Raw genomic sequence first — 72,089 nt, 5'->3', positions numbered from 1 at the left:
TTGTAACCAGCCCTTTAGCAAAGCTATCAGCCTTCTGAAAGAGAGGAACAGCTAGCGTAGGTATTTCCTCATCACAGAAGCCTTCTACTAGCAGAGAAGAGACTAGAGAAGCCAGCTTAGTGCATTGCCTGTGTTGTTTTCTACTTGATTTACACCCAGTAAAGAAGCACATGCTTTACTGCAAACCCTGACTCCCTGGATTTATTTCCGATTGGGGTGCAGCACGCACACCTCTCATGCTTTATGAGATGTGTTATCTAAACTAAAAGCAAACACCTTCAATTGCTTTTCAATGGCTTTTGTTTCAAGATAACATGATGAGTTAACAGTTTGTGTGCTAACCCTGCTACATCTGTAGTGACTCTTCAACAATAACTGAGGGATCCAGTGTACTCAGGGCCGTCTTTACCGCAGGGCAAAAGGGGCAGCTGCCCCGGGCCCAGTTGCTCCTGGGGGGCCCAAGCAGCATTTTACTTGGATTTTACTTGGGCCCCCTATATTTTGTTGCCGCCGCCGCCCGCCGGCCATCTAACAGCACAAAGTCACGGTCCGGTCTACAGAAGTAGACTGAGTGAGGAGGGGGCGTGGGGGCCGCGGCCGCTCTGCGCTCCGCTCTGCTGCCTGGCCTCCTGTCTCTTTAACAGAGCAGACCAGTGGCTGCTGGAGCGTGACGCAGCTGAGCTGCCGCACAGGCAGAGAGAGAGGAAGGAGGCGGAGCCCGAGCCAGCAGCCCCAACACACAGCCTGAGCCAGCCAAGCAACTGACAGAACTTACAGGTATTTGGTAGCCGGGGGGGGCGTCCGTGTGTGTGTGTGTGTGTCTGTCCCTTTGTGTGTGTGTGTGTGTGTCTGTCCCTTTGTGTGTGTCTGTGTCTGTCCCTTTGTGTGTGTGTGTGTGTGTGTGTCTGTCCCTTTGTGTGTGTGTGTGTGTCTGTCCCTTTGTGTGTGTGTGTGTGTGTGTCTGTCCCTTTGTGTGTGTGTGTGTGTCTGTCCCTTTGTGTGTGTGTGTGTGTGTCTGTCCCTTTGTGTGTGTGTGTGTCCCTTTGTGTGTGTGTGTGTGTGTGTGTGTCTGTCCCTTTGTGTGTGTGTGTCTGTCCCTGTGTGTGTGTGTGTGTCTGTCCCTTTGTGTGTGTGTGTGTGTCTTTCCCTTTGTGTGTGTGTGTGTGTGTCTGTCCCTTTGTGTGTGTGTGTGTCTGTCCCTTTGTGTGTGTGTCTGTCCCTTTGTGTGTCCGTCCCTGTGTGTGTCTCTCCCTGTGTGTATCACCATGCCCACAGTGTTCCTATGTCTTGACGCAGCTGCTTCAGAACGGGGCAAGAGGAAGAAGATGGAAGAGGAGGCAGCGCCAGCATGGAGTCCGTGGGAGAGGCACAGGGAGGCACACTAAGGACGAAGGTAACACTTCCACATGATCTACACTAGTGTTATCTGTGGTTTTACATAGGACTGCAGGTAACACTATCACATTATTTAGCACTAGTGTTATCTGTGGTTTTACATAGGACTGCAGGTAACACTACCACAAGGTTAGCTCACACAGGGCGCCTGAACACCTAAGGCCGGCCCTGGCCGCGCACCCCAGCGCCAAGGGATGATGTCACTGATGTAATATATTACTTATAAGTGATCTATTACATCAGTGACATCACCACTCTCCACACATAAGTAATATATTACATCAGTGACATCACCGCCCATCACATATATGTGGACAGCGGTGATGTCACTGATGTAAAATATCACTTATATGTGGACAGCGGTGATGTCACTGATGTAATATAACATTATATGTGGAGAGTGGTCATGTCACTGATGCTATACAGCGCTCCAGATGGCGACCAAAATGGTCGCCAATGCGCCTTAAAATTTGCAGATGGCGACAAGACTTGTCATAGGCTACAGGCCTGAGGTCTATTTGGTAGTGAAATCCCAGCGCAGGCAGGCGTGATGATGTCATCACGCCCGCCTGTGCCAGGACGCGGTAAGGTGTGCGCGTCTGCGTTGCACCATCCCTCGCCGTACCAGCAGCTAGTGAGCGCCAGTGAAAGGACACAGGTGAGTATAAGATTTTCGCTTTTTTTTAAGGTGTGGGAAGGCGGGATCCAGGGGGCCCAAGTAAATTCTTGCCCAGGGTCCAATCAATATTAAAGACGGCCCTGAGTGTACTGTTGCAACCACCTCAAACCCAGTCACTGCACCAACTCTCTTCATGTTACAGCTTCAGCACAAGGGAGTAATGTTCTATGTCTGCAGAGAAGAGATTGCTGCTGCCAAGAAATCCTACAGATTGCCCTCCTGCACCGATGATCAGCCCCTGGATAGGGGAGCCCTGCTTTCCCACTCCACTGTATTTATTTATTATATGCTGCAACTTGTAGTATCGTTGTGTGCCCTTGTGTATTTCTTCATTACTCATACTTCTCAAAAAACACAGAGGGACAACTCTTTGCTATTTTTTTGTATAGCAATCCCTTCCACAATTTTAATTTTTTCACATGTTTTTTTTCCTTCCCTTCTTCCAAGAACCATAATGTTTTTGCTTTTCTGTTCACATAGGCACCATTTATTGTATCATATTGTGTACTGAAAAAATGGAAAAAAATCTTAGTGGGATGAAATTGAAAAAAAAAAGAAGCAATTTCACTATTGTTTATTGGATTTTATTTTTATGACATTCACTGTACTTTAAAATTGATGTTACCTTTTCCATGGATCAGTATGAAGCAAATTAAAACTTTTAATAAAAATTTTTTGGAGGAAAACTTAATTTTTTCAACTTTTTTTTTCACTTTATTTTTTGTCCCACTTTGGGACTTGAACTTTTGGGGGTCTAATCCTTTACAATGCATTCCAATACTTCTGTATTGGAATGCATTGGCTGTATGAGTAATACTGTGTGTATTACTCATACAGCTTCCGGCCTGTGAGATCCAGGGGGCTGGATCTCACAGGCTCGTCACCGGAAGGCAGCGCGATGCTTTCCTTAGGCATCGCACTGCCTTCCATGCCATCGGGTCCCCCCTACAGCTGCATGGGGACCCGAAGGCACCCACACACGCCGCCGCAAACCGCGGGTCTGAATTGAACTGCGGTTTGTGGCAATCGCCGACACGGGGGGATCACGGCCCCTTTAACAGTGACTTTCGCAGTGTCCGCCCCTTTAACTGTGACTTTCACAGTGACCGCCCCTTTAACTGTGACTTTCACAGTGACCGCCCCTTTAACAGTGGCTGCCCCTTTAACAGTGACTTTCACAGTGACTGCCCCTTTAACAGTGACTTTCACAGTGATCGCCCTTTTAACAGTGACTTTCACAGTGACCGCCCCTTTAGCAGTGACTTTCAAAGTGACCGCCCCTTTAACTGTAACTTTCACAGTGACCAAACCCTTTAACAGTGACTTTCACAGTAACTGCCCCTTTAACAGTAACCACCCCTTTAACAGTGACTTTCACAGTGACTGCTCCTTTAACATTGGCCGCCCCTTTAAGAGTAACTTTTACTTTCACAGTGACCGCCCCTTTAAAAGTAACTTTCACAGTGACTGCCCCTTTAACAGTGACTTTCACAGTGACCGCCCCTTTAACAGTGACTTTCACAGTGACCGCCCCTTTAACAGTGACTTTCACAGTGACTGCCCTTTTAACAGTGTCCGCCCCTTTAACAGTGACTTTCATAGTGACCGCTCCTTTAACAGTGACTTTAACAGTGACTTTCACAGTGACTGCCCCTTTAACAGTGACTTTCACAGTGACTGCCCCTTTAACAGTGACCGCCCCTTTAACAGTGACTTTCACAGTGACCGCCTCTTTAACAGTGACTTTCACAGTGACCGCCACTTTAACAGTGACTTTCACAGTGACCCCCCCTTTAACATTAACCAGACATTCAGACAGAAAGAAACTCATTTTTATAATATAAGAGACTAACAGAAGGACTCTGCTTCGCACGGGTATATTTCATCTATTTAATTTAATGTTTCTCTGTGTCATTAAAATATATATATCGACAGTACCCCTCATAACAGTGACCTCTACAGTACCCCGCCCCCTTAACAGTGAACTCCAAAGCCCCTTGCCCCTTAACACTGACACCCCCCCACAGTGCCCTGCTTCCTTAAAATGGGACCTCCACAACAGCCCGTCCCCTTAACTTTGACCTTCACAGCAGCCCGCCCCTTTAACAGTGAGTTTGACAGCACCCCACTCCCTTGATATTGACCTTCTCAGGGGCCCGCCCCCGGCCCTTAACATTGACCTATACAGCACCCCGCCCCTTAACACTGATCTCCATAGGGGACCGTCTCCTTATCTGTGACCTCCACTGTTCCCTTCCCCCTTAACAGACCTCCACAGCACCCATCCCTTTAACAGTGACCACCACAGTACCCCGTTCCCTTAACAGTCACCTCCACAGTACCCTGCTGCCTTAACAGTGACCTCCACAGCAGTTGCCCCTTTAATAGTGGCCCCTACCCCCTTAACAGTGACCTCCACAGTGTTCACCCCTTTAACAGTGACTTCCACAGCGGCCTGCCGCATTAACAGTAACATCCACAGTGAACGCCCCTTTAACAGTGACCTCCACAGTACCCACCCCTTTAACAGTGACCTCCACAGCAGCTGCCCCTTTAATAGTGGCCCCTGCCCCCTTAACAGTGACCTCCACAGCGTACTGCCCCTTTAATGATAGGCTATGGTGTCGCGACATGCTGCGACTGCAAGATGGATTTTTCTGCGACTATCGCGCTGCAGTCACAGCATGTTGCATGTTGCAGTGCGACACCATAGACTGCCATTATAAAAATTGTCGCGCGACATTGGTGCGATAACAACCCAGCCATTTTTCTTCACTGCTATAGGTCAGCTTTAGGCTAGGGCTACACAACGACATGTGTTGTGCGACAATTTTTATAATGATAGTCTATGGTGTCGCACTGCAACATGCTGCAACAGTGACGCAACAGTTGCGGAAAAATCCATCTTTTCCTACTGTCGTGTCGCATGTCGCAGTGCGACACCATAGACTATCATTATAAAAATTGTCACGCGTCATTGGTGCGACAAAATGTTGCGCGACACATGTCGTCGTGTAGCCCTAGCCTTAAGCCCTGGCAAAGGCAAGCCTTAGAGGGGTTGTCCAGGTTCAGAGCTGAACCTGGACATACTCTTATTTTCACCCAGGTAGCCCCCCTGAGGTTAGCATCGGAGCATCTCAAGTGTCAGGGAGGCTGCCGGGGTGAAAATGGAGGTATGTCCGGTTTCAGCTCTGAACCCGGACAACCCCTTTAATAGGATTATTATCATAGAAGGCCAGGAAGCCTTTACAAGGCTCCAGACTGCTATGACAACTGATTGGCATCTGATGATTTTTCCATAGGAGTGGAAAGAGGGAGCAATTGAGGAAAAGAGGAAGCCCTCCCCCTCCAACTAACCTTTTAGATGCTATAGTTGCTGACTGTGGCATCTGAGGAGTAACTATCTGCGTCCCATAGACAACCATTTGGGACTACACAGTGCATAATACAATACAATAATCCTTTTAGCAGTAAATCTAAGGCCCCTTTCACACGAGTGAGATTTCCGCGCGGATGCGATGCGTGACGTGAACACATTGCACCCGCACTGAATCCTGACACATTCCTTTCAATGGGTCTGTGTACATGAGCGGTTTTTTTTTTCACACATCATTTCTGCGTTGTTCTATATTCTGCATTTTTCACGCAGCCCTGGCCCCATAGAAGTGAATGGGGCTTCAGTGAAAAACGCATTGCATCTGGAAACAAGTGTGGATGCAATGCGTTTTTCACTGATGGTTGCTAGGAGATGTTGTTTGTAAACCTTCAGTTTTTTATCACGCGCGTGAAAAACGCATCAAAACGCATTGCACCTGTGCAGAAAAAACTGAACAACTGAACGCAATTGCAGACAAAACGGACTGTACTTACTTGCAAAATGGTGCGAGTTTCCCTGAACGCATCCAGGCCAAATCCGTCACGCTCGTGTGAAAGAGGCCTAAGGTCGGATGCGATGCAGGTGCGTTCAGGGAAAATCGTGCGAGTAGGCGATTGCGTTCCATTGTTCATTTTTTTTCTCACGCGAGTGCAATGCGTTTTGCACGCGCTTGAGAAAAAAATGGAATGTGGTACCCATTCTATCTTCATTCAGCAGGACTTGCGCTGACGTCACCGAAGGTCCTTTTGCAGGTCCTTCAAGATGAACAAAGAAGAGGATCCCCGCTGCGCGATCAAGTGGATGAGGTGAGTTATGTTTTTATTATTTTTAACCCTCTATTGACATTGACTGTATCAAAGAATGCTATTATTTTCCCTTATAACCATGCTATAATGGAAAATAATAAAATCTACAGAACACCAAACCCAAACCCGAACTTCAGTGAAGAAGTCCGGGTTCGGGTCTGGGTACCACATTCAGTTTTTTCTCACGAGCGTGCAAAACGCATTGCACTCGCGCGAAAAAAACGAAACAACGGAATGCAATCGCAGACAAAACTGATTGAAATTGTGTGTCTACTCGCGCGGGTTTCCCGCAATGCACCCTGAACGCATCCAGTTCTCACCCGCGACGCCCGTGTGAAAGAGGCCTAAGGATTTCTCAGGCCCTAACCTGAAAGATTAGCCCTGAATCTAACCTGTGGAGAGAAGATGGGGAGAGTAGTGCTTACCAGCATCAGCATTTCCTGGATCCTCTTCACGGTCACGTGATCGCTCCTTCAGCGTTTTGAACGTTTCCTGTCGCATCCTGTCTTCTTTTTTCCTTTCTTCAGCAGGAGATGGTGCGTCATCAATGACATCAACGCCTCCTGCAACTGATGGGCCGGCCGTCTTCCTTCCCGACGTCTGCGCACTAGGTAAACATCGGGGCCATCTCACTGGGCATCATCGCTGATGTTGGTGTCAAAGCTCACAGCACTGTTCACGGCTGCTCAGAAGGCTTCTGTGAGAAGCCTGTGCTGGGCTCTGTAATGGCGCACTGTGGATGACACTTTGAGGGAGCGCTGTGGATGTCACTTTGGGGGAGCGCTTTGGGGCCACTTTGGCAACTGTCACATTTTTGCAACATTTGGTGTTCCTGGCCATTTTTCACAATGGTCTATGTTTAAGAGCTAAAAGTCAGATTAGACCTGGATTACGGCTCATTTACTATGTGCGACTTTTGAAAAAGTCGCAACCTGCGCCAGGCAACCCCCTGGTGTATTTTTACACATAAAGGTGTAAACCACATTGCACCAGATATATTATTAAGATGCGCCAGTTCATAAATAGTGATGTCGCGAACATAAAATTTTCAGTTCGCGAACAGCGAACGAGAACTTCCGCAAATGTTCGCGAACTGGCGAACCGGGCGAACCGCCATAGACTTCAATAGACAGGCGAATTTTAAAACCCACAGGGACTCTTTCTGGCCACAATAGTGATGAGAAAGTTGTTTCAAGGGGTCTAACACCTGGACTGTGGCATGCCGGAGGGGGATCTATGGCAAAACTCCCATGGAAAATTACGTAGTGGACGCAGAGTCGGGTTTTAATCCATAAAGGGCATAAATCAACTAACATTCCTAAATTGTTTGGAATAACGTGCTTTAAAACATCCAGTGTGTGTATACGATCAGGTATGATGTTGTATCGATCAGGTAGTGTAAGGGTTACGCCCGCATCACAGACATTGACAGACCAAACTCCCCTTTTAATGCACCGCAAACAGTTCATTTGCACAACCGCAAACTCCCCATTTGCACAAGGTTGGATACCAAGCTAGCCACGTCCCGGTGATGTCATTGAAGGTTTCTTCCTCCACCCAGCCACGTACAACACCAAGGGTCCCCGAAAGGTCAATTGAATTGATTTTTCGAACGGGGAGATGGTTAAAAAAACGCTGGCTCCCTCCCCTTTGTTTTTATCCACGGTGACTGCGTCTGCGCCGTGCAATTTACTGTCACACCCGATATGAGTGGTATTTTCTGTAGTACTATTCTCATCAGTTTAATCCCTCTAACGTCCCCAATCTGGGTGCCATTTATTGAATAGATTTTTCGAACGGGGAGATGGTATCAGTGGTTGGCACTGGCAGTGGGCACACTACAGTCAGTAGAAGCGGGCCTGACACACACTGGCAGCAGGCAAGCAACTGAAATTACACTAAAGTGTAAAAATTAAATGCCTTATTTATCGGCAAGCTACTGTGCCACCCGGTATGAGTGGTTGGCACTGGCAGTGGGCACACTACAGTCAGTGGAAGAGGGCCTGACACACACTGGCAGCAGGCAAGCAACTGAATTTAGACTACTGTCTAAAAATTAAATGCCTTATTTATCGGCAAGCTACTGTGCCACCCGGTATCAGTGGTTGGCACTGGCAGTGGGCACACTACAGTCAGTAGAAGCGGGCCTGACACACACTGGCAGCAGGCAAGCAACTGAAATTACACTAAAGTGTAAAAATTAAATGCCTTATTTATCGGCAAGCTACTGTGCCACCCGGTATGAGTGGTTGGCACTGGCAGTGGGCACACTACAGTCAGTGGAAGAGGGCCTGACACACTGACTGGCAGCAGGCAAGCAACTGAATTTAGACTACTGTCTAAAAATTAAATGCCTTATTTATCGGCAAGCTACTGTGCCACCCGGTATCAGTGGTTGGCACTGGCAGTGGGCACACTACAGTCAGTGGAAGCGGGCCTGACACACACTGGCAGCAGGCAAGCAACTGAATTTAGACTACTGTCTAAAAATTAAATGCCTTATTTATCGGCAAGCTACTGTGCCACCCGGTATCAGTGGTTGGCACTGGCAGTGGGCACACTACAGTCAGTTGAAGTCGGCCTGACACACACTAGCAGCAGGCAAGCAGCTGAAATTACACTAAAGTGTAAAAATTAAATGCCTTTTTTATGCAAAGTCCTGTGCCAGCCGGTATGAGTGGTGGGCACTGGCAGTGGGCACACTACAGTCAGTGGAAGTCAGCCTGACACACACTGGCAGGCAACTAACCTTAGATTAAAGTGTAAAAATTAAGTGCCTATTTTTTAAGCAAAGTCCTGTGCCACTCGGTATGACAGGGGTGGGCACTGGCAGTGGGCACACTACAGTCAGTTGAAGTCGGCCTGACACACACTAGCAGCAGGCAAGCAGCTGAAATTACATTAAAGTGTAAAAATTAAATGCCTTTTTTAAGCAAAGTCCTGTGCCAGCCGGTATGAGTGGTGGGCACTGGCAGTGGGCACACTACAGTCAGTGGAAGTCAGCCTGACACACACTGGCAGGCAACTAACCTTAGATTAAAGTGTAAAAATTAAGTGCCTATTTTTTAAGCAAAGTCCTGTGCCACTCGGTATGACAGGGGTGGGCACTGGCAGTGGGCACACTACAGTCAGTTGAAGTCGGCCTGACACACACTAGCAGCAGGCAAGCAGCTGAAATTACATTAAAGTGTAAAAATTAAATGCCTTTTTTAAGCAAAGTCCTGTGCCAGCCGGTATGAGTGGTGGGCACTGGCAGTGGGCACACTACAGTCAGTGGAAGTCAGCCTGACACACACTGGCAGGCAACTAACCTTAGATTAAAGTGTAAAAATTAAGTGCCTATTTTTTAAGCAAAGTCCTGTGCCACTCGGGATGACAGGGGTGGGCACTGGCAGTGGGCACACTACAGTCAGTTGAAGTCGGCCTGACACACACTGGCAGGCAACTAACCTTAGATTAAAGTGTAAAAATTAAGTGCCTATTTTTTAAGCAAAGTCCTGTGCCACTCGGGATGACAGGGGTGGGCACTGGCAGTGGGCACACTACAGTCAGTTGAAGTCGGCCTGACACACACTGGCAGGCAACTAACCTTAGATTAAAGTGTAAAAATGAAGTGCCTTTTTTTTAAGCAAAGTCCTGTGCCACACGGGATGACAGGGGTGGGCACTGGCAGTGGGCACACTACAGTCAGTTGAAGTCGGCCTGACACACACTAGCAGCAGGCAAGCAGCTGAAATTACACTAAAGTGTAAAAATTAAATGCCTTTTTTATGCAAAGTCCTGTGCCAGCCGGTATGAGTGGTGGGCACTGGCAGTGGGCACACTACAGTCAGTGGAAGTCAGCCTGACACACACTGGCAGGCAACTAACCTTAGATTAAAGTGTAAAAATTAAGTGCCTTTTTTTAAGCAAAGTCCTGTGCCACACGGAATGACAGGGGTGAGCACTGGCAGTGGGCACACTACAGTCTGTGGGCCTGCAGCTCCTCACACACAGGCAGGCCAGGCAACTGCAATATGTATATAAAGGAAAAAAAAAAAGCAGACTAATGTTGCAGCCCTAAAAAGGGCTTTTTGGGGTGCTGTCAGGACGCTGTCCTTACAGCAGAGATCAGATGAGTCTTTCAGGACTGGAGTGGACACTGAATTCACTAGCCTAGCTATCGATTTCCCAATTAAATCAGCAGCAGTTACAGTCTCCCTCCTCTCACTAAGACTGCAGCTTCAGAATGAATCTAAAATGGATGCTGTGCAGGAGGTGGGAGGGTCTGGGAGGGAGGGTATGCTGCTGATTGGCTGGAATGTGTCTGCTGACTGTGAGGTACAGGGTCAAAGTTTGCTCAATGATGATGTATAGGGGGCGGACCGAACATCGCATGTGTTCGCCCGGCAGAGGCGAACGCGAACAAGCTATGTTCGCCGGGAACTGTTCGCCGTCGGATAGTTCGGGCCATCTCTATTCATAAATTTGGCACAGGCACACAAAGCAAAGCCAGGCTTATAAAGTGACATAAGAACAACCTTAAATGATAAATGACACCCTTATTGTTTTAATTGGATCCTATGGGAAAGAATGTGATTCTCTTCTTACTGCTGATCTGCTATAACGTAAAAAAAAAATAATGCATTCCTTCAGTTTCTGTTAAGCTTCATAAAAGAACTTGTGAATCATAAATACCTGTGCCTGCTGGTTAATTCTTTTAGGATACTAAATAATTAAACCAATCAAATGAACTCAAATGTTAATTAAAATAACATGACATCACTTATGTAACAATTAATTTGCCGCAAATTAACATGATTTAAATAATTATCCTCTCACCATCTGTAGCAAATTCTTTCTGGCTTGAGGGCAAAATTGCAGTTTGTGCCTTGTCATAAATTATATCGCTCCACCGGCAGTGCAGGCCTCATCAAGACCGGCATATCAGACGCCAGTCTTGCTGAATCAGGGCCTTAGAGGATACCTACTGTATTGTCATATAATTTTGAAGGTGTGTCCCAGGAGCAGAAGCTTACTTTTTTTCAATTGGACTCACCACTTTTAGGCCTCTTGCACACAAACGTGGTTTTTTTCTGTGTCCGTTCCGGGTTTTTTTGTGGACTGTATACGGAACCATTCATTTCAATGGGTCCGCAAAAAAAACTAAAGCACTCCGTGTGTATTCTGTTTCCTTATGTCCGTATTTACATTTCCGCATTACGGGCAAGGTTAGTACTGTTCTATTAGGGGCCAGCTGTTCCATTCCACAAAATAAGGAATGCACACGGATGGCATCCATATTTTTTGCGGACTGCAAAATACATACGGTTGTGTGCATGAGGCCTTAGGGAAAACTGTCACACAGCTCAACTCAGCTCAGCTCACTTCAAATGTCAGTGCATCTTATGAAGCAAATACTAATGAACGCTTCCATTATGAAAGCACTCATTAGTACACAATAGGACAGAGGGGCGGTGAATATAGCACTCCTAAGTGCTGGCTGTACTCATGGCTCCCTGGACTTCTGCAGGAGCCGCGCTGCATTGCGTCCTGACTACTGTGTCAGGATGTAGCACACTATGACCTGACTCTGACCTGTGCATCATCAGGTCACAATAAAGTGCGGCAATGGCAGAATACCAGGGAGCATGCAGAAAAAGCATACTGGATCCCCCAAGGGGTGTCACCATCTGGAGCAGTAGGGGCAAGTTCATTTATTTTTTTTATGTCTAATCTGAGGTCTGATGGAGGTCTGATTAGGGTTGGGGTCTAATGAAGATTGGCGGTCTGATTTGGCGGTCTGATCTCAGGTCTAATGAGGATTGGGGGTCTGTTGAAGACTGGCGGTCTGATGAATATTGGGATGATTATTGGCTCTCGTGTCAAGGGTGGCAGTATTTCTGAAACTGTGCGGTTTGTGAACTGTTGCTGCTGTGGTGAAAGTGTATTGTGAGTAGACAAATGGTACCATTGCGAATGAGCAACATGGAAACTGCCGAACACCTCAAGCCATTGATGCGATGTGAACGTCGGCTACAAAGGTGTGCGAGGGTGGACCGATACACTAGAGTCGAGCAGCTCACCCCAAAAATGAACTAGGGGAAACCAGACGAGTGTCTAAAATAACAGTTCAACAAACTCTACTGTGTAAGGGGCTCAGAAGCAAAAATCAACTTGAAGAGTTGGTGTTTCACGAATGACGTGTCAGCGAGTACTGAAATCTCTGAACCTGAAACTGTACCAAATAGCGTGTGTGCCGGAACTAAAAGAGTCTGACATGTGCTAAACGTGTAAATTACTGGACTTGGTTACTTACTATGGTTGCTGACAGACTTTTGGACCCATTGCTGTACTTGATGGATGAAGCTTGGTTTCATTTATCAGGACACATAAATTCCCAGAACACAAGGTACTGGTCTGCTAAAAATTCCCATTTGACACACGAAATGCCACTTCACAACCAGAAAATTGGTGTTTGGTGCACAGCGTCAGGACCAGGAATAATAGGCCCAATTTTCTTAAAATTAATTGTGAATACCGCAATTTACCTGGACATCTTTGAACAGTTTTACAACCAACTAACACCAGAAGAAAAAATGTCCTGCTTTTTCCAACAAGATGGGGGAACATGCCACACCTCCCGGAAATCACCGGCACGGATTCATAAACTGTTCACGGAGGAGCGAACTGTGAGCAAGGGGTTATGGACACTACCTTCCCCAGACTTGTCCACATGCAATTTTTATCTGTAGGGAAATTTAAAACAGAAAGTGTCCAATAACAATCCACATCCCTTGGATGAACTCACGGAAAACATCACATACACCATCCGCAGCATCACAAGCAGTATCAGTCGACGAGTCCAAAGATGCATAGGTGTGAACGGGGGAACATTTTCTGACTTGTGGGTCAATTAAATAAGAATCCACTTTCTCTACACCTCATACAGGGAGTGCAGAATTATTAGGCAAATGAGTATTTTGACCACATCATTCTCTTTATGCATGTTGTCTTACTCCTAGCTGTATAGGCTCGAAAGCCTACTACCAATTAAGCATATTAGGTGATGTGCATCTCTGTAATGAGAAGGGGTGTGGTCTAATGACATCAACACCCTATATTAGGTGTGCATAATTATTAGGCAACTTCCTTTCCTTTGGAAAATGGGTCAAAAGAAGGACTTGACAGGCTAAGAAAAGTCAAAAATAGTGAGATATCTTGCAGAGGGATACAGCACTCTTAAAATTGCAAAGCTTCTGAAGCGTGATCATCGAACAATCAAGCGTTTAATTCAAAATAGTCAACAGGGTCGCAAGAAGCGTGTGGAAAAACCAAGGCGCAAAATAACTGCCCATGAACTGAGAAAAGTCAAGCGTGCAGCTGCCAAGATGCCACTTGCCACCAGTTTGGCCATATTTCAGAGCTGCAACATCACTGGAGTGCCCAAAAGCTCAAGGTGTGCAATACTCAGAGACATGGCCAAGGTAAGAAAGGCTGAAAGATGACCACCACTGAACAAGACACACAAGCTGAAACGTCAAGATTGGGCCAAGAAATATCTCAAGACTGATTTTTCTAAGGTTTTATGGACTGATGAAATGAGAGTGAGTCTTGATGGGCCAGATGGATGGGCCCGTGGCTGGATTGGTAAAGGGCAGAGAGCTCCAGTCCGACTCAGACGCCAGCAAGGTGGAGGTGGAGTACTGGTTTGGGCTGGTATCTTCAAAGATGAGCTTGTGGGGCCTTTTCAGGTTGAGGATGGAGTCAAGCTCAACTCCCAGTCCTACTGCCAGTTTCTGGAAGACACCTTCTTCAAGCAGTGGTACAGGAAGAAGTCTGCATCCTTCAAGAAAAACATGATTTTCATGCAGGACAATGCTCCATCACACGCGTCCAAGTACTCCACAGTGTGGCTGGTAAGAAAGGGTATAAAAGAAGAAAATCAGGTGATCAAGGAGGCCATGTCATTAGATCTGAACCCCATTGAGAACCTGTGGTCCATCATCAAATGTGAGATTTACAAGGAGGGAAAACAGTACACCTCTCTGAACAGTGTCTGGGAGGCTGTGGTTGCTGCTGCACGCAATGTTGATGGTGAACAGATCAAAACACTGACAGAATCCATGGATGGCAGGCTTTTGAGTGTCCTTGCAAAGAAAGGTGGCTATATTGGTCACTGATTTGTTTTTGTTTTGTTTTTGAATGTCAGAAATGTATATTTGTGAATGTTGAGATGTTATATTGGTTTCACTGGTAAAAATAAATAATTGAAATGGGTATATATTTGTTTTTTGTTAAGTTGCCTAATAATTATGCACAGTAATAGTCACCTGCACACACAGATATCCCCCTAAAATAGCTAAAACTAAAAACAAACTAAAAACTACTTCCAAAAATATTCAGCTTTGATATATGTATGGCAAGCGTCTGGACTCTAAAGATGGTGTCTCGCTCAGGAACCTAGCGGATGCCATAGCCACCGGGCGCCTGCTCTTTTACACAGCAGAAACCCAAAGGAAAAGTTATCTGCTATAATGCCAACTATGGTGTTTTTTCGGTGAAATTTCAGCGTGGCTGTCTTCAACAAAATTCCACAGTGTGAATGGACCCTTAATGTTACCTTTATCACTTTGTTCCCACTTCTATACATGATGTATGTAGTCATACTTTACTTGAAATGAGCTCATGCAATATGTTAGAATATTTTATTTAGAACTACAGACAAAATCAAGAGATAAGGGACACATGGACATATTCACAGATGACAGGTAAGTGCTTATGTTCACATAATAAAAAAATAATAATACAGATTTGAGTTATTGCATTTACAGCAATCCATAAATATTCCTTAATCAGTGGGGTACAACATATATATTATTAATTTCTGTTTTCATACATTTTTATATCTTTCTCACATATACTGTACATGTAACAGCTCTCTTACACCTGCAAAGTAAACTGTTCTGTATTTACCATTCTTCATCATAACATCTAGTAACAATTGAACATTCTTAAAACTGTCAATTAAAGGGGGAAACGTAAAAAGAAATTGAAAAAACTGAAGTGGACAATGTTTTTTACTTAGCCCCCCTATCCACAGGATTGGCGATATGTATCTGATCGTTGATGTTCTGACTTCTAGGACCCCCACCATGAACTGAGATCCATCCAAATATAGTTTCTTATGATTTAATTCCGTATTTTCATGTAAAATGCTATTTAACTGCTTAAAGGACTATTGGTTCCCCTGCCACTTCATTGCGTCTATTTGGTAGAGCAGGATTTGCTTCATTCATTGTGGGAATGGGACTAGGTGAATATTAATGTTTATTTATTTATACCACAGGGGCATAATTACTGTGAAGGGGGCACTAAAGGAGTGGACTTCTGTGCGTGAGCACAAAAGGGGAGTATTGTGTGGGGGCATTAAGGTTGAGCACTACTGTGAGGGCCGGGGGTCTGAGGGCATAATTACTGAGTAGTGGCACTAAGGCGGTATAATTACTTTGTGGGGGAACTAAGAGGGTATTCTACTGTGTTTGAGCCCAAAAAGGCCTTTCTATTGCATGGGGGCACTAAGAGGGCATAACTACTGTAATGGGGCCACTTAGGGGGCATTTTTCCATGTGAAGGTACTAAGGGGGGATAACTACTGTGTGGGGGCACTAAGGGGTCATTCTACTGTGTGAAAGCACTAAGGGGGGATAACTACTGTGTAGGTGATAGGAGGTTGTATGGCGAGGGTGGCCAATGTTGACCGGTGGTCTTGTTGGAAGTTGATCAGGGGAGGGGGCAGCGTTTTCTAGTTACGCCCCTGTTTCTATCACATGCTGTCCTCAGATAAGAGACCTGACAGAACCAATATAGAGTGAATATACACGGTAGCTCTGGATGAACATTTTAGAGCAATTCTCGAATATTGTCCTCAATTTTTTTTTATCTCTAAATAGAAATATATTAAAGTGAATACCTTGTTATCAAATCTTAATCATATGGTTCTCATATCAATTCCAAAAAAAGTTAAAAAAAATTATATTTGATACTCATATTTAGCACATTCATAGTGGTTTTACCACCAGCACTGAACTTGCATATACTGTCCAATCCAGGTTAAAGGAGTTGTATAGTATTAGAAAAATAGGGCTGCTTTCTTCAAAAACAGCGCCTCAGCTGGTCATACAGTAGGTCATGTCCAGTATTGCCTCTCAGTTCCATTGAAGTGAATGGGGTAGAGCTGCAGTATCACACACAACCTGTGGCCAGGTCTGACTCTCTTGGAGTACCTAAGCAACCCCTTTAAGCTTTACCATAGCAGTGAAATCTAGTTCTGAAATCATTGCATAGCATACATTCATAAAAAAACATGTTATACCATATGCGTGAAATGGGGCAGTCACATTTTTATATACATGTAGCAGAAATGAGATTGTAATTTCATGTTTTATTATTTGTGGTCATCTGTAAAAGATTAGGTAAACCTACTGCATTGTCTTAACTGTAAAAGGGGTATTCTGTTAATTTGAAGCTATCCCCTATCCACATAATAGGGAATAACAATTAGATTAGAAGGGATCCTACTGCTGAAACCTCCACCAATTACACGATAGAGGGCCCCATACCCTGCACGGCTCCCCCCAAATGAACAGAGCAGTGTACTTGGCTATCTCTGGCATTCACATAGAGAAGAATGGAACGGCTGTGCATGCTAGACCTACAGCTCTGTTCATATCGGCGGGCCTTGTGACGTATAGGCCTCCAATCTCCAGATCTGCAGGGAACCCAGCGGTAGGACCTTCCCCAATCTAATAGTTATCCCCTATCCTGTAGAGAGGGGATAACTTCAAATAACCAGAATACCCCTTTAAATGACACATTCATATCTCCTACATCTGCTAATGAGCATCTTTAATTCAATTCTCTCTCTTATCTAAACTACATTCACACCAAACAAGAGAACTAGTAAGTAATCCTAAAATATGGGAAAAAAATTAATCATATGAGAAAATTATTATTTTTCTGTAAATACATGCAAGAATTTACAAACTGATTAAAATATTAAGAAAATATAAATAAGAAAAAGGGACAGAATTGCAACTGGTAACAGCTTAGTATGAAGCAACTAGGATAGAGACATTGAGATCAGATAGATTATGGGCCTCCTCTATTACTAGTGGAGAGAATGAATGGAGTAGTTGCCAATAGCTACCAGTCAGACACCTTCAAAGGAGTTTTTAGGAGTTTTACACCTCAGAATAGGTCATCAATATCTGATCTGTGGGGGTGTGACACCCGGGAGCCCCACGGATAAGCTGTTTGAGAAGGCAGCGGTGCTCACAGTAGTGCTGCAGCCTTCTCTCAGCTTTCCCTAGGTTCATGTGACGTCACGTTTAATGGTCACATGGCCATTAAAGTGAATGGGGATGTGGTGCCAAGCGCAGCCGCCATACAATATACAGCACTGTGCTTGGTGAGCAGAGGGAAGGCCGCAGAGCTACTGCGAGTGCCGGTGCCTTCTCAAACAGCTGATGGGTGGGGGTGCCAGGTGTCACACTTCCACCGATCAGATACTGATGACCTATCCAGAGGAGTGTCAAACTCCCAGAAAACCACTTCAAGTAATGATCACAACTATATCTCCCACCAGTGGCATTTTTGCCTAGGCGGCTGTACGATGGCACAAGCCTTTTTTGCAAACCTCCTTTGCAGGAGAGGCCTCTAGCCTTACACAATTACCAAAACAACTGGATTGCCCATCTTTCCAGTTGCATCTTTTGCCATCATTTCAAGCGGACACACAGCCATGATCATAGCTAGTGGTACCCTTTAAAGGGGATATTCATCCAAAATGTAAAATTGCCCACATATTAGGCAGTCACAAGTTAAAGCAGCAGCCAATGTTTAGTAAATATATTAATTTACTTACAGATATTCTTTGCCGTTTGATTGCAGTGGCTGTTTTGGTAAAAGTAACAGCAGGAAGTTGAGCCATCTTGTTTGTCATCTTTTAATTAGCTCCTCATAAACTGATGTTAAAACGGATACTTTTTCATAGATTGTAAATAGGGATGAGCGAATCGAGTTCGGTTGAAACATCCAAAGTCAATTTGCATAAAACTTTGTTCCAATACTGTACGGAGCAGGAGCTTCGCATAGTATTAGAATGTATTGGCTCCGATGAGCCAAAGTTATTGCTTAGCAAAGTCTTGCGAGACTTCAGGTAATAACATCATAAATTAATTTGTACTGTAAAAATCAATTTTCCAAACTCGGGTCCTGATCCAAGGTACCACTTTACCAAGTTGAGGAAATGGAGCTCCCTACAGTATTGGAACGAAGTTTTATGCGAATCTATTTCTATGAAAGTACATAAACTATAATTACCAAACTTTGGCTGTGGGGGGAAATAAACGCTTGCATCTGATTGATTTCTATTTTCTATTGGTTTTGAGGCCTAGTGTGTATTTTTACATATCAATCATTTAACAAAAATGTAAAATATGATTAAAATAAAATTCTATAAATTTGTAACAATAAAAGATATCCTATGTCCTTAAATAGCACGAGAATACATTTTGGAAACATTCTATGTTTTACGTTACAAATTAATTGTTAACCATGACTACTCTGTTTTATGTTGTTGAAGGTGTAATGAGTTTGGTCAATAATATTTGCAGCCCTATTTTTGTATGTCAAAATTATGGACACCATGGCGAAATCTGATGAACCCCATTATAAGTCATTGGGTCTGTTGGACGCCAGTGGTATCCTTCAAACGATGGATCCAGCAGAGTGTTGTGGCTTCTATTTAGAATATAGCCTTAATACTTTATCTAACTGGACAATCGTAAATGATAAGTAATATAAAGATGGCCTTACAATTATGTCAGTTCGTCTTATTAGGTCTTAAGAAAAGCTGTGTTAAGGGGTTGCTCACTTGGATAATCCCTTTTTGTTAGGAATGTCTTTCAAACATAAACTGATTCCTGGCTGCTGGGACCCTTAGCAATCAGCTGTAACCTGTTGGGGAATCCAGCAGCAAGTGTTTCATTTCCCTGCAGTGCCACCACAGGGGACATGAAGCATTACACAGGTTCCATTAAAATTAATAAGTTATTCATGTAATGCATGAACGTGCTCAGTCCTCGACAGACACTCTTTGGGTAACTCTTTGGCTAATAGATAGCGGTCTCAAAATAAGACCCTGTCTGTTAACTCAGTACCTTATAAGGTACTTGAAAATGGGCTGGTCTAAACTAGACACCATGGCCCTCTATTGTCTTTTGAGGTCAATAAGATGTGTAGAAAAGACCAGTTCAGATGTTAATGAAACATTAAAAAAAAAAATCACATTTTCGGGAACACATGCCTATATAAAACCTTTACAAAAAGACCAATCATGTAATATAAAAAATGTAACCTAGATTATATGACCATAATAATATGAGTAGAACTGGCATCATTCTATTTTTCAGTTTTAAAGGCAACCCCCACACTGCAAATTGCTCTTGTGTTCTCATCAATAAATATCTTTTCAGGACATGTATGTATTAGAGTAGTCCTACTGTACATTAATGATAAATATTGGCACATGTAAACAGGGGATCTGTCACGCGCTTTTGTTGTAAAACACTTTGCATCCTAAAATTTTAGTGTCTATAGCTGTCACAGTTTCTGTGGTATCTCAGAAATTCTGGAGTTCACCACTCTTCCATTGACCATGTCTTGAACGATGGTTTTGACTTTTCGGTGTATGTCTGAAATAGCAGAAATATTAAATTATTAAGGTGATTATGCAAAAATAAGCATCTGATTAATCTGTATTTTTGAAAGTCAAGCAGTATGAAGGTATCTTTAAAGGTTTGTCCCAAAAATGAGGGTCCCTAAAAGGTTGCCTTATAAATTACTGTTGCTGACCATGATAATGTATTGAATGGCTGGGTCCGTTCTAGCTCATAGAGGCGGATCCTGATAGAGCACTCTTCTCTATGATGCCACAATAGGACTTATGGATATGGATTTACTTTATAAGATAAACTCTGTGAAGGGTTTTCTGAGAGTAAAGAATTGATGACTTATCGTCAGGCCTGACTCATCCTCACTGCATACCAAGCACAGCCCCTAGGAATAGCTTCAAACTGCTCATCGGCGGGGGTTGGACGCTCACTAATCTGATATTGATGACCTGTCCTGAGGATACATTATCAATATTATACTCCCCCAAAACCCCTTTAAAGGGCTTCTGTCACCCCACTAAACAAATTTTTTTTTTGTGTACTTATAATCCCTATCCTGCCATATGTTATTAATAATTTTCGTTCAGTAGATTTAGCAAAAAACTTACTTTTATGATATGCTAATTACCTTTCTACCAGCAAGTAGGGCGTCTACTTGCTGGTAGCAGCCGCAGAAAACCGCCCCCTCCTTCTGTTGATTGACAGGGCCAGCCGCGATCTCCTCCTCCGGCCAGCCCTGTCAGCATTTCAAAAATCGCGCTCCTGTGTTGATTCGGCGCAGGCGCTCTGAGATGAGGAGGCTCGCCTCCTCAGCACTCTCTCAGTGCGCCTGCGCCGATGACGTCTTCTCTTTCGGTGACGTCGTCGGCGCAGGCGCACTGAGGGAGTGCTGAGGAGGCGAGCCTCCTTATCTCAGATGCCCTACTTGCTGGTAGAAAGGTAATTAGCATATCATAAAAGTAAGTTTTTTGCTAAATCTACTGAACGAAAATGATTAATAACATAATGTATGGCAATATGGCAGGATAGGTTATTATAAGTACACAAAAAATATATATTAGTTTAGTGGGGTGACAGAAGCCCTTTAAGGCTATATGCTTTAATAGGTTGTATTTTATTGTATGTACAAATGGCACATTGTGGTGTATAGAAAAAATAGTGCTGCAGGCTTAACTATTCTTCCAGTCACGTCGGACACAACTGCTGAGAGAGGCTCCAAAAGGTGACAGTGTGAACAGTTCCCTATAGACTTTAAGGCAGTTTTTCCTCAAAAACAGTGCCAATCTGTTTTAGGATTTTCTCTATTGTTGCAGCTATTACCCAGTTAAGTGTATGTAAAACCTAACATAGCCTATGAACAAGAGGTGTACAATTTCTGCAATAAAATACCAATTTTTTTACTCTTTTAAATCCATTTAACATATCATGTCATTATGGTCATATCTGTTAGGATTTGGTGGCTGGCACTCCACTCATGGAGGCGGAGGCTGCCCAGTGTTGATCAGATACTATTTTATTTTAATGGTAGTTATTAAACTACGGTATAAGTGATAAAAAACATTGTTATAAAGAAGACATAATAGGTCATTCAAAACGGAGTATTTTTGAGTTAGGCTCAGTTCATACTCTGCCTTCTTTTATATTGAAGTGCCACAAATTGACTAAGAATCCATATTTGAGTCACAAGTGTTAATAATTGCCATATAAATCAGTGTATAACAAAAATATATATGAAGACTAAATTTTACCTGTAGATTGAGTAGACATCTCACTGAAATGAAGAAAAAAAACAGGAACATAGGTGAATATAGAAAGGGCTAATGTAATTCCAGTCTATAGTAACTTCATTTTATTTTGGATGATCAGCCAAATGGTAAGTGACTGGGATAGGTAACAATATACTGTATTTATGGCAGTTACGTTCTTCAATGGAGTTGTATGAGAAAACAATGTCACTCTTGTACATAGTCAGTGTCTATTACTCACATCAATGAGGGTGAGTTGCAATACCAGAGAAAGCCCATGGACTACAATGGTACTATAGTATTTTAATCCCACACAATCTATTTAACCTTGATTTAACAGTAATTGACTGGAAAATATTTATATGCAATCAATTAATGCACTTGTCTGCATTTATTTAGTTCATATACTTACCTGGACATTAGATAGGCACCAATGCTGTATAGTCAACTTCTATGGTCTTGCACTACTGAAAGGGCCATACTTTTTATGTAGTTTCAAGAAACCAAGTCTCAACAGAATTAAGATAGAGATAGACCAAAATGCTACATAGGGGTAAGGCCTACTGAGTTACATGGTTACGTGTAGCATTCTGTGCTGGCTAGTATCCAAATGGCCAGGCCCACTCTATAAGAGAAGGCGAATCATTCTTTGCAACTTTAATGGGATGGCAAAAAATGGCAGATAATTGAATGGATTTCTGCGTAATTAAGTTCACACATTCAATTACAGGTGGTACCACCACCTTCTAGTCAGAATTTTTTAAGATGCCCATACACCTTACATTTTAATAGGAAGAGGGGAGTAAGCTTCTTACAGACTCCCCTGCCATTCAAATTCAATACATTTAATCCTTATTTTATTGAGTGAGAGTTGGAGGCCATCATACACATTAGATTTTTGGCCAGTCCTGCCAAAATCGGTCGGTTTGTCCAATGTTTTTCCAGTGTGTATGGTGGCCTTATGCTTTGCATTAGTCATTAACTGTTCAACTAGTCAATCTGATATTCAGGAAGCCTTGCTCTTCCTGTAGCTTGTTCAGCGGTGGGCACATATTGTCACCCCAACATTATACTTGAAGTCAAATCTACAAGCGGTGCTCAATGTGTTACAAATAACAAAGTGATATTTCTCTTCCTAGAGGCCCATCATACCTGCTATTATTTCCATCAATTAGTCGTCGATATGTGCTAATTTCATTCTCCAGACGACTCTTTATGTCCATAAGAATCTTATATTCACTGTTCTGCCTTTCCAGATCATATCTGACTTTGCCCAACTCAGTTTCCAGCTGGCAGATTAGCGCCTGGATCTTCTCAAGATGTTCTGATGAGTGGTTTTGGGTCTCCTCTAATGTGTTCTCTAGACCATGTTTCTAAAAGATGAAATAGTTCACAATCAAGAATTGTAGAGAAATAGTAAAAATGGATGTTCGAAGGCACTTATACAATTTCTTTATTTTTTTTATATAGTGCCACTGACAGAGCCCTATACACTCACTGGCAATAAGAAGGAGTTGTTGGAATGGCGAGCTTGCCGCTCATTACCTGATTAATGAGCATATATATATATATATATATATATAAGAAAAATGGCGGCACTGGCTGTAAACGGATAAAATTGGGCGCACGTTCCTAGGGAATCGACTTCTCACCCCACAAGTAAATCCAGAAAATGGACGGCACTCCAGTCAGATGAAAAAAATAAGTGATTCCTTTATTCAACCATCTGGTGCAACCGGATGGTTGAATAAAGGAATCACTTATTTTTTTCATCTGACTGGAGTGCCGTCCATTTTCTGGATGTATATACATATATATATATATAGATATATAGAGAGAGAGACAGATCAAGTAAATACTTACAATTAGACCAAGAAACAACACTCACCCTACTGATCTCTGCTTGAAGCTCAATTTCCAGATCCTGGAGAGTTCTCTTTAATTCTCTGATCTGGTTTTTGCTACTTTGTAAGGCTTCGGTGTTTGTATTTACTTCCTGTTGGACTGTTGATGACTGAAAAAATATTAATGTACATTTTGACAATCAAATGGACGATTATGAATCTTTTGACTTTTTGTTAAAGCTCACCATACAATGAAGAGTAGAATGAGGCTTGGGACTATGAATACTTACCAGGCACCACTGTACATGGCAGATTGTTATATTACACCATATTTGTAGGATTTATTGATTATCGTATATTCCATAGTCCTGCTTCTGTCACAAGACAGGGTTTGTCAATGGTCATATTTACATTACACATATATGTTCTGTTCATAATTATATGATTTATTTTTTGAAGTTATAAGTTATGACATATTTTACTTGGAGCAATCTTTAGGATGTAGGTTTTTTTGGAGCAATCTTTAGGCTGAGTTTGTTTGTAGTCTATAACCATGGAGACATACGACTACATGGGAGCAGTATACAAAAAAGTTGTTGTTTTTTCTTTTTTTTTTACAGAAAACTGCTATATTTGCAAATTTGATTAATTTATTTCATTTTAGATGCACTAAAACAATACTGAATTGTAGAAGCGCACATATCCTTTAAAAAATTATAAAGGATTATAGAAATAGGTTCCATTCCCTTGAAATAATGAACTCACCTTAAAGACTGTGGGGAATTTATTAAAATTGGTGTTTTATAGGGGACATATTTTGATTTTCTTCATATGTACACTACTGTATGTAAAATCTATTGTAGGGGTATCATAAAGCTTCACTCTCTCCTATTATAAAGCCATGATTATCTACATACGGAAAATGAGAGACCGGTTTTCTGTGGAGTGTAGTACAGTTTTTCTCCATTAACAATAGTATTATTTATGTTTCTGGATTGCCACAGGTAAAAGAAAAATAAATGAACATGTTCCAATTTGAAAAAATAACTAAAGTCAAAATTAAATTGGAATACCATAAAATGTGGGACAAACAAAATATTTTTCCTATCAGACCAATCTGACTAGAATGTGTTGGCACAGAGCAAGTGCTAAGTCCAGAAATTATTAGATTGGATATTTCAAAGAAGCTGAAGCAATTTAAATATATATGCGGCAAGCAGGTAGTGGCATGTCACAAATTATGGATAAACACAGGGCTGTCCTCATAAATGTGCCAAGTACGCTAGATGACAATCTCAAGGTTGCAAAAAGAAACCCTATATAGTTAAGATAACAACTGGAAAAAATCAGTTTCAGTGTATTAATATGTAAAAATACAACTGTGGTCAAACAGATTTAGCATGTGGATCCACTAATTATTCCAAAAACAGAAAAAAAACTATGGGACAAGGCATGATCAAGGTCTCTGTAGGCCTTAGCAAAATATTCGTGGGGCACCACATTTTACTGCTATATTCAAACGTACAATATATTATACAGTGAAAAAAAAACTTGCCATATAATGCACCAAATATTGCTGGCATATACAGATACAACCAGCATTATCTTTGGTTTAAAGTGTTAACACAAGAAAATCTAATTACAGTAAAACAACAAATCGCGTTAAAATTACCATCCTGGCTCACATGGAGTCAAAGTAATGCTGGCTACATCTTTAGTTACACCATCAATTAAGAATTAAATAAACTGTAAGGGGAAAAGTTTAGAGATATTTACTTTGGGTGGGAATGGTTAATAAAAACCCAGGTGCAAACACCCTTCCGTGTCTGTGCTATAATCCAGCCCTGGTAGTGAGCATTAGTACTATACTGAGGAACAGGATTTCCATTATATATATTGAAAGTCGTTGTTTTCATTAAATGTGTATTCCCATCTCAGACATTGTCAGCATTAGAGGGCCAGTTCTGGAGATAGTTTGCAGAGCTGTTCAGGCTGGCGGTGGAAAATATACAGTGGATGAAGTCGGAAGCAGAAGGCTCCATCCATAATGCAGTTTCTGGCGATGGTCTACTGCAGCCCAGCTTCCATTCACTTGATGGAGTGGACAGAACCTTCTGGCTCCATCCACTGTATAGTTTTGAGGTGTACGTAGTGACAGCCTACCACTGATGTGATATTAATGACCTGTCCTGAGGATAGGTAATCAGTATGTAAATTCTGGAAAACCCCTTTAATAGGTCCGACAGGATGTTTGAGGGAAGTTGTGATTGGAAGGAGTTATCAGGCCTCAGTATACTTTCTTCAAAAGAAGTTAAAGGAAAGTCCAGGAAGGACCCTAATGGCAAAGCTGGGTTGTATTTCCATAATCTGCCTGTAGGAAATGAGAACAACTAAGTAAAATATCTCAAGGGGATAAAAAGATGCTGTAAATTGCAGCCACTGTGGACAAAAAGTCAGTGACATCTTAAGATGTTCAGATGTGGGAAATCAATCAAAATGTTATTCAATCCTGGTCATTTTGGTTCAATGTGAGCAATAAGCATAGCAGAGTGACACAATAAGAAAAAGGGATGGGGGTAAAGAAAATGTATTAATGGCTTTAATCTTGCATGTTCTTGATACAGAACTTCGTACCTGCTCTTTATACCAATCTTCAGCTTCTTTGCGTTTTTTTGCAATGATAGCTTCATATTCTTTTCTCATATCAGCAATAATCTTAGCTAAATCAGCTCCCTTGGGGGCATCAACTTCCACATTGACTGATGAACCCTGCTTCCGAGCTTGAGCCAGCCTCATGTCCTACAACATTAAAAAGACATTATAAATAACTATATATATATATATATATATATATATACACACACATACATTTTTTTCCTAGAGCAAAATCATCTGAGCAAGTAGGGATTTATTGACAGATGGATATTGAGACAAAATGTATTCCATTACACTCAGCATTCATGCTTGAACAATCTGAATCTGATTATCTGGTATTAAAGTTGTAAAAAGTTGAATATTTAAAGATCTGGTTGTTATGTCACTTGGCCTTTGGCTCTAGGGGTGTACTAACACACCAGAGGATCTTTCATTTGGCCAAGGCTTAGATAAAGGGTCCCAAAAGGTCCAGCAGAAGACAATTTTTGTGACTTTGAATCTAATCACTTCTCACTAGGGTGTAAAGGATTTGATTTGTCCTGAATGTCCAGTGATAATTATAGTTAAAGTGATTCTTTAATTAGGGCTGACATTTACATAATGCCTCTTTTTTCATTTTTTTAGCTGCAGATCTGCCAGTTCAAGAGCTCCTTTTCCGCTATCCAAGATGGCTGTATGACTTCTCAGACTGCCTGATGCATATTGTGCATTTGGTAGTCCAAAACACTTCCAATCCAAGAGCATGGCTAGAGAAGTAGGAAGTGGTTTTGACTAAGAAAGCACACTATGCACAGGTAGTCTGAGAAGCTGTGCGGCCAGCTTGGATGGCAGGAAAGGAGCACGAGAATTAGTGGATCTGCAACTAAAAAATATGAAAAGGAGGTCACATTTAAGTTTTCTATTGGATCTTCAGTTAATGTGACTTCTTCTCTTGATCTGGAGGGTTACTTTACAGTATGTATGGTCATGTTCTGTACAGCTGGAGGGTGGGCCCTCAGAATAATTTCTTGCTTTGCGTCCAAGGTTGTTTGACTTTCAAGAGATACCTAAACATTGCAAAGGACCAGAAAGACAACCTTAAGGACCTCAGCCCCAATGCAAAATCTGTAACAGGGCGTTCAATATGATGCAAAGTACTGGTTTCCTATTATACGGTAGGATCTTTTATGCCCTCCCAGACTTCAAGGCAGAGCTGCAACCGCAACATTTGTACCACCTATACAAAACTCTTTACTATAGATACAGTAATATGGGTATCCACAGTACACATCACAAATTAAAACTGCTTGCATTTCTTGAACGGTTTCCTTAATCATAATCTGAAATGTGTAAGAAGTTTGAATTTTTCTCCATGTAGAGCAGGGGTGCCCAACCTGCGGCCCGTGGGCCGCATGGGGCCCCCAGAGCCATGGTTTGCGGCCCCCGCCCTGCTGGGCAGAAACACAGCTGATCCTGCACAGAGCAGATGGATCACAGGTTTTGCCCCTGCACTGTAGCAGGAGCGGAAAGGGTTCCCGGCTATTAGTGAGATCGGGGAAGCCGAGGAGAAGACAGAAGCACTTTATTAGCGCTTCTGCCTTCTCCTCTATGAGCGCTCTCCAGTGTGGACCTGGCGATCACGTGATCGCTGGGTGTCTCGGGAACAGAGAAGCGTTGCCCAGGTACAAAGCCTCCGCAGCAGGCTGGTTTCCCTGTAACTGGAGCTCTTTTGGATGCTCCAGTTACAGTGTAAATAGTACAAAAAACAGTCACTTATTGTCTCCCAAAGGTCTTTCAGTGACCTCTTGGGGACAAATTATGTGGTAAAAATATATATTAAAAAAAAGTTAAAAAATGATTTTAAAATTTTTGAAAACGAAATAAAAAAATAATAAAATATAAATAAAAGAAAAGATAAATAAAATATTATGTGGCACAAAAGAAAAGAAAATTATTTAAAAAAATTAACAAATAACAAAATAAAAAGGAAAAAGTGCTTAATAAAAGAGTGTTCACTGTCCCACAACAGTCTTTTTATGACCCCTTGGGGGACATATTATGTTGCAAAAATATATTTTAGAAAATTATAGAAAATTATAAAAAAATTATAAAAATTATAAAAATTTATACAATAAAATATTAATAAAATTCAAATAGAAGTAAAAAAATAAAAAGGAAAAAGTGAAAAATTTTAAAAAGTGACAGTGTCCCCCAAGGTCTTTTTAGGACCTCTTGGGGGACATATTATGTAGCAGAAATATATTAAGTTAAAAAAAATAATTATACATAAAAGAAAAAACACCCACACTAATCAAAACCATCACCATTACTGCCCCATTCACGTGAAACTTTTCATATTATATAGCAAAACAGCCTACACAAAATAGGGAACTAATTCTAATAATTTATTTTGGTGTCAGTTTGCATATTTAAAGAATAAGGAGCTATAGTTTGAAAAAAAATATACTTTTTAAAAACATTTTGTACAGTTTCCCCCAAATAAAAATTGTTGCAAAAATTATTTTGGTAGTCCAACAAATAAGATAGTTACAACCATTTGAACCACCACGCGCGCTAAATCACAAAAAAGTGTCTGGTCATTAAGGCCTTTTTGGGCCTGGTCATTCAAGAGTTAACCAATAGGCGCATTTCCCACTAGCAAGATAATGTGCTTACTGGTTACTGCAGGACGCCTATAACTGGATTGGCAGGAGATGGTAATAACCAGTGAGCTCCGTCCTGTGCAGTGAAGGAAAACGCTGATTTATAAATAGGAGGCAGGATGGAAGGAAATGTCACCACTTTTCTGGTAAAAATGATTTTTAACAAGTTCCTGCAGCATGGCCTCGGAAATAGAAGATTCATACTTACCTGCTCCACGACGCTCCTGTCCTCTGCCCTGCCCCCGCTGCCTCCTTCTTCCGGTTCCTGCTCTGTTTACACCTGACAGTGCATGGCCATGGTCACTTGTACGGCTCCAGTCAATGACTGGCTTCAGCAGTGACTTGCTGCTTGTGGCCACATCACCGCCTAAGCCAGTCATTGGCTGGAGTGGTGTATGACCATGTCAATGCACTGCCAGGTGTAAACAGCGGGGGCAGTTCGAAGGACCGGAGCGGCAGGAGCAGGTAAGTATAACTCTTCGGTTTCAGGGGCTATGCTGCAGCACGATATTTGGGACAATTACTGGGAACAAGTGTTCATAGGAGCGCTCATATCTTATATCTGGCCGGTATAATCGTGCAGCTGATCAGTCGATAAACAAGGAATTGCTCATTTGTCGGCTGATTTTCATATTTTATCAGGATGAAAGATGTCTGATTATCTGCAGCACGACTGTGGCAGCGATCACTCCTCCCCAGTCACTTTGCACTGGCTTGTGTAATAGGCAGATGAGCGCCGATCAACATTTTTTTATTTGCGGCCCCTTGAAATAGACCAATGTGACATTGCGGCCCCCAGACCAAAAAAGGTTGTGCACCCCTGATGTAGAGTATACTGTGGATATTAATGTTTCCAGTGTATAGAGTTTTAACAATGTTACCCATGCCCATGGTACTGTATATACCACAAAAAGCTTTGTCTGAGACTTATTGTACTCTGAGCATATCCATGCGTAGGGTTTTGACGTTTGACACTACAATCCAGGTGAGGTGATTCTCTATATATGTTTGTTTGTACCCTATGTAGTTACACCCTTGAAGGAGAGAAAGTTTTATCATGTCCATTACAATTCATAGTTTATAATATACGCACTTATAGTGGGCATATAATTGACTCATAGGTCTTTAATATACAATTAACCCATTGTTTGTAAGCTTACTTATTGTAAATGCTTTCTGTATGGTATCACTGTTGGTAAAGTATAGGAACCTGACTCACTGTACACACCTGTGGTATCATGTTTATGTTTTCTATTCAGCCATATTGTCTTATGAATTGGTCACTCATTTCTACCCAAGTTTCCAAACTATTGTCTTTTCCTCATTGTTACTTTATGTGAGACCTTGCCTAAATTTTTACTATTGTGTCCACACCTTAGTAATGATAACAAATCTGTACAAAAAGAATAGAGAATTAGACAATACCTCCTCATGGCTTTTTCTCATGTAGATCAGCTGCTTGCGCATTCCTTCCACCTCCATTTCTAGGTCTGTTCTGACAATGGTGAGATTATCCATCACCTTACGAAGGCCTTCCAAGTCTGCATCCAATGCTGCACAAAGTACTTTTTCTGTTTCATATCTAGAACCGCAAAAAAAAAAAAAAAAAATATATATATATCTATATATCTTGCGAAGGCGTGGATAATACTAAAACATTTATATGAGATTAGAAAAAAAGATCTACTTGTTATTTCTATGAACACTCTTGTCTATTGGTTGTGTCTGGTATTGTAGCTAAACCCAAACCTCTTGAGTGGAACTGAGGTTCTGTACTAGACACAAGATGTCGTAGTCTTGACCTGAGAGCTGTTAGATTGCTGATTTTTAATTAATTTGGGTGAAAACATAAAAAAACCTCACAGAACTAGTGAGTAGCATTAAAACTTTGATTAAAGAGCTAAAAGCAACACCATGTGTTAAGCAAATTAGGTACAAAACACTTGTTTAAAAAAAAGAGGAAAAAGACCAGTCAACAGTAAGAAAAAGGAGGAGGTCCAAATGGAAACTGTCTTTATCATCTAATCTCTTACCTATAATGGGGCATCCATCCTGATAAGGATGATCCCATGTCGGAACCTAGGGTTATTGAACCCTTGTATGCCCCAAACCTAAGTTTGGGATACACTTGAAAATATACAACAGGGATAAAAAAGTTAATGGATGCAAGTGACCATATAACTAATCATGTACAATGTAAAATGTACAGATAGCATAGCATGACTGAAATACTTACATAATCCAGATAAAGAAAAGGGGTTAAGATGGAAAATGATTGGTCATTGTCATCATTGGATACTGGTATATCCCAAACGTAATGGCTTTAAGATGTACTAGGGTGCATTAGGCCTAGATTTTAGCAAAGGATTGGCCTTATCAGGGTGAGGATCCAGTTCTAGGTAGGGGAATAGTCCTAGGGCATTACATTTTTCTACTTGGACTCTCTGCGGTTTTTCCTCTTTTCTGACCACTTTACACTTGATTTGCCCAATTGTGCAAAAAAGAAATTGCAATTTTTTCATGGTGCTGCAAAAATAGTGGACTCCACAGGGCAAGGTGTGGCCCTAGGTGTCCCAAAATATTTATATAATTTGGCTTCTAGCAGGCATAGATTTCAGTTTTGTCACACAGAAGCCCCATGATACACCACGATTATTAGGAGGCATGCACCTCTTTAATACCCGTAGTACATCTGACACCAGCAGACAGCAAATTATGCCTGCTGTAAAAAAAAACGCCATAATATATGTCCCCCACAGTGTCAGTTTTGATGGCAGTCCTTTCAGCAACAGACACAACCAATATACAAGAGTGACAGCGTAAGAAAAAGATATTTTATTTTAATTTCAAACCTTTTAATTGTATATATCAATTACTGCCAAAAAGAGGAAAATGTACATTCAAAGCGAAATCCTAGAACACAGCTATAAATAAAATAGATAGAAAGAACTAAAAAAATATGCGGTAATGTTTCATTTTTCAAAAATGGCGATAAGTGACAAAAGTACAGATCTGGACATTATAGTTAGAATCTCTTGAGTCGGAGGGGACTGGTGGCTGGGAGAAATAAAGGGGCTTCAGCTGCAGGTAAAGTGGTTGTCTGTATCCATCCTAACCCCACCCCCACCCCCAGAAACAGCATCCCTTTTGTTTGTGGTTGTTTGTGGTTAAGTATGCAAGTTCAGTCCCATTCAGATAGCTGCAATACCAGACACAGGCATAGACAACAGAGGGGCTGCTTGTGGAACAGAAAAAAAGCAATTTCTCCCCTCTGGGCATTCCTGATTCACATTGCTGCATTTTAGACAAATGATCTATAGGTTAAGGTCGATATGTCTGATTTTCTAGCAATATTTAGTGTTATGTATTTTCTAACATCAGAATGTTGCAGAGATTGATGGAGGTACCCCTGATGCTTCTCTGCCCTGTTGTACGCCAGAAACTGAGGTCTACGCCAGCTACATGCTGGCATAGACTTCAAGGGTTTTCAGGGTTTTTATATTGATGACCTATCCTCAGGATAGGCCATTAATATCAGATAGGTGGAGGGCCAACACAAGGCACCCTGCCGATTACCTCTATGAAGAGACGGCGCGAACAGTGTGCACATGCCGTCAACCTTCTCTCTACCTGCTTGATGCTGCTTTGCCATAGACATAGCAGCAGCAGAAAGAGAGACGGGCGTCGGACCCCTGCTGATCTGATATTGATGACCTATCCTGAGGATAAGTCATCAATAGTAAAAGCCCAGAGAACACCTTTCAGCTATAACATATGCCATTTTCCGGCGGAAGTTATGGTAAATCTGGTGGGCAGAGTGAAACCCTGCTTCTCCCGCTAAGCCCTTCCCCTTTTCTCAGCACTTCGGAAAAGTACAGGGAAACTTAAAAAGTCACAAATTAGGGTGCACATATGGCATGCACCATCATTTGTGATTTTTTAGAATGTTTCTATAGTGGCAATTTGGTTTAATTGACATGCTTGCTATCTTCTAAAAACAGTACCACAGTGGTCCACAAGTTCTGTATGGTGTTGCAGCTTAACCTCATTCACTTCAATAGAGCTGAGCTCCCATACTCAACATAAGCTATGTGCAGGTGTAGAGCTGTTTCTGGTAGAAGGCAGCTGTGTTTTTCTAATCCTGTACAACCCTTTTAACCAAGCTCTGAAAATGATCTCTTCTTTTTATTCCGAAGTGTCACAAAATCAAATCCAATTAGTCAATTTCGTAGAAAGCACATTCCCTGCATTACTGTGTCCCCTGGGTGAGATCATTTATGAGTATTACTCCACATTCGAAACCTTGGTGTAAGATTCCGCATGTAAGAATTTGGCAGAATTGCAAGTTGTTCTCCAAGCTGATGTTTATTTTACCTTACCTGGAATAATTATCCACTGACCATTACATCTGAAGCAGGTATAGTCTGAAGAATCTATAACCTATAAAATATTTTTTTCCTGCATGGTAAGCCATCAGCAGAACTGTTCTATGTGTCCACAAACAATGATTATAAACTGCCAGCAAATAATTATTAAATACTTATTTGTACAGGTATAGTGGAAGAGCCCTCTACAAATTTCCTGATAAAGTACTTGACCTGATGTGCTTACATATACTGTATATTATTAAACCACTGACGACCTATGAACAAATAGTTAAACAGGTACAATAGAAAACTACACAAGATTAATGGTAATAACTTAGATAAAAAGACAAAAGTGACACCCACAGGGTTTCAGAGAGTTTAGTTCTGATTACTGTCAATGTGTTATGAAAGCATGGTAACTAGCCTGAAATATTAAATACCACTGTATTTATAATTGGTAACATATTACAATAGGGGTAGTACAGTAGGGCCATATCAAATGCCTGACATTGAATCACTTACTCAAGGTGGAGGTGATACATGACACAGGGATTCCAAGAACACCAAAATAAAAATCAATGGGCCATGCATCAACAAATCAGGCGTTGTACTAGGTATAACATTGCATATTAGTTTCTTCCAGAATCATCTAAATATACTACATCTTTTTTAGAATGCTTTACCACAGTTTAGTTCAATAGAAAACCAAACAAACTGGATTTTTATAAGATGCCTAGTCGGAATATTAACCTTCAAGGCTTCAAATAATTTAATGATCTACTTTCAAAAATGCATTGATGACATAAACATGACTGTAAAGTACAGAATGAGCTGCCATCTGTACAGTATTTTAGGCATTACTGTAAATGTTGAGTAGAAACTCGGTTGGAAGGATGTGTGCATTTTTACATCATTTGGATCATTACCACTAATAAGGACTCCAAGTGGACTAAATATATTTACGGTAGGGTGTGTTATCTTGTTAAGACAGGTTTGTAGACCTACATTTATTATATTTGAAGAGTGTGAACATGGAACTTAGTCAACACTAGATACTTGACCATGGTTGCATTGACCCATCAACGTACCGGGGGTCTAGACTCTGACACAACAATGGGAACAAAAAGTCCAGCAGAAGATAAACTCATTTAGAGTTGACTTGATTTGGGCCAATCATTTGTCACTAGCTGATTCACAAACATCCATATTCTGGTATCCTTTCCAGTTGCAAGACGGTCCATACTATGACCTGGTAGCCTATATTGTAGCCATCTCATTCAGTAAATTGATATATTAAATTAGTGTAAGTATGGCACAGTACCCATGTACACAACCCATTTACTCACTTGCGCTTGAAGTCATCAGAGGCAAGTTTGGCATTTTCCATCTGTAGTGTTAATTTTGCGCCATTTACATGTCCATTAATAAGCTGTGAACAGAGAAAAAACCTGAATGAATGAATAAAATAGGAACAAAATATACATACTCATGTCCTGCATGTTTAATGTTCAGTTATCTTGCGGCTTAACCTCAGGACCTACATTGATCCCTAGAACTGCTTCATTAAGTCCATGGGACTGACAGAAATATCTAAGTATTGTGCTCGGCTACATTTGTTAGTCCCATAGACTTTGAAAGGACCAGCAGTGTCCTTGCTCGACTATTGATCCATTCAAACAGGGACACGGGACCCCTATTCTGGCAATCTGTGAGGATCCTATCAATAAACTATTACTAATCTCGCAGTTATCAACTATTCAGGGGATAGATGATAATTTGTTATTACCAGAATAATCCTTTAAACTGCCATACATATTCCATTGAACTGAACATCATCATAGGGTTCTATGGTGATCTGTGTCATGGTTCAATAGAACCACAGGGGCCACGGTGTTGTGGCTGTAATACAGATCCTAAAATGCATTCTTATTAACCAATCCTTTAGTAGGACACTGAACCTGGAGTCTAGCTTATCTCTATTTATCGAACAGTAGAACATCTTTGGTTGCCTGTGAGGAGCCATTTCAGGTTGGGAATTCGAGTAGTGTTCCTCTATGAGATCATTGACAGGAAGTCCAGAAAAAAGTCTGCTCCATGGTCACTACAGTATGTCACATATATATCCAAATCTCATAACCTCCATAAATATCATATATTTATGTGTAATATATTAGCAGGCCCTTTATGGCATTCCGTAAGAAATTATAATACCTGATCATCTACACGGGCTATTGATGAAATTCGAAGACTTCCATCAAACTGACCAGATTTACAGTTTATGGCATAAGCTAGAGATGGTTTAGCCACTTCAAGTAGGCAGCTATATGGGCCTTCCACATATATGCAGCCACCTCCTTTATAACAAGAGACACATGACTTGCAGTAATCAATGAAGAAGTGGTAACAGCACTCTTTTGGAATGTAGTGGCACTTAATCTGACTTGATGAGAGAGTCCTCTCCAACAATGAAATTATGGAACCAATCAAAAGCTGTGAAATAAGTAATTTACCAAAGTATCCATTAAGCACTAAGATCCCCAGTTCTTCCAAGTGCTCCATGATTAGCCCAAATTAGGACATCATGGAGGGAATTGATAAAGAGACCGCAAAAGTCTCCATTATTCCTCCCCTGCATATACTGTCTGTGTAGGAGGTTATTCAGAGATTATAAAAGATGTGTTTTGACAAACATAACAACATTTCATGCTCTGTCTCTACAAAATCCCAACCAAGTAATGTAATTGCATGAACACTATGACTCTAAGTTGTCAGAAGAATTTATTTGAAGAGTAACTTCGGGTTTTGTTAGTTTGTCACTGACAAGGCGTGGGCTCCATGTTTGAAGTTCCAGCAATAACTTGCTAATGTAAATGTGTTAATCCATCCATCTGTACTATTAGCAGAGGGATCAAGGGTGGGACCCATTTATAGCTGCCATGCGAATAAAACTCACACATCTATTCAAATGACTAGTGATTGTACATGAAGCCTGTCCTCAAAAACCTTTGTATACTGCTCAGCCGATACCAAGCTGCCCGCTTGTTCTATTAAAACACAAATAATGGCCCATGGGTACAATGCCCTAGTTTTCTTGAAGACAGGATTAGGGATTGTATAATACAATGGGTAATTTGGGTGGGTCTTTTAGAACCAAATAAAATCTAATGTCTTCATTTTTGGGGTTATCACATTGGTCTCATACAATGCCTAGGCAGGGTTCTCACTTAAGCACATGACCATATTAGTGATACGTGTTGTACAGATCGGATCCATATTGTGCTGTCTGTGGACTACTACGGGCTTATACTGGGTTTAAAATACAGATCTGTAGGGAGTCCATATGCTGCTGTACATGGTTTATACATGTGGGATTGCTATGTGGAAGGACTTTAAAATAGTAACAATAGTAATAGATGTACTCACAAATTTGTATTCTGAGGGAGTGGATGTGACATTTTGTAGATTTATCTATTACAATATTATTTCATGAGTTGAACCCAGGCTTTCATGCACCTAAAAGTCTCCTATGCCACATAAGTAAATTCCAGTGTTATAAATGGTCGGGACTCCTTTACAGATTTTGTCTCTCTTGGTTTCATGTACTGTATTACTTCATTTCCCCGGGGGTGGCATTTCAGAACAACACTTGCTGTTGAGTTTGCCCACAGATTACAGCTGATTATTGGGTGTCTCAACCAAAATGAATGTTCATTGGTTGAAGTTTAACAACAAACATTCAGCTTAACCGACCGATGATAGACCAATATAGTTTGAAATAAAGCCAACCGTGGTTGATATTTTAGTACAATAGTCAAGCGAAAGATCTTTTGTTGAAAGAACCCAGAAAGAACTTTTGAACAACAACTGTCACAGCCAATATGGACTAAAGTGTGTCTGGCCATGTTCACCAGATGTTTGTTTGTTCAACTGCTGTTCAGCCATCAACTAACTCCTATCTGATGTGTATGCCCATCTTTAGCATAGGGAAACCATGTGATCAGCTTACTGTATTTTCGGTATACCCTTCTGAAAAAGTGGACAGCCCCTTTAATTCAGATTGCATGAACGGTATTAAAACCTGCACTTAAAGAACTTGTCATGAAGTAAAAAAGCATGTGTCTAACCTGTCTCCAAACAAATCTGAATAATCCATGGGGAGGTTTATTGGGTCTAGACAGTCATCACTTCCTCTTCCGTGTTTACGAGACTACTGGCTTAGTCTTCTCATGATGCCTCACAATATCATGAGTGCAGCCTGGGAGACTCCCTCCAACAATTTTAATCCCATCTTAATCTCAAAATACCATTATGAATAAAAACATAATTTACTGCAATAACTCAATATACATAACAGGGCATAATATTAGGATGCTTTAGGTGCAGCACATACCTGCTTCGGCAAAGTATACATCAATATTAAGAATATAGTATATTATACTATTGGAGCAACCAAACAGATTGCTGTGCTCTTTTGGTTGGGTGACTGTAAAAAAATAAAGAGAAGGAATCTGGTTTCTACAGGCAACTTGACCATTTTCTTTTGCACTATTTGGTATATCTCCCTATTGTATATCCTAAAATATGAGCTACTGTATGCCTAGGATTTTACTTTCCTATCACAGCACCAACAGGTCTAAAGTTGATTTGAAACCCATCACCTATGACTTAATACTGTTTTTATGGGTTGAATATAGAATGTATTATGATATATGACCTGTGTATTTGCATTGAGCCTCAGACCTGCTCCTACAGCTTCTGTAGACATGGAGCTTCTACATGTGTATTGCTCCATACCCATACAAGTCAAGGAAATCAATTACTGATATTACAATTGTGTCCAGCTATCCAGCTATTTACATTCTTACTGTGACTCATCAAGTGATGCACCCAAAAAGCTGTCTCTTGCATCCAGTCATTTAAATTACTTCACTTGACTGGCGGCAGAAGTCAACTGAAGAAATTCTATTACTGAGAAACTCAAGTTTGGCACAAGCTGCCCAGCTTGCTTGCACATTGTTTAAGAAAAAGAAAAAAAAGATTACATCAGGATCATTTCTGTCATGCCATTGAAATGATTATAATTACCTGATTAGCAAGCAACAGACATGTAATGACAGTGAGCAACTAAAAGAATAGGCAGTATGCCTCAACCAGCCAACAGTATGAGGTCAGTCACTGTATCTGCACAGTTAGCAATGCCCCAAAACTAAATTCTTAATTATGATGGCAATTCATGGTAACTATGGACACAATTCAGGGTGTTTTTAATAAAATAAATAATATCTTCATATTATTTTACCTTTGATTCCATTATAAGTTCATATGAAAAGATATTTGGACATTTTTGAAGCACTTTCTAAAACTGACAATATGGAAATGTCATAAGAGGTTTTCACATTGCAACCAAAGATTATAGGTATAAATTTAACCAGCTGCCTACAAAGGTACCATTACAATCCTGTATAGGTGTGCTACAGAGCCATGTAAGCACTGTATATGGCCATATGGAGGTGACAGACTCCCTTTAACAGGGAACAGTCTTATCTTTTCAACCATAAGTTGCTATAGCTATGCAACCTGAGGAAAGATGAACCTATCCATTGCAGTCCTTAACATTATAATTCTACAGTCTAATTTCACATTGCTTGACAAGCTGTAGTGCATAAAAATATAAAGTGCTTAGGCTCGTTTATCAAACATGGACCTCTTTTAACTGTTTTGTTCCATCTGTTGACCTTACTCTTGTTTAGAAGTTTGTTAATTCATCTTCTCTATTTGTTACTTTGTCTTTTATGCTTTCTTCCACTTTCATGGTTCCCTGTCCTTCACTATTCTTTGTCCATATATCAGAAAGCATTGAGATAACATTTTTGAAAGCTCTACACCTTTGATATCATGGCACAAATTTATGAATAGAGCAAGGTATTGATGGTATTGGGATGAGTTCCAAAAACTTTTATATTACTATAAGCTATATTACAAGCTATAAGGTCAATGGAAATTTAATGTACTATTAATGAAGAAACAGTAATCTATTCCACAAAATGAAAGACTTACACTACCACATTTTATTTACTGTAGTTCAGATGTGTTTTTGAATTGAATTTTTTAAAATTTCAGAATTATTTCTATGTGATCTATTTAATATACTATGAAAGCTGCTTTATCATGCACACAAATTATAGTAGCTCAGTAGTAGATCCCAAACGGGCCTGGATTTATGCAGATTTTTGTACTATAGCCTAAATGTAATCCATCTGATTCTGAACCTATGAGCAACAAAACCAGGATCTCATGTAAGTGTAATTATGACTCATCTTCTTTTTTTGGCCTTATAAATGCATACAATTAGGGTATTTACAAGGCACGGTCAACCTACAGTATATATGTATGTGATAACACCAAAGAATACTGAGTGTTTAGCACTATGCCATGATTGGCTATATTATACCTCACACACCTCTTATATGTTTAGCTCTATAGGATAATTCATAGACGTTATTTTATTTCCTAATTATTTCTTCAACAAAGATGAGTTAATCTACAAGATTCTATCACTGAAACAGTATGCATTCAAAAGCTATGACAAAACAACCATTTGCACATACACTGTACTTACTCTTGGCTCTCCCAGATGTCTTGAACATTTCAGACCAAATACACAAACGTTTAGCATTGCTTTTTGGGCATACAACTGAATTTGAGAAAGGCAACATATCCCTGTTAAGCATGGCCAATAATCCAATCTGTGCCCAAAGTGCACCAGGACCAAAACTAGTAATGTTCACCCCTTCACCCCTATATATAGCCATATTGTAGTATGGTCTAACCAGGGTCATTTCTAAATGCAAGGCAAAGGTGGCCATCACCCAGGCCCCTCTGCTACCAAGAAAAATCCCCATATTAGTATATATGGTATGTGGTGGCCATGTTACAGATTTTGAATTGGGGACCAGGAGGCTTAAATTAGTAATTTGGATACAACTGATTCAGTATTTCAACCTCCATTGCCAATCTCTAACATAACTAAATAGAAGTTGACCAGCCACGCTCTCTCCTTACTAGAATCTACAAAGGCAAACATTTATGGATTCACACATTTTGAAGACTCTGAAGGACAGGGGTGTAGCTATAGGGGGTGCAGAGGTAGCAGTCGCTACCGGGCCCAGGAGCCTGAGGGGGCGCAAAGACCCTTGTGCCTCATAAGACACTGGCATTATAGAAAGTGCATACTGGTCAATTTACACCTCTGGCTGGAGGGAAGGGGTTTGTTTAAGAATTTGGCATGAGGGGGTGCCCTTTCAATGTTTGCCTCAGGTAGCAGGAAGGATATGTGCTCCCCTGCCCCTTGCCAACAAGCACTGAGGGACGGGGACCCAAGCTGAACTCTTGCACCAGGGCCCATGAGCTTTTAGATACGACCCTGCTGAAGGAGATAGCCTACTGTCAGCCAAACTTGCTGTTTTTGACAGTATTGGCTGACCATCTAATTTGTCCCGGAAACTCCCTTGACAGATGATGTTGGAGGAGAAAAGGATAGGATCTTTTTGTTCTATAGGGAGATAAACCACTTCCAGAGGTGTCAAGAAAAACAGCTGTCAGCAAAACAATATATAAGGTGTGCAAGACTCATTCTGTGAAGTCCCAGTGAATAAAAGTCTTAATTATTTCCCCAATTTTAGTTTTTCTTGGATTTTTTTTTGTCTGCTATGAGAGGAAGTCATTAAAATTTGATTTGGTTATATTCATGGATGTATTGCTTGTTACTGGATATAGCCAGGACCAATGGCCCCAACCACATTATGCCCTTTCAGTGCCCCGCTTTTAAAAACTGGGGAGGGGGGCATAAAATGCCATTACTGTACAATTAAATTTAGTCTCCATGATGCTGAAAATGGTTTTAATGGCTTTTGTAGTCTTGATATTAATTTATGACATCTGTCCAACATTAGTCAAAATTAGGAATAAATATGTTCCTCGGATTTCTTGTGAAATATTGGTGAAAATGAGCTAGTGGGTCTAAAATCCTTCCTTTCTAGATAGATACATTGGGTTAAAATTGCTTTGAGGGACCTTTGGGGCCTTTCAAACACCAGAGCCTAGGTTCAACTGAAACCTTTATAGCTACGCTACTGCTTACAACTGTGTTTGATAGGGAGTTACGGACCCATGCTGGGTGTATTCTGTGCGCTGGCTTATGGGGCCTTTTGAAAAGGATTGTATTCTCCACTAGAATTCTCACTGTAAGGCTCCATTCAGATGGGCAATATTTCCATTTGTGTGCTGTTCAAGTCTGCACAAACTAGACTGCTTACAGACCCCATTGTAATATATGGGGCCATTCATACATCAACTTTTTTATGTGGACTGTAGATCTAGGTGAGTCTCAGATCAGAATAGCCTATGTTATGGTGCACTCCACGATTCCCTCAGACTGCAACCATAGCGCTCGGAGCTACCAGTGTGCAACTTATCGATCATGGTTAACTGACAAACCCCAGTCAATAAAACATATGGCCTTCTGTAGAAAGCCTAATATGACATGCATAAATCTCTCTGTATGGGCCCATGGAAATCTATGGGTGTCATATTACAGATCTGTACTGTACATATTCAAAGTATGTGCATTAGTTCTTAGGATGCAGAAGTAATATTTACTCTATTAATATTTCCACTGTAAACACAAGTATTTGGCCTTCTGCCTGGAGCAGAAGTTATTATCTGTGTATGAAAATCAAGAAGTTATGTCAATATGATACGATAGTACTGGATTGTTGTTCTGTGAAATTCTACTGTCTGTACTTCTGAAATTACATCCCCACAGAGGGAACTTTCACACAAAAGAACTATAGACATGTGTGAGCGGTTACATTTCAACCCTGTATTTGGAAACATCTGACTGACCACATTCTGATAATCTTGGGGAAGTCCAAATCTCTCAGACACCAAAGTTTTTTCTGGGATTTTATTACTGACGATAGGTCCAACACCCCATTCCTCCGCCAATCTACTTTTCAGTGTAGCTTTGATACCGGAAGTCAGCATTGAAACTACACAGCCCCATCCGTTAGTAATGGATGGGGGTGTAACAGCAGCATTGCTCTCACTCCCTTCAATGGCAGCAGCACTTGAGTAACCAGAGTAACCAGTCCGATCCACTGCAAACAGACAGAACTGTGTAGTCGAATGATGACTTTCTGTGTCGGAGCTACTCTAAAACAGCTGAGGATAGGACATCAATATTCTAATCCTGAAAAACTCCTTTAAGGTAACATCTACAGAATTTAGTTATCCCTCTAGATTGTCAGGGATATCAATAACATTGTTTGAAGTATTTAACATCAGTAGGAGTTCTAAACATAGGTGGCAGATGACCCTATATCACCGATTGTCACATTGAATAAAATCCTAAAAAGTGACATGGACATTGCGATAAGGTGGAAGAGCTCAATTCTTGATCCTAAAATCTCAGAACAAGGCACTAGTTCCATATTTGTGAACTCTTCGTCCATTAAAGCCTTTTGTAAGCCTCTTTAGAAATGTCACTTAGTTGGATCATACAGATCAAGACATTCTGAGTTGAGGATGTTAATCTGGTTTGTTGAGCTATATTCTAAGTACGGCCACAGTTTCCCTGATGCAGTTTTGGAATCCAAAACCAATGATTTGTCCAAGCAGTAGTAGTTCTGCAAGTTTAGCTTGGCAAGACCACAAATACAGACCAAAACCCATATAAATCTAATAAGTTGTCAATGTGTATACTCCAGCCATCACATGAGCTGTTATACATAGCAATGTCCAATGACGGTGATTTCTGCATAGTGGTGGTCACTGTCAGATAAAAAATAACTATCCCTTGTGTTGTAAAAAGGATCCCAATCCTATAAAACTGACAAAATCTAAAATTCAATGACACCAGTCAACAAAAGCTTTATTACATGATCCAGACATGAAAAACCAAGTGTACTGTATGTTACCATCTATAAAATTATACCCTCAAGTTGTATGAAGATTTGGTAACATAATTTGTTACTCTGGAATTGAAATGAATGACCAGGTGAAGTCTAGCGAAAAAAGTGGTACTTTTAATGGGAACATGAAAGTAGCTTATCTGTCTCTATTTATTGTTCTATTCAACACAAACTTTACGTCCTAGTCCTCAGCACATGCACATTTCCAGAAGAGGATAATTGATCAACACTGTGAATTTGTGCTAAGTGGACGTTTCCATCTCAGGAAAACCTATATGTCCCACCATGGCTTCTTTGACCCACAATGATTGGGAAGTGGATACTGGATGCATGAAGAAAGAGCTGATCTCACCTGTCTGATTTATGTTTGATGTTTAGATCATAATGTATCCATAATATTAGTTAATTATGTGTTTTGGTGTATTTTATGTTTTCATTTTATAGATTGTACGACTGTTCCTTAAAGGGAACATGTCACCATGAAAATGCAAAGTAAGCTACAGGCAGCATGTTATAGAGCAGAAGGAGCTGATCAGATTGATATTGGAGGTGGTCTTCTATGACTGTGCATACAGAGATAGCTGTCAATCACTGATAGGACCGCCTCCTGGACTACAAAGCCCAGAAAGAGCAGGAATTAAAATGAATGAAATACAAGTTATACTGTATCTTTTCCCACAAAACGATATATCAATCTACTCAGCTCCTCCTGCTCTATAACATGCTGCCTGCAGATCAGACACCATGTTCAATGTGACAGGTTCCCTTAAAGTGACTAATTCACTTAGAACTACAAAGGAAGTGTATTCATGTTTATTAGCACAATAATGCAGGGTGTCATTTTATGAACCATTCTATTACAGAATGAATGTTTTATTTAAAGTGTGTTATAGTTTATGTTATCAGTTTATGAACATGTCACATTTGTAAAGCATAGCTTTAGAAGATTCATTATATTGCTATAGTATTGTGCGAAAAGATTCAATATAACTTTCCTGCCTTCTTATGTTTAGGCGTCCAGTGGATAAACCTACTCAGTAGAACAGGAATTTAAATGTATAAAATAATGAATATTTTCCCACAAAACTATATATATATATATAGATCTTCTCAGCTCCTCCTGCTCTATAACCTGCTGACTGCAGATCAGGCACCATGTTCATTGTGGCAGGTTTTCTTTAACATTTCTGAATCTTTGCATTATAGCATCTAGTCATACATGTTAGATTATGAGTTCATCAATGAAATGTGTCTCCTATTAGGACCAGGTTCATATCTACGTTGTGAATTCCGGCACTCTGATCCGGTCACTTTATCCGGCATGTATGATGGCTTTCGGCTATACAAAAAATACTACACCTAACATTTTTCGTTTGGCCAAAAACCTGCATATATGCCGGAAAGTGGCTGGATTCCATTACACTGAATGGGCATCCGGTAGCGCACGGTGATGCCGGATACCGCAAACTCAGGCAGTCTGTTACTCCGCTAGAACAGACTGCCAGAGTTCACAGCGCAGATGTGAACGCTACCTAATCAGATATGTGGCGCACATTTTAAAGGGGTTATCCTGTGAACATTATTTATCCATAATCCACAGGATAGGTAATAAAGGAAGGATCGCTGCCACTGGGGATCAGTCCGACTGCTCAGACTCTAGAAATCCTGAGAAGAAATGTCCATGAGATCCCTGTCTGAATGGAGCATGCATGTCAGTCAAATTCACTTCCATGGAACCGATAGAGTGTGGAACTGATGGAGTGCTGTCTATGTTAGTCCCACAGAAGTGAATGAGCAATGAACCAACATGCACATTGCCAATTCATTCATATGGGGGACTTGGGACCCCTGATCTCAGGATTGTTGACGGCCTCAGCAGTCAGGCCTCCAACAATCCTACAATTATCATCTAACTTGTGTAAAGAGAATAAATGAAGCTCCTGGAATAACACTTTAAATAAGAAAGAGTAAGGCCTTATGCACACAAGAATGCTCTGTATGATGGCACAAAGAATCCTTGCTGCTAAGAATATGTGAACACCCTGCATGTTGCCATATGATGCCTTCTTAAGGTACCATATCCTCCCAAAGACTCATTGCTTGTCAGAGAGAACATCTTCTTGTATAGTCCCATAGACGCTGTAGGTGCTATATTCATACAAAACAGATATGTTAGCTGGCCATGTTCATCACACTGAAAGAAGGAGGACATCTTACATGTTATAGACATTACTTAAGCTATTGAGCACACAAATTAGTCTTCAGGAGCTGGTCCCTGGGCTTGCAGCTCCAGGAAGTGCATTTATTTGTTGACATGTACTCATCCATTTACATGTATCGCACATCTATGAACTAGCATATGAGAAGAAAGGAGAAATACAGTACCCCTCCATTAGTGATCCCTGAAAGTTCGGAGACCAACTGCATAGTAAAATAACCCTAAAAATTCTTTAGATAACTTTGTTCAGTTGACTTGATAATTGGCTCCTTCACATTATAAATTCATGTAGTTTAATAGCTGATGGAGATAATCTTTAGGGCCAGTCCACAAGGAGTTTTTTTGGCGCTGATTTTGGAGCGTTTTTGCCTCAAAATCAGCTAAAAAAAACAAGTCAAAAGAGCCTTCCATTCATTTCAATGGGAAGCAGCACTTGCTTTTTTTTTTTACACATGAAAAAATGAAGCGTGGAAAAAAGAAGCAGCATGTCCTATCTCGGTCCAGAATCTCCCATTGAAATTAATAGGAAGCTGAAAAAAACTGCTCTATGTAAGTCCATGAGTTTTTGTGAGTTTTCTGCGCTTTTATTTTGGCACACATCTGCTTCAAAAACCTTAAGCAGAAAATTCAGCTTTGTAAGGACCCATTCACACAGCTGTATGGTAACTATTCCGTGTTGCGGATTGCAAATAGTGGTCTGCAAAACACATGCACCGGCCATGTGAACTATGTATAGCAGATGCGGACCTATTCACTTGAATGGGTCCGCAATCCACAAGATACAGCAAAAGATAGGACATGTCCTATTTTTTGCAGTGTGGAGACACGGACTTGAAAGCCCACGGAAGGGCTTCCGAGTGTTTCCATGGACTTCCGATCCGCGCCTCTGCACCAGCAAAGATAGGACATGTCCTATCTTTTGCCATGTCTTGCGGATCGCAGACCCATTCAATTCAATGGGTCTGCATCCAAGATGCGGAGTTTACACTGCCGGAGCCCGTGTTTTGTGGTCCACAACATGGGCATGGCAACCATATGGTCGTATAATTGGGCTCTAATGAAATGAATGCCCATTGGTTAAAAAAAAAACACATAATAAATCTGAAAAAACATGCAGAATCTGTGCTGATTTTGTTAACTGGCCCTTAGTATGCTCTCTAATAGTGGGGAAGTGATGCATTTGCTGCAATTTTTAGCCAAAACTGTGATTGACTCCAACATGTATCTGATCATGGTTTTTCATAAAAAGAAAAAAAAGAAAAAGAAAAGAAAAGGAGAAAATGTGGTGTGCAAGTTAGATATACCACACCCTAACCTAGATGTGTGACCTTGGCCTAAGAATAGAAGGTGTTAAAAGAAACCTTGCAGCTCTCTGCTATGTAGAGAGATGAAAAGGTGTTGGTAGACACGCAGCATTATTTGGTGGTGGACGATGGTTCTGTCCAACTCACAATCTGCAGTTAATCACCACTTTTTATAGCTGAAAAGAATTCCTTCTTTGGCTTTATGTATCCAACATCATAAAAGTGAAGCATCTTCAGGATTCAGAAAACACGTGCAAGATACATATACTCACAAGGTTCAAATTCCTCCAAGCTTTGTATAATATTATCTCTTTAAGGGTACGACCACATGGCGAGGTCATGAGCCGTTCGGGTCACGGCCAGCTGCGGTCGAGACTGGCGGAGCCAATTAGGCCGCAGCTGCCTTTTATTTAACTAATGAAGACCGCACTGTATATATCTTCATTGTTAATGGCGGCACGGCACCTTCAATACCGTGTGGTCATTAACAAGGAAGACCAGCTTCATTAGTTAAATAAAAGGCAGCTGTGGCCTAACTGGCAGTGCCATTCTTGACTATAGTCCGCCGCGTCCCGAATGGCCCACGACCACGCCGTGTGACCATACCCTAAAGCAGCTCCATGCAACTCCACACCTCATGTACCTATCCTCCTTTTCATATGTATAGAGGAGAAAAATTCCAGGATCCAATTCCAGTAAAAATTGCAGCGTTTTTGTATCCAGTATAGAATTCAGCACAAGTACACAATCACTGCTGACGTGTTTCATGCCCTATGAGTAAGGGCAAACTTAGTGTCTGAAACATGTAAGCAGTGTATGTGTACCTGTACTGAATTTTATACTGGATACAATAAACCTGCAATTTTTGCTGGAGTGGGATGCTGAATCTTTCTCATCTATACACATGAAAAGGAGGATAGGTACACGAGATGTGGAGTTGCATGGAGTGGTGTTAAAGAGACAATACTATACAAAACTTGGAAGAATTTGGACCGTGCGAGTATACTTATCTTGCTCATGTTTTTCAAATGCTGAAGGTTCGTCACTATGGTGTGCCTTATTTTGTAAGATGTTCAACACATAAAGGCCTCATGCACACGACCGTGCCGTTTTTTTGCGGTCCGCAAACCGCGGATCCGCAAAAAACGGAAGCTGTCGTGTGCCTTCCGCAATTTGCGGAACGGGCGGCCGTCAATATAATGCCTATTCTTGTTCGCAAAGCGCGGACAAGAATAGGACATGTTTTGGTTTTTTTGCGGGGCCGCGGAACAGAGCAACGGATGCGGACAACACACGGAGTGCTGTCTGCATCTTTTGCGGCCCCATTGAAGTGAATGGGTCCGCATCCGAGCCGCCAAAACGGTGGCTCAGATGCGGACGCAAACAACGGTCGTGTGCATGAAGCCAAAGTCAAAGAAGAATTTGCTTTCAGCCATAAGAAGTGGTGACTAACTATAGATTGTGAGTTGGACAGATCCATCTTCCACCAACAACTAACGTTACGTGTGTATGAACTCCTTTTCATCTCCTTGCATTGTAGCGAGCTGCATGGTTTCTTTTTGTATGTTATTGAGATTGGAAAGTTACCTATTTCCTGAAATTTTCTGCGCTCAATAGTGCGGTCTTTAGAGAGGAATTATTGTATTTGTTTTATAAGAATAGTTTTTTAACAACTTGTCAACTTTGTTCCATATCAATGGCAAGGTCCCAACACTAAATTCCATTGTCATTATGGGAAATCTATACTTAGGAATATGCACCCTGTGATGATAAGACTGGTGCAACCTGTGGATTATGAAAGAGGTTTGCTTAGGAAAGATGAAAGGATGAGGGAAGAGAGACAGCTGCAATAGACGCTTTCACATCTTAAAGGATTAGCCAATGTAAGGAAGCGAAGAATATGTCATCCTGAGAATAGTAAAGAAGACAGAAACAACAAGACATGTGTAAGGCAGTGTAAGATGTCAAGGAGGCATCTTGCAAGGAGAAGGATTTAAATGATAAAAGTCACCAAAAATACAAAATATTTGATCTGTTTTTTGGAAAGCTTGGTAGTAAATGATATGGTCACCATTAAAGGGGATCTCTCACTTCAACAAATGGCATTTATCATGTAGCCAACGTTAATATAAGGCACTTACTAATGTGTTGTGATTGTCCATATTGCCTCCTTGATTCCTTTTTCCATTACATTATACATTGCTCGTATCCAGGGGCTATGACCACCCTGCAATCAAGCAGTGGTTGCTGTGCTTACACACTATAGGAAAAGGCTTCAGACTGTCTGGTGGCCAGGACCGCGGGAGTGTGCATAGGCCATCACTTTTTCCCATATTGTGTAGCATGTCCCCCATTGCTGGATTGCAGGGTGGTCATAGCCCCTGGATACGAGAAATGCATAATGTGATGGAAAAATGAATCGAGCCAGCAAAGAAAGCAATATGGACAATCAGAATACATTAGTAAGTGCATGTGAAGCTTGTCCATACATTGTCACTTATGTTATGAGTCGACATATGACCTCTTCTGTATCCCTACAACACCAATATCCCCTAGATTGGTAGCACAATTATATCTAGTCAGAGATGCCCACTGATCCAGTCAAGCTTTAAGAACAGATTCTGCAATATTATGGATTATAGACACATTTTACATCTCATACCTGAGACTGAAGTTCGGCAATGGTCTTCTCATATGAACTGTAGTCTTTTTTCTTGGTCTGTGTCCTTTGTTCATGCCATTTTTGGATTTTATTCTCCAAATCGGCATTGGTTTCTTCCAAAGATCGAACCTTCTCCAGGTACTTCGAAAGACGATCATTTAAATTCTTCATGGTCTCCTTGCCATTGTTGGATAGTAGACTTTCACCATAATCCTTTGCATAGCTATAACCTCCCATCGCTGAAGAAGTTGAACTAGATCTGGATACTGAGACCTGGCTTACACCACCAGTACTGTATGATGAGGAGCTGTAGGACCCACCTAGGCCCCCATTACCTACGGTGGACGATGACAGGAAGTTGCTAGTGTAGTGGCTCATGATCACGTCAGCTGAAGACCTTTAGCAAACATCAGCTATGATCAGCACAGCTGCTCTGTTGCAGAAGAGTATCTTAGCTAGTCTACTTTATGTCTTTCAGAGTGGGAGTTGCCTAGGAAGGCAAAAAGGTTGTGTCATCTCATTAAGTACGTTTCTCATTGCTCAATCCCGCACCTTGGTGTTATTATTTTGAATAACAAGTCGCTCCTTCTCTTTTTTTTTTTTTAACCCTCATTCATATTATACCAACAAGGTGTGTCAGAGGTGGAGGCTAATCTGCCAAGTTTCAAATCATGTTTCGGGTACAGTATCCTTACTGCAAAATCCGCCACAAATAACTCAGCAGCAGCTCTCCAGACTCTAGAGTATAATTACACTGTCTCCAAAGGTGTTAACTCCTTCTCTGCTAGAATGAGAGGTTTATTCATGAAAAGACCAGTAGACAATTTACAGGATAAAGTTAGATAAATGAGGTTGAATAATGTTAAGTATTGCAAACAGAAACACTGACAATAATGGTCCTTCTTCTTCTGACCTGGACAAGGTTCCCTGGCTAGCATTAATAAGTATTTAGCACCAGGTCATGCTTTTTGGTCAGTTTTTGGAAAAAAATCTTATCATTAATGATCCAAAAGAATACTTGATCAAACTGTTGGGTGGGTTTTGCTCTTGTGGAGAAGTGACGAGGAAATGTTGCTATATTCTCCATGAATGTACATAAACTTTAACATAAACTTGGCAGACTTGATGGGTTTACCATTCAAGTTACTTAACTGAAGAACCATTTTAATAGGGTTCTTTGCAGTAATTACCAAAAGGTTGCACCTGTAAAAAAAAACTAATTGTACTGTATCCATGGTTATGAATGTACCATCAGTTTTGCAGTATTAAAAGATAGGGAATCATAAAGCAAAGTAAAAAAAAAATCATAAGTAGTCTGACATGTTGAGTTGTTGTGTATTGAGGATCCTTGAGTTCTCTAAAGGAGATGATTCTGATTGCCCGCCCTCAGCCTATACAGAACATGAGCAAGTACATATTGAATAGCATCATAATATTTGTTATCATTGTACGCATACAGTAGGACATGTCATTAAAAGGAGTCTAAGGTTATTTATGAATCAATCCATAAGGCCTCATTTTTACAAGTATATGTATTTTGTGGTCCGCATAACGTAGATCAACAAAATATGGACGATGTTCATGTTTTGTCGGTGTCACATCCGCTATTTTTTGACTGAGCCACTGACTTTCACAGAATGGACATACAGATGTGGAAAGCACATGGATGATCCAATAATAATGCAACAAAAACGTCACACAGATGCCTTCTGTATTTTGCAGATCCTTTGTGCATGAGACCTAAGAGATAAACTTTAGAGGCAAGTGATTTTGTCCAAATTCATCTCCTAATAGGGATTCTTCTGCTGGACGTTTTAAGCTCATTTTTGTGCCAGACCCTAATCATTCCAGCCATGTGTGTATTTTCCAGAAATTTGAACCAGCGGTTAACTGAATTCCTTTTCTTTTTACCACCTTTTCCCAAAGAATGGTGCTATACACAAAAACTTGCAATGGTTTTTGGTGATCACAGCAATTCAAGCAATTTTTTACAAGGTTCTGAGGATCAAATATTGTCATCAATGATCCCTGTATTCAAGGACCAAAGGTACTAAAGCCCTTTTCTTTAAAAATTTTCATATACAGTACAGACCAAAAGTTTGGACACGCCTTCTCATTCAAAGAGTTTTCTTTATTTTCATGACTATGAAGGCATCAAAACTATGAATTAACACATGTGGAATTATAAACATAACAAACAAGTGTGAAACAACTGAAAATATGTCATATTCTAGGTTCTTCAAAGTAGCCACCTTTTGCTTTGATTACTGCTTTGCACACTCTTGGTATTCTCTTGATGAGCTTCAAGAGGTAGTCCCCTGAAATGTTCTTCCAACAGTCTTGAAGGAGTTCCCAGAGATGCTTAGCACTTGTTGGCCCTTTTGCCTTCGCTCTGCGGTCCAGCTCACCCCAAACCATCTCGATTGGGTTCAGGTCCGGTGACTGTGGAGGCCAGGTCATCTGGCGCAGCACCCCATCACTCTCCTTCATGGTCAAATAGCCCTTACTTTCAAAGTTTTCCCAATTTTTCAGCTGACTGACTGACCTTCATTTCTTAAAGTAATGATGGCCACTCATTTTTCTTTACTTAGCTGCTTTTTTCTAGCCATAATAAAAATTCTAACAGTCTATTCAGTAGGACTATCAGCTGTGTATCCACCTGACTTCTCCTCAACGCAACTGATGGTCCCAACCCCATTTATAAGGCAATAAATCCCACTTATTAAACCTGACAGGGCACACCTGTGAAGTGAAAACCATTTCAGGGGACTACCTCTTGAAGCTCATCAAGAGAATGCCAAGAGTGTGCAAAGCAGAATCTAGAATATGACATATTTTCAGTTGTTTCACACTAGTTTGTTATGTATATAATTCCACATGTGTTAATTCATAGTTTTGATGCCTTCAGTGTGAATCTACAATTTTCATAGTCATGAAAATAAAGAAAACTCTTTGAATGAGAAGGTGTGTCCAAACTTTTGGTCTGTACTGTACATACAGGGAAATTTCTACTTCATCCAAACAAGATGTGCTGGCTTAAGATATCCTATGATGACCATAGACAGAATATAGACAAACAGTATTCTATAAAGATATGGCTGTGTTCTACTGACTGATCCCCTATGCCGTGGTTAAGAGCATATGCTCCTGCAGTCTTATGGGCTCAAAGTACTCCTGTTTGTAAAGGTAAAGATTCCAAAAATTAGCACAGTATATATCATGGAAATGGTGGGTATGCATCTCCTGCCAGGGCATAATTATAGGAGATGCAGAGGGAACACCTGTACAGGCCCTAATGTCCAAAGGGACCGTGAAGCTCTTCAACTACGTAAGAAGACACCAGTAATACAAATGGCACCTATCTTGTGGCACCTATCTGTTTGCCATTATTAGGATCCAAATACTGGGAAACCCAGTTTGTTTGTATAGTGTATGGCCCTCCATTCATTTGTGTAGAAATAAACAGTCAGACGAAGTTTACCATGGTGATAAAAGGCAATACAAGCTCACTGAGGATTCTAGAGCTTTCCCTACAGCAATCAGTTGATCACTACTTTGGCTATCTTTAGAGAAGTAGTTGCTTCCACGAGACAACTCCGTCAAGAAAGCATATAAGGTTTGCAAGGGTCAGGTTCAATATTGGTGTCCTTTGTGGGATAATTACACTATTTGATAGGAATAACAAAGTAGTAGTACTGAAAAGTGTAGGTACACATATTGGCACCAGTACTAGCTGCCATCTTGGAAGGATTTCCACATGAGTTGCATTTTACTGATTAACTGAAGTTCTGTACCAGGTCAAGTTACTTTTATTTTATCTTTTTTAATTAATGGATGTAAAATATATCAGAAAGATTTCAACAAGTTGGCCGTCTGTACACATGACTTACAGTAAATGCCTATAATGACAATGAATGTGAAGAAACATAGAAATATACTTTACAGTAATAGTTTGATTTTGATGACCTATCCTAAGCATAGGTCATCCCCACCTGGAACCCCCCACTGATCAGCTATTTTGAGCACCTGCTGGAAACAATACAGTGGATGAAAGGCTCTGCACACTGTGTAGTTTCCGGTGTCAGTGTTCTGCAGCTCAATTTCCATTCACATTAATGGAAGGTGAGCTGCAGTATCCAGCATGGCCACTGGACAGTGGACAGAACCTTCTGGTTTTGGCTTTGTCCCCTGTATAATTTTGCACAGCTGCCTGAAACAGCTGATCGGTGAGGGCTAAAAAAGTGTCAGACCCCCAACGATCTGCTAGTGATGACCTATCCTGAGGATAGGTCACTGAAATGTAAGTGCCAGAAAACTCCATTAAATTCAATATAACTGGGGATATTTGAAAGTACTACTTACAATTAACAGCAGCAGTCAATGCCAAGATTCAGCTGCAAAAGCAAATGGGGTTGAGTTTTTAGCGCTAAGTTCTATAAAGGACTAGCAGAAGGACCGGCACGGGTATATTTCATCTATTTCATTTTATGTTTCTGTATGTCGTAAAAAGATATCAACAGTTTTCCCCATAACAGTGACCTCTACAGTACCCGCCCCTTTAAAAATGATCTCCATAGTGCCTGCCCCTTTAACAGTGACCTCTATAGTGGCCGCCCCTTAAACATTGACCTCCACAGTGGCCACCCCTTTAACATTGACCTCCTCAGTGCCCGCCCCATTAACAGTGACCTCCACAGTACCTGCCCCTTTAACAGTGACTGCAAGTTTAAGAGTGACCTGCAAAGTGCCTGCCCTTTTAACAGTGACCTCCACAGTGCCTTCCCCTTTAACAGTGACCTCCACAGTGTCTGTCCCTTTAACAGTGCCCACCCCTTTAACAGAGACCTCCACAGTGCTCGCCCCTTTAACATTGACCACCCCTTTAACAGTGACCTTCTCGTGGCTGCCCTATTAACAGTGACCTTCACAGTGCCCGCCCCTTTAACATTGACCCCCCCTTTAACAGTGACCTTCATAGTAGCTGCCCCTTTAACAGTGAGCTCCACAATGCCTGCCACTTTAACAGTGACCTCCACATTGCCCGCCCCTTTAACAGTGACTTCCACATTGCCCATCCTTTTAATAGTGACCGTCCCTTAAACAGTGACCTCCACAACGCCCGCCCCTTTAACAGAGACCTCCACAGTGTCTGCCCCTTTAACAGTGATCTCCACAGTGCCCGCCCCTTTAAAATTGACCACCCCTTTAACAGTGACCTTCATAGTGGCAGCCCCTTTAACAGTGACCTTCACAGTGTCTTCCCCTTTTACAATGACCTCCACAGTGCCCACACCTTTAACAGTGACCTCTACAGTTCTTGCCCCTTTAACAGTGACCTCCACAGTGTTTGCCCCTTTAACAGTGACCTCCACAATGCCCGCCCCTTTAACAGTAACCTCCACAGTGCCCACCCCTTTAACAGTGCCCGCCCCTTTGACATTTACCTCCACAGTGCCCGCCCCTTTAACATTGACTACCCCTTTAACAGTGACCTTAATAGTGGCTGCCTCTATAACAGTGACCTTTACAGTGTCTGCCCCTTTAACAATGACCTCCACAGTGCCCGCACCTTTAACAGTGACCTCCACAGTGCTTGCCCCTTTAACAGTGAACGCCCCTTTACCAGTGACCTCCACAGTGCCCGCCCCTTTAATAGTGACCTCCACAGTGTATGCCCCTTTAACAGTGACCTCCACTATGCCCGCCCCTTTAACAGTGACCTCCCCAGTGCCCGCCCCTTTAACAGTGACCTCCACATTGCCCATCCCTTTAATAGTGGCCTCCCTTCAACAGTGATCTTCACAGTGCCCGCCCCTTTAACAGTGACTTCCACAGTATTTGCCCCTTTAACAGTGACCTACACAGTGCCCACCCCTTTAACATTGACCACCCCTTTAACAGTGACCTTCATAGTGGCCGCCCCTTTAACCACCTCAGCCCCCATAGCTTAAACACCCTGAAAGACCAGGCCACTTTTTACACTTCTGACCTACACTACACTACTTTCACCGTTTATTGCTCGGTCATGCAACTTACTACCCAAATGAATTTTACCTCCTTTTCTTCTAACTAATAGAGCTTTCATTTGGTGGTATTTCATTGCTGCTGACATTTTTACTTTTTTTGTTATTAATCGAAACTTAACGATTTTTTTGCAAAAAAATGACATTTTTCACTTTGAGTTGTAAAATTTTGCAAAAAAAACGACATCCATATATAAATTTTGCTCTAAATTTATTGTTCTACATGTCTTTGATAAAAAAAAAAATGTTTGGGTAAAAAAAAATGGTTTGGGTAAAAGTTATAGCGTTTACAAACTATGGTACAAAAATGTGAATTTCCGCTTTTTGAAGCAGCTCTGACTTTCTGAGCACCTGTCATGTTTCCTGAGGTTCTACAATGGCCAGACAGTACAAACACCCCACAAATGACCCCATTTCGGAAAGTAGACACCCTAAGGTATTCGCTGATGGGCATAGTGAGTTCATAGAACTTTTTATTTTTTGTCACAAGTTAGCGGAAAATGATGATTTTTTATTTTTTTCTTACAAAGTCTCATATTCCACTAACTTGTGACAAAAAATAAAAACTTCCTTGAACTCACTATGCCCATCAGCGAATACCTTGGGGTGTCTTCTTTCCAAAATGGGGTCACTTGTGGGGTAGTTATACTGCCCTGGCATTCTAGGGGCCCAAATGTGTGGTAAGGAGTTTGAAATCAAATTCTGTAAAAAATGGTCGGTGAAATCCGAAAGGTGCTCTTTGGAATGTGGGCCCCTTTGCCCACCTAGGCTGCAAAAAAGTGTCACACATGTGGTATCTCCGTATTCAGGAGAAGTTGGGGAATGTGTTTTGGGGTGTCATTTTACATATACCCATGCTGGGTGAGAGAAATATCTTGGCAAAAGACAACTTTGTATAAAAAAATGGGAAAAGATATTTCTCTCACCCAGCATGGGTATATGTAAAATGACACCCCAAAACACATTGCCCAACTTCTCCTGAATACGGAGATACCACATGTGTGACACTTTTTTGCAGCCTAGGTGGGCAAAGGGGCCCATATTCCAAAGAGCACCTTTCGGATTTCACCGGTCATTTTTTACACATTTTGATTTCAAACTTCTTACCACACATTTGGGCCCCTAGAATGCCAGGGCAGTATAACTACCCCACAAGTGACCCCATTTTGGAAAGAAGACACCCCAAGGTATTTCGTGATGGGCATAGTGAGTTCATGGAAGTTTTTATTTTTTGTCACAAGTTAGTGGAATATGAGACTTTGTAAGGGAAAAAAAAAAATCTAGGAACTCGCCATGCCCCTCACGGAATACCTTGGGGTGTCTTCTTTCCAAAATGGGGTCACTTGTGGGGTAGTTATACTGCCCTGGCATTTTCCAGGGGCCCTAATGTGTGGTAAGTAGGTAAATGACCTGTGAAATCCTAAAGATGCTCTTTGGAATGTGGGCCCCTTTGCCCACCTAGGCTGCAAAAAAGTGTCACACATGTGGTATCGCCGTTTTCAGGAGAAGTTGGGCAATGTGTTTTGGGGTGTCTTTTTACATATACTCATGCTGGGTGAGAGAAATATCTCGGCAAAAGACAACTTTTCCCATTTTTTTATACAAAGTTGGCATTTGACCAAGATATTTATCTCACCCAGCATGGGTATATGTAAAATGACACCCCAAAACACATTGCCCATCTTCTCCTGAGTACGGCGATACCACATGTGTGACACTTTTTAGCAGCCTAGATGCGCAAAGGGGCCCACATTCCTTTTATGAGGGCATTTTTAGACATTTGGATCCCAGACTTCTTCTCACGCTTTAGGGCCCCTAGAATGCCAGGGCAGTATAAATACCCCACATGTGACCCCATTTTGGAAAGAAGACACCCCAAGGTATTCAATGAGGGGCATGGCGAGTTCATAGAAATTTATTTTTTTTGGCACAAGTTAGCAGAAATTGATATATATATTTTTTTTCTCACAAAGTCTCCCTTTCCGCTAACTTGGGACAAAAATTTCAATCTTTCATGGACTCAATATGCCCCTCACGGAATACCTTGGGGTGTCTTCTTTCCGAAATGGGGTCACATGTGGGGTATTTATACTGCCCTGGCATTCTAGGGGCCCTAAAGCGTGAGAAGAAGTCTGGAATATAAATGTCTAAAAAATTTTACGCATTTGGATTCCGTGAGGGGTATGGTGAGTTCATGTGAGATTTTATTTTTTGACACAAGTTAGTGGAATATGAGACTTTGCAAGAAAAAAAAATATTATTTCCGCTAACTTGGGCCAAAAAATGAATGGAGCCTTACAGGGGGGTGATCAATGACAGGGGGGTGATCAATGACAGGGGGGTGATAAGAGAGTCTATATGGGGTGATCACCCCCCTGTCATTGATCACCCCCCTATAAGGCTCCATTCAGACGTCCGTATGCGTTTTGCGGATCCGATCCATCTATCAGTGGATCCGTAAAAATCATGCGGACGTCTAAATGGAGCTTTACAGGGGTGTGATCAATGACAGGGGGGTAATCAATGACAGGGGGGTGATCAGGGAGTCTATATGGGGTGATCACCACAGTCATTGATCACGCCCCTGTAAGGCTCCATTCAGACGTCCGTATGCGTTTTGCGGATCCGATCCATCTATCAGTGGATCCGTAAAAATCATGCGGACGTCTGAATGGAGCTTTACAGGGGGGTGATCAATGACAGGGGGGTAATCAATGACAGGGGGGTGATCAGGGAGTCTATATGGGGTGATCAGGGGTGATCAGGGGCTAATAAGGGGTTAATAAGTGACAGGGGGGGTGTAGTGTAGTGTGGTGCTTGGTGCTACATATTGCTGAGCTATCTGTGTCCTCTGGTGGTCGATCCAAACAAAATGGACCACCAGAGGACCAGGTAGCAGGTATATTAGACGCTGTTATCAAAACATCGTCTAATATACCTGTTAGGGGTTAAAAAAATCACATCTCCAGCCTGCCAGCGAACGATCGCCGCTGGCAGGCTGGAGATCCGCTCGCTTACCTTCCGATCCTGTGAACGCGCGCGCCTGTGTGCGCGCGTTCACAGGAAATCTCGCGTCTCGCGAGAGGACGCGCCGACACGTCCAGGCGGAATCAATCAACCACCTCCAGGATGCGTCGCTGCGTACGGCGGTCCGGAGGTGGTTAACAGTGACCTCCACAATGCCCGCCCCTTTAACAGTGACTTCCAAAGTGCCTGCCCCTTTAACAGTGACCTCCACAGTGCCCGTCCGTTTAATAGTGGCCCCTGCCCCCCAGACATGTAGCAGTGTAGTTGTGCTGTCATGCGTCATATGACTAAATATTTAAGCACCTGCGATTCCGAACTGCTAAAACCTGGAGTAGGACCTGCGAGCTTCTGTTGGCTAATAATGAACATGTGACCATGTAAATGGCAGTTTGGATTTAAGTGAAAGGCTTGCAGGCTTCTATTGGCTAATGTAGGTAATTTTTTGGGAATATCTCAGGAACGGTGAGAAATTTGTAAATTTGGTGAAGATCGGTCTAGTCATTTGGTCGCGCATAAAGAACGTACAGACAGACAGATATCTAGACAGACAGACAGAAACTCATTTTTATATATATAAGAGATATGTAAGGGTTTGATTTAATTTAAAAGGGTGGGGGGTTTCTGGATTGATAAATGGTATAGGTTGTGTGTATAATAAAGGATTAAAAAAGCTGACCCCTTTGAGGAGAATTCATTAGCATGGAGTAATATACATAGCTCACAAAAGAATTTGCATGTAAACTTTTAGGTCTATGAACACCATATAAAATGGGGAACAATGGGACATCATTTACAGATGATCAAAATCCATTACATAATTGGTGTAGGAAAGGATTCTTTACGGGAAGGAGCTATGAGATCAGAGATTTTGCGAATTGCAGAACCTCTGGAGTGGTATACTTCATTACTTGCCAGTGTCCCCTCAATTATGTGGGTAAGACGAAAAGGGAGCTGAGGAGAAGAATTGGGGAACATCTAGGAGACATTAAAGGGTTTCTGTCACCCTGCAAAACTCATTTTTTTCTTTTTGGATAGTTAGATTCCTCATAGTGCGATATAGCAGAATATAATGCTCTTACTTACTTTCATGCGGCCGATTCTTTATAAAACGAACTTTTATAATATGTAAATGAGGGCTCTACCAGCAAGTAGGGCGTCTACTTGCTGGTAGCTGCTGCAGAAATCCGCCCCCTCGCCGTGTTGATTGACAGGGCCAGCCGTGATCTCCTCCTCCGGCCGGCCCTGTCAGTAATTCAAAAATCGCGCACCTCGCGTCATTCGGCGCAGGCGCTCTGAGATGAGGAGGCTCGTATCCTCAGCACTCCCTCAGTGCGCCTGCGCCGATGACATCACCGAAAGAGAAGACGTCATCGGCACAGGCGCACTGAGGGAGTGCTGAGGATACGAGCCTCCTCATCTCAGAGCGCCTGCGCCGAATGACGCGAGGCGCGCGATTTTTGAATTACTGACAGGGCCGGCCGGAGGAGGAGATCACGGCTGGCCCTGTCAATCAACACGGCGAGGGGGCGGATTTCTGCAGCAGCTACCAGCAAGTAGACGCCCTACTTGCTGGTAGAGCCCTCATTTACATATTATAAAAGTTCGTTTTATAAAGAATCGGCCGCATGAAAGTAAGTAAGAGCATTATATTCTGCTATATCGCGCTATGAGGAATCTAACGATCCAAAAAAAAAAAAAATGAGTTTTGCAGGGTGACAGAAACCCTTTAAACATAGAGATAAACCGGTGGCTAATCACGTTCATGAATTCCATGAGGGGAATCCAAACTCTTTGAGGTTCCAAATCATTGAGGTTATCACTCTCTCACCACGTAGGAGTGATTGGGACAGGAGGATACTACAAAAAGAATGCCAATCGATTTAAAGACTTAAGACATCTAGACCTGATGCCCTTAACGAACAACTATCGTTTGGATGTTTTTTATAATTAGAAAGCATCATAGGGTCAATACATAATGTTCTCCTGATTCCTATGGACTTTACTTTTTTTTTCTTTCTTCTCCATATAAAATCCCCTACCTACCCTGGAATCCTTCTATGTCTCCGGTCCTTCTCCTCGCCCTCCTGGGCAACTGTCAAATATGGTCTTAATATACATTGAAGAATTGTCATACGTATATATATTGGATCGGAATTGATCCAAGATGATTCATCTAATCCAGGATGGTGTTACTCAAATTTAAATGAGGTGTCCCCCATCTAGGATTATTCCTGTGAGCAACGTTAATAATATAGGTGTTTAGAGCCTTGGATATATTTATCATATATCCATCTCATCGTTATGCCCCCCCTCCCCTTCTTTAACTCTTTCTCCCTTATATATATCTACCTAGCCAGATATAAAATGGATAAAGAAATAACTAATGATGAGCCCACATATTGCCCCAGTGTTTGAATATGGAGTGTGTATCTGCTCTAGTCATTTACTGGCTTTATCTATCGCAGTTATTCTGAGCAATGCATTGACACTTCCTGTCTATGGAACGCAGCATCGGGCTGTGGAGTGCATGGCAGTAATGCAATATCCGGTTTGTGGAGCGCATATGCAACGTCACTTCCGATCTGTGGAACGCATGCGCGACGTCACTTCCGGTCTGTGGAACGCATATGCGTCCCACAGCGGCGTTTTTCCCTATATCGGTGGGTTATAATAATAAAGAAACATGTGGAGTGAAAAGAGGATAATAAGTAGGTCCTACTTTATTATATAATACTGGAGTGACCCATATAAATTGATTCTGGCAATATATAAGTGGTAGAAGCAGGGGCGTAGCTAGAAATGACTGGTCCCCATAGCAAAAAAAAAAATTTGCCCCCCCCCCCCCCGGATCTCTCACCCCCACAGACCTCTCGGACCTCGCCAACGCATTTGTGCCAGTGTAGGAAATGTATGAATCTAAATGTCTGTGTGTTAAAGAAGATTGTTAAATTGTACAGGGGTCTGTAACACAAGAAGGTGAAAGAACATATCGTGGGGTGTGTATGTGTATTAGACAGAAGGTAGGGATATGTATCTTGTGTATTTTGGGTATTAGGGAGAGTAAGGGGTATATATCTAGTGCTGATACATGTGTAGGTGAAGAGCCGCTCTGACATAATTCGTCTCTTTCATATTATAAGCTCCCCTTATGTATAATTTACTTACAGTTCTGAAGACTCAGGGGTGCTGGCAGGATTAGCCTCAGGGGTGCTGGCTTGCTTGGTCTCAGGGGTGCTGATAGGCTTGGCCTCAGGGGTGCTGACAGGCTTGGCCTCAGGGGTGCTGACAGGCTTGGCCTCAGGGGTGCTGGCAGGCTTGGCCTCAGGGGTGCTGGCAGACTTGGCCTCAGGGGTGCTGGCTCGCTTGGCCTCAGGGGTGCTGGCTCGCTTGGCCTCAGGGGTGCTGGCTCGCTTGGCCGGGCAGAAGGAGTTTGGGAGACTGTGAGGCCTTTTTTCTCCAAGCTGCTCCGAAAAAAAAATATTTTTCACTACACCTCAGGTCAGACCACCAATCAGACCCCCAATGTTAATCAGACTTCAGCTAAAAGCCCCAATAAGATCCCCAATGGTAATAATACCCCAATAAGTCCTCAGATAACACCTCAGCTCAGACCCCAATATGAATGACCCCCAATCAGACCTCAGACAAGAGCCCCATGCCTCATAGCAGCCCCCAGTAGCCTCATAGCAGCCCCCAGTGCCTCTCACCAGCCTCCAATGCCTCTCCATCAGCCACCAGTGCCTCTCACCATTAGGCCCCTAGTCCCTCTCACCAGCCCCCAGTGCCTCTCCATCATCCCCCCGTGCCTCTCACCAGCCCCCAGTGCCTCTCCATCATCCCCCAGTGCCTCTCCATCAGCCCCCACTGCCTCTCACCAGCCCCCAGTGCCTCTCCATCGGCCCCTGTGCCTCTCACCAGCCCCCAGTGCCTCTCCATCAGCCCCCAGTGCCTCTCACCAGCCCCCAGTGCCTCTCCATCAGCCCCCCGTGCCTCTCACCAGCCCCCAGTGCCTCTCCATCAGCCCCCAGTGCCTCTCACCAGCCCCCAGTGCCTCTCCATCAGCCCCCAGTGCCTCTCACCAGCCCCCAGTGCCTCTCCATCAGCCCCCAGTGCCTCTCACCAGCCCCCAGTGCCTCTCCATCAGCCCCCCGTGACTCTCAACAGCCCCCAGTGCCTCTCCATTAGCCCCTAGTGCCTCTCCATCAGCCCCCAGTGCCTCTCACCAGCCCCCAGTGCCTCTGACCAGCCCCCAGTGCCTCTCCATCAGCCCCCAGTGCCTCTCCATCAGCCCCCAGTACCCTCCCCATCAGCCCCTAGTGCGCCCTCCCCGGTATTTAAATCATTGGTGGGCAGTGCGCCTCCCCCCCGCCCGCCCCCCAATGCCACTCCATCGGCCCCCAGTGCCTCTGACCAGCCCCCAGTGCCTCTGACCAGCCCCCAGTGCCTCTCCATCAGCCCCCAGTACCCTCCCCATCAGCCCTTAGTGCGCCCTCCCCGGTATTTAAATCATTGGTGGGCAGTGTGCCCTCCCCTCCTCCCTGGTAATCATTGGTGGGCAGTGTGCCCTCCCCCCGCCCTTCCCAGTATTAAAAATCATTGGTGGGCAGTGGGCAGTGCGCCCCCCGGTAATCATTGGTGGGCAGTGCGCCCCCCCTCCCCGGCAATCATTGGTGGGCAGTGTGCCCTCCCCCCGCCCTTCCTAGTATTAAAAATCATTGGTGGGCAGTGCGCCCCCGGGCCCCCCCCTTCCCCATTCATTGGTGGCAGTGGCAGTTCCGATCGGAGTCCCAGCAGTGTAATGCTGGTGCTCCGATCGGTTACTATGGCAGCCAGGACGCTACTGAAGTCCTGGCTGCCATGGCCAGTTACTCTGCAGAATAATTACATGCGCTGTGGCCGCCGGGCGCTCCTTCTTCTTGTAACTCACAGGTCTGTGCGGCGCATTGCTTATGCTTATAGCAATGCAACGCACAGACCTGTGACGAGTTACAAGAAGAAGGAGCGCCCGGCGGCCACAGCGCATGTAAGTATTCTGCAGAGTAACTGGCCATGGCAGCCAGGACTTAAGTAGCGTCCTGGCTGCCATGGTAACCGATCGGAGCCCCAGAATTACACTGCTGGGACTCCGATCGGAACTGCCCCTGCTGCTGCCACCAATGAAGGGGGGGGCCCGAGGCCTGGGCCCCTATCGCACCGCCACTCAAATATATATATTTTTTAATCCTCAGCTGGCAGCCCGGGCCCCCCATTGGCGTAGGGCCCCATAGCCATTGCTATGGCTGCTAAGGCGATCCCTACGCCACTGGGTAGAAGAGGGGGAGGACAATCCTGCTCGACTGGGGGTGGGAGGGGGGCGGACCCAGAGGGGAGGAAATGAGATTTAAGGCGCCAGTATGAAACTAAGAGTGAGACACCTGACATCCCAAAAGCCCACATCTTGGCTCAAGTCTCCCAGAGGGTCCTGATTGAGGGACAGAAAGTGACAGTCTCCATCATGAAACTGAAGCTAAGTATATGGTCCCCTGACTAACCGGTCTTAATACACATTGACTGGGGAAATGCTGCGTCGGGATTAATGTTTTTGTTTTTCATATCTTCCAGGATTTGTTTGGTCTTTGTATCTAGTGGTATACCTATTTGACATTCAGTATTACTCAGGAGATTTATATTATTTCTTGTTTAGGCGTTGTAATAGGGCTCTACAGGGATATAGAGACAAGGAACGAGGACAGGTAACCCCTACCACTAAGGGGTGTCCCTGGGCTGAGATCTAGCGAGGGATGTATAGGGAAAAATAGGTATCCTCATTAGTTCTATGTGCTCCCTATTTGTCGCCATTATAGATTGTTTATCAGCAAACATCCTCACTACTTCCGTTTACCAGCAAGCATCCTCACTACGTTTGTCTCTGCAGTGAGTCCTCTGCAAATTTATGGGCCTTATTCATCAAACCGTGAGTAATCCCAGAATAAATAACCCATTGTTCTGAAATAATAGGTATCCCATTCGTATCTGGTATCTTGACCCATGGGGTCTGAGCTTTATGTGACCATACGTTTTTAAGATATTATTAAAAGTTATATTTTATTGTATGGGAAGGTGTTCTAGCTTTATGTACTTTACGGTAAGAGCAGTCAAACTTTAGAATTGATTTAAAAAAATAAATTACGGGTAGAGTTGAGCGAACACCTGGATGTTCGGGTTCGAGAAGTTCGGCCGAACTTCCCGGAAATGTTCGGGTTCGGGATCCGAACCCGACCCGAACTTCGTCCCGAACCCGAACCCCATTGAAGTCAATGGGGACCCGAACTTTTCAGCACTAAAAAGGCTGTAAAACAGCCCAGGAAAGAGCTAGAGGGCTGCAAAAGGCAGCAACATGTAGGTAAATCCACTGCAAACAAATGTGGATAGGGAAATTAATTAAATTTAAAATAAAAAAAATTAAAATTAACCAATATCAATTGGACAAAGGTCCCATAGCAGAGAATCGGGCTTCACGTCAGCAGAGAATCAGTCTCTTCATGCCATAGCAGAGAATCTGGCTTCATGTCAGCAGAGAATCAGTCTCTTCATGCCATAGCAGAGAATCTGGCTTCATGTCAGCAGAGAATCAGTCTTCATGTCATAGCAGAGAATCAGGCTTCACGTCACCCACCACTGGAACAGGCCACTGTCACATATTTAGGCCCCGGCACCCAGACAGAGGAGAGAGGTCTCGTAACAGAGAATCTGGCTTCATGTCAGCACAGAATCAGTCTTCATGTCATAGCAGAGAATCAGGCTTCACGTCACCCACCACTGGAACAGGCCACTGTCACATATTTAGGCCCCGGCACCCAGACAGAGGAGAGAGGTCCCGTAACAGAGAATCTGGCTTCATGTCAGCACAGAATCAGTCTTCATGTCATAGCAGAGAATCAGGCTTCACGTCACCCACCACTGGAACAGGCCACTGTCACATATTTAGGCCCCGGCACCCAGACAGAGGAGAGAGGTCGCGTAACAGAGAATCTGGCTTCATGTCAGCACAGAATCAGTCTTCATGTCATAGCAGAGAATCAGGCTTCACGTCACCCACCACTGGAAGAGGCCACTGTCACACATTTAGGCCCTGGCACCCAGACAGAGGACAGAGGTCCCGTAACAGAGAATCTGGCTTCATGTCAGCACAGAATCAGTCTTCATGTCATAGCAGAGAATCAGGCTTCACGTCACCCACCACTGGAAGAGGCCACTGTCACACATTTAGGCCCTGGCACCCAGACAGAGGAGAGAGGTCCCGTAACAGAGAATCTGGCTTCATGTCAGCACAGAATCAGTCTTCATGTCATAGCAGAGAATCAGGCTTCACGTCACCCACCACTGGAAGAGGCCACTGTCACACATTTAGGCCCTGGCACCCAGACAGAGAAGAGAGGTCCCGTAACAGAGAATCTGGCTTCATGTCAGCACAGAATCAGTCTTCATGTCATAGCAGAGAATCAGGCTTCACGTCACCCACCACTGGAACAGGTCACTGTAACACATTTAGGCCCTGGCACCCAGACAGAGGAGAGAGGTCCCGTAACAGAGAATCTGGCTTCATGTCAGCACAGAATCAGTCTTCATGTCATAGCAGAGAATCAGGCTTCACGTCACCCACCACTGGAACAGGTCACTGTCACACATTTAGGCCCTGGCACCCAGACAGAGGAGAGAGGTCCCGTAACAGAGAATCTGGCTTCATGTCAGCACAGAATCAGTCTTCATGTCAAAGCAGAGAATCAGGCTTCACGTAACCCACCACTGGAACAGGCCACTGTCACACATTTAGGCCCTGGCACCCAGACAGAGGAGAGAGGTCCCGTAACAGAGAATCTGGCTTCATGTCAGCACAGAATCAGTCTTCATGTCATAGCAGAGAATCAGGCTTCACGTCACCCACCACTGGAACAGGCCACTGTCACATATTTAGGCCCAGGCCCCCAGGAAGAGGAGAGAGGTCCCGTAACAGAGAATCTGGCTTCATGTCAGCACAGAATCAGTCTTCATGTCATAGCAGAGAATCAGGCTTCACGTCACCCACCACTGGAAGAGGCCACTGTCACACATTTAGGCCCTGGCACCCAGACAGAGAAGAGAGGTCCCGTAACAGAGAATCTGGCTTCATGTCAGCACAGAATCAGTCTTCATGTCATAGCAGAGAATCAGGCTTCACGTCACCCACCACTGGAACAGGTCACTGTAACACATTTAGGCCCTGGCACCCAGACAGAGGAGAGAGGTCCCGTAACAGAGAATCTGGCTTCATGTCAGCACAGAATCAGTCTTCATGTCATAGCAGAGAATCAGGCTTCACGTCACCCACCACTGGAACAGGTCACTGTCACACATTTAGGCCCTGGCACCCAGACAGAGGAGAGAGGTCCCGTAACAGAGAATCTGGCTTCATGTCAGCACAGAATCAGTCTTCATGTCATAGCAGAGAATCAGGCTTCACGTAACCCACCACTGGAACAGGCCACTGTCACACATTTAGGCCCTGGCACCCAGACAGAGGACAGAGGTCCCGTAACAGAGAATCTGGCTTCATGTCAGCACAGAATCAGTCTTCATGTCATAGCAGAGAATCAGGCTTCACGTCACCCACCACTGGAAGAGGCCACTGTCACACATTTAGGCCCTGGCACCCAGACAGAGGAGAGAGGTCCCGTAACAGAGAATCTGGCTTCATGTCAGCACAGAATCAGTCTTCATGTCATAGCAGAGAATCAGGCTTCACGTCACCCACCACTGGAACAGGCCACTGTCACATATTTAGGCCCAGGCACCCAGGCAGAGGAGAGAGGTCCCGTAACAGAGAATCTGGCTGCATGTCAGCACAGAATCAGTCTTCATGTTATAGCAGAGAATCAGGCTTCACGTCACCCACCAATGGAACAGGCCACTGTCACATATTTAGGCCCCGGCACCCAGACAGAGGAGAGGTTTATTCAACTTTGGGTTGCCCCGCAATATAATGGTAAAATGAAAATAAAAATAGGATTGAATGAGGAAGTGCCCTGGAGTACAATAATATATGGTTAAGGGGAGGTAGTTAATGTCTAATCTGCACAAGGGATGGACAGGTCCTGTGGGATCCATGCCTGGTTCATTTTTATGAACGTCAGCTTGTCCACATTGGCTGTAGACAGGCGGCTGCGTTTGTCTGTAATGACGCCCCCTGCCGTGCTGAATACACGTTCAGACAAAACGCTGGCCGCCGGGCAGGCCAGCACCTCCAAGGCATAAAAGGCTAGCTCTGGCCACGTGGACAATTTGGAGACCCAGAAGTTGAATGGGGCCGAACCATCAGTCAGTACGTGGAGGGGTGTGCACAGATACTGTTCCACCATGTTAGTGAAATGTTGCCTCCTGCTAACAAGTTCCGTATCAGGTGGTGGTGCAGTTAGCTGTGGCGTGGTGACAAAACTTTTCCACATCTCTGCCATGCTAACCCTTCCCTCAGAGGAGCTGGCCGTGACACAGCTGCGTTGGCGACCTCTTGCTCCTCCTCTGCCTTCGCCTTGGGCTTCCACTGGTTCCCCTGTGACATTTGGGAATGCTCTCAGTAGCACGTCTACCAACGTGCGCTTGTACTCACGCATCTTCCTATTACATCCAGTGTAGGAAGTAAGGTGGGCACATTGTCTTTGTACCGGGGATCCAGCAGGGTGGCAACCCAGTAGTCCGCACACGTTAAAATGTGGGCAACTCTGCTGTCGTTGCGCAGGCATTGCAGCATGTAGTCGCTCATGTGTGCCAGGCTGCCCAGAGGTAAGGACAAGCTGTCCTCTGTGGGAGGCGTATCGTCATCGTCCTGTGTTTCCCCCCAGCCACGCACCAGTGATGGGCCCGAGCTGCGTTGGGTGCCACTCGCTGTGAACATGCTTCATCCTCATCCTCCTCCACCTCCTCCTCATCCTCGTCCTCCTCGTCCTCCAGTAGTGGGCCCTGTCTGGCCACATTTGTACCTGGCCTCTGCTGTTGCAAAAAAACCTCCCTCTGAGTCACTTCGAAGAGACTGGCCTGAAAGTGCTAAAAATGACCCCTCTTCCTCCTCTTCCTCCTGGGCCACCTCCTCTTCCATCATCGCCCTAAGTGTTTTCTCAAGGAGACATAGAAGTGGTATTGTAACGCTGATAACGGCGTCATCGCCACTGGCCATGTTGGTGGAGTACTCGAAACAGCGCAACAGGGCACACAGGTCTCGCATGGAGGCCCAGTCATTGGTGGTGAAGTGGTGCTGTTCCGCAGTGCGACTGACCCGTGCGTGCTGCAGCTGAAACTCCACTATGGCCTGCTGCTGCTCACACAGTCTGTCCAGCATGTGCAAGGTGGAGTTCCACCTGGTGGGCACGTTGCATATGAGGCGGTGACCGGGGAGGCCGAAGTTACGCTGTAGTGCAGACAGGCGAGCAGCGGCAGGGTGTGAACGCCGGAAGCGCGAACAGACGGCCCGCACTTTATCCAGCAGCTCTGACATGTCGGGGTAGTTGCGAATGAACTTCTGCACCACCAAATTCAGCACATGCGCCAGGCAAGGGATGTGCGTCAAACCGGCTAGTCCCAGAGCTGCAACGAGATTTCGCCCATTATCGCACACCACCAGGCCGGGCTTGAGGCTCACCGGCAGCAACCACTCGTCGGTCTGTTGTTCTATACCCCGCCACAACTCCTGTGCGGTGTGGGGCCTGTCCCCCAAACATATGAGTTTCAGAATGGCCTGCTGACGTTTACCCCGGGCTGTGCTGAAGTTGGTGGTGAAGGTGTGTGGCTGACTGGATGAGCAGGTGGAAGAAGAGGAGGAGGAAGCTGAGTAGGAGGAGGAGGAGACAGGAGGCAAAGAATGTTGCCCTGCGATCCTTGGCGGCGGAAGGACGTGCGCCAAACAGCTCTCCGCCTGGGACCCAGCCGCCACTACATTTACCCAGTGTGCAGTTAGGGAGATATAGCGTCCCTGGCCGTGCTTACTGGTCCACGTATCTGTGGTTAGGTGGACCTTGCCACAGATGGCGTTGCGCAGTGCACACTTGATTTTATCGGACACTTGTTTGTGCAGGGAAGGCACGGCTCTCTTGGAGAAGTAGTGGCGGCTGGGAACAACATACTGTGGGACAGCAAGCGACATGAGCTGTTTGAAGCTGTGTGTGTCCACCAGCCTAAATGACAGCATTTCATAGGCCAGTAGTTTAGAAATGCTGGCATTCAGGGCCAGGGATCGAGGGTGGCTAGGTGGGAATTTACGCTTTCTCTCAAATGTTTGTGAGATGGAGAGCTGAACGCTGCCGTGTGACATGGTTGAGATGCTTGGTGACGCAGGTGGTGGTGTTGGTGGTACATCCCATGTTTGCTGGGCTGCAGGTGCCAACGTTCCTCCAGAGGCGGAGGAAGAGGCCGAAGCGGCAGCAGCAGAAGAGGCCGAGGCGGCAGCAGCAGAAGAGGTAGCAGGGGGAGCCTGAGTGACTTCCTTGTTTTTAAGGTGTTTACTCCACTGCACTTCATGCTTTGCATGCAGGTGCCTGGTCATGCAGGTTGTGCTAAGGTTCAGAACGTTAATGCCTCGCTTCAGGCTCTGATGGCACAGCGTGCAAACCACTCAGGTCTTGTCGTCAGCACATTGTTTGAAGAAGTGCCATGCCAGGGAACTCCTTGAAGCTGCCTTTGGGGTGCTCGGTCCCAGATGGCGGCGGTCAGTAGCAAGCGGAGTCTCTTGGCGGCAGGTGTTCTGATTTTGCCCACTGCTCCCTCTTTTGCTATGCTGTTGGCTCGGTCTCACCACTGCCTCTTCCTCCGAACTGTGAAAGTCAGTGGCACGACCTTTATTCCATGTGGGGTCTAGGACCTCATCGTCCCCTGCATCGTCTTCCACCCAGTCTTGATCCCTGACCTCCTGTTCAGTCTGCACACTGCAGAAAGACGCAGCAGTTGGCACCTGTGTTTCGTCATTATCAGAGACGTGCTGAGGTGGTATTCCCATGTCCTCATCATCAGGAAACATAAGTGGTTGTGCGTTAGTGCATTCTATCTCTTCCCCCCCTGGGGAAGGGCTAGGTGGATGCCCTTGGGAAACCCTGCCAGCAGAGTCTTCAAACAGCATAAGAGACTGCTGCATAACTTGAGGCTCAGACAGTTTCCCTGATATGCATGGGGGTGATGTGACAGACTGATGGGCTTGGTTTTCATGCGCCATCTGTGCGCTTTCTGCAGAAGACTGGGTGGGAGATAATGTGAACGTGCTGGATGCACTGTCGGCCACCCAATTGACTAATGCCTGTACCTGCTCAGGCCTTACCATCCTTAGAAAGGCATTGGGCCCCACCAAATATCCCTGTAAATTCTGGCGGCTACTGGGACCTGAGGTAATTGGTACACTAGGACGTGTGGCTGTGGCAGAACGGCCACGTCCTCTCCCAGCACCAGAGGGTCCACTAACACCACCACGACCATGTCCACGTCCGTGTCCCTTACTAGATGTTTTCCTCATTGTTCCCGTTCACCACAATAAGAAAAATATTATTCGGGCCAATGTATTGAATTAAAATTCAGGCCTTTTTTTACAGACACCTAACACTGTCTGGCTATCTATTTAGGTACCGTATTACACTAATACAGGCACACCAGTAATGACAGATTTAGCTGAATATAAATGTGAGGCCTATTTTTTAGGCGCTGGGTGACAGGTATACGTTTAATCACAGAATTAGACTTGTATCTGCACTGTAGCGTGTGTGTTAAGTTTTTCAGAATGACACTATCAGCACCTTGAATCTAATATACCCTTTTTGGGATAGATTTAAAGTAAGCCTGATATAGCAGAAACTACTAATTTTGAGAATGGCAAATTTGGGAATAGTTTTTCAACCCAGAACAAAAACTGTGCTTTTACGGTCACTAAAAATAATTTGACCAGCTAAAACAGTACTGATTTGGAGGAATAGAAATGTCAGGCCTATTTTTTAGGCGCTGGGTGACAGGTATACGTTTAATCACAGAATTAGACTTGTATCTGCACTGTAGCGTGTGTGTTAAGTTTTTCAGAATGACACTATCAGCACCTTGAATCTAATATACCCTTTTTGGGATAGATTTAAAGTAGGCCTGATATAGCAGAAACTACTAATTTTGAGAATGGCAAATTTGGGAATAGTTTTTCAACCCAGAACAAAAACTGTGCTTTTACGATCACTAAAAATAACTTGACCAGCTAAAACAGTACTGATTTGGAGGAAAAGAAATGTCAGGCCTATTTTTTAGGCGCTGGGTGACAGGCTCAACTTGCCCCTGATGTAGTATATGGCCAAAAAATAACCACACTATTGATGGTTAAATGCACTTGATGAAAGCTTGACCCTGATGTAGTATATGGCCAAAAAATAACCACACTATTGATGGTTAAATGCACTTGGGTGACACAGGCTCAGCCTGCACCTGATGCAGTATATGGCCAAAAAATAACCACACTATTGATGGTTAAATGCACTTGATGAAAGCTTGACCCTGATGTAGGATATAGCAAAAAGTAACCACACTATTGATGGTTAAATGCACTTGGGTGACACAGGCTCAGCCTGCACCTGATGTAGTATATGGCCAAAAAGTAACCACACTATTGATGGTTAAATGCACTTGGGTGACACAG

At 43.0% G+C, this 72,089-nt stretch overlaps 1 protein-coding gene across 1 annotated transcript; it reads right to left on the bottom strand.

The window, feature by feature from the left end:
• Positions 1 to 14,926: 14,926 nt before the first annotated feature.
• LOC121003696 (keratin, type I cytoskeletal 19-like) lies at positions 14,927 to 49,843 on the bottom strand. The gene is made up of 8 exons (XM_040435564.1): positions 49,380 to 49,843; positions 34,571 to 34,653; positions 30,283 to 30,439; positions 26,195 to 26,359; positions 23,605 to 23,730; positions 22,869 to 23,089; positions 21,720 to 21,742; positions 14,927 to 19,992 (listed from the first exon to the last, which is right to left on the bottom strand). Exons 1-8 carry the CDS (start codon positions 49,755 to 49,757, stop codon positions 19,901 to 19,903), a joined length of 1,245 nt encoding a protein of 414 aa, XP_040291498.1. The 5' UTR covers positions 49,758 to 49,843; the 3' UTR covers positions 14,927 to 19,900.
• Positions 49,844 to 72,089: the final 22,246 nt, after the last annotated feature.

The sequence above is a fragment of the Bufo bufo genome, chromosome 6, assembly GCF_905171765.1.
Source record: "Bufo bufo chromosome 6, aBufBuf1.1, whole genome shotgun sequence".
NCBI lineage: Eukaryota > Metazoa > Chordata > Amphibia > Anura > Bufonidae > Bufo > Bufo bufo.
This window is presented reverse-complemented; position numbering and strand designations above follow the sequence as displayed.

Excerpts from the sequence above, each read along its gene's own strand:
- LOC121003696 (XM_040435564.1), bottom strand. The coding sequence starts at position 49,757 with ATGAGCCACTACACTAGCAACTTCCTGTCATCGTCCACCGTAGGTAAT. Across the intron at positions 26,360-30,282 it reads TGAGAAAAAGCCATGAGGAG|GACATGAGGCTGGCTCAAGC; the intron begins GTATTGTCTAAT and ends TTAATGTTGTAG. Across the intron at positions 19,993-21,719 it reads GATGTCTACTCAATCTACAG|ACATACACCGAAAAGTCAAA; the intron begins GTAAAATTTAGT and ends CTGCTATTTCAG.